The 71,412-nt window shown below is 41.0% G+C and overlaps 3 protein-coding genes and 1 long non-coding RNA gene across 5 annotated transcripts in view; 2 read left to right on the forward strand and 2 right to left on the reverse strand.

Annotated features, from left to right (window-relative positions):
• Window positions 1-11,712: 11,712 nt before the first annotated feature.
• PSMB1 (proteasome 20S subunit beta 1) lies at window positions 11,713-30,495 on the reverse strand. The gene is made up of 6 exons (XM_023198148.1): window positions 30,284-30,495; window positions 25,877-25,984; window positions 22,755-22,836; window positions 20,278-20,407; window positions 13,811-13,917; window positions 11,713-12,002 (listed from the first exon to the last, which is right to left on the reverse strand). The coding sequence occupies exons 1-6, from the start codon at window positions 30,394-30,396 to the stop codon at window positions 11,817-11,819; spliced, it is 726 nt and encodes a 241-aa protein (XP_023053916.1). The 5' UTR covers window positions 30,397-30,495; the 3' UTR covers window positions 11,713-11,816.
• Window positions 30,496-31,427: 932 nt separating this feature from the next.
• Window positions 31,428-50,607, forward strand: TBP (TATA-box binding protein). Of its 2 annotated transcripts, none has more exons than XM_023198151.1 (8): window positions 31,428-31,589; window positions 33,970-34,169; window positions 38,899-39,302; window positions 42,317-42,404; window positions 44,697-44,788; window positions 47,362-47,529; window positions 49,161-49,255; window positions 49,938-50,607. In XM_023198151.1, exons 2-8 carry the CDS (start codon window positions 34,116-34,118, stop codon window positions 50,015-50,017), a joined length of 981 nt encoding a protein of 326 aa, XP_023053919.1. In that variant the 5' UTR covers window positions 31,428-31,589; window positions 33,970-34,115; the 3' UTR covers window positions 50,018-50,607. The 2 variants fall into 2 exon arrangements, with proteins under 2 accessions (XP_023053919.1, XP_023053918.1); XM_023198150.1 differs by having other exon boundaries at window positions 31,468-31,589; window positions 33,967-34,169.
• Window positions 50,608-53,519: 2,912 nt separating this feature from the next.
• Window positions 53,520-62,812, reverse strand: PDCD2 (programmed cell death 2). Its single transcript, XM_023198149.1, has 6 exons — window positions 62,434-62,812; window positions 61,654-61,896; window positions 61,211-61,342; window positions 58,166-58,269; window positions 57,013-57,126; window positions 53,520-55,882 (listed from the first exon to the last, which is right to left on the reverse strand). Exons 1-6 carry the CDS (start codon window positions 62,714-62,716, stop codon window positions 55,724-55,726), a joined length of 1,035 nt encoding a protein of 344 aa, XP_023053917.1. The 5' UTR covers window positions 62,717-62,812; the 3' UTR covers window positions 53,520-55,723.
• Window positions 62,813-62,824: 12 nt separating this feature from the next.
• Window positions 62,825-71,412, forward strand: part of LOC111530911 — a 27,121-nt gene continuing 18,533 nt past the window's right edge. The window contains exons 1-2 of the long non-coding RNA XR_002728048.3: window positions 62,825-63,235; window positions 65,685-65,855. This is a non-coding gene — a long non-coding RNA (uncharacterized LOC111530911). The remainder of the gene's footprint in view (window positions 63,236-65,684; window positions 65,856-71,412) is intronic.

Below are 71,412 nucleotides of genomic sequence, written 5' to 3' on the forward strand. Positions count from 1 at the left end.
GAGGTGACTGAGACTACTCGCAATACAGCATTACTATTATCCCTTGAATAAAGTATGTAAATCAAGGTGTTAACCATCAGTAGCATAGAAAAGAGAGTGTTAAGTGTAGGGGCTTAGCTGTAAAAAGAATCACAAGAACAAGAGAAAAAAAAAAACCTCGGTTAAAGGGCTAGATAGTCTAGAAAATGTGTCAGGTATTTGTATTATGAACACAGAGGAAGGTAACACGATAGAACAGAAACCTGTTACAAACAGGCAACGACAACAACAACATAGACAACAACCCCAGAAGAAAAATGCTGTGAAGGGAAAGCTGGAAAATTGTGAGAGGTTTTACCAGGGGCCTGTCTGCATGTAACTAGGTCCTCATCCTGGACTTGGTCATGCAAAGGACAGGTGACCGTACCTCCAGGAAGGCAGAAAGGGACCTACATGAGTGAGACGCTTAAGTCCTGCCCAAGTTGAAATCTGTGATTCTGTGATCTGAAGAAAGTTTGTGGCTATTTTTAGAAACTAAAGTTTATCTCATATTGACACAAACTCAAAAATCAATACTTCAAGATATGTCATATCACAAAAAGATTTCTCTTCTAGTACATTATCATTTAACCAATACAAACAGGTCTAGGCCAGGTGCTGTGGTTCACGCCTATAAACCCAGCACTTTGGGAGGCTGAGGGGGGTGGATCCCTAGAGCCCAGGAGTTTGAGGTCAGCCTCGGCAACATGGCGAAACTCTGTCTCTACAAAAAGTACAAAAATTAGCCAGGTATAGTGGCACACACCTGTAGTTCCAGCTACTAAGGAGGCTAAGGTGAGAGGACCGCTGAGCCCAGGGATGCAGAGACTACAGTGAGCCATGATTATACCACCGCACTCCAGCCTGGGCAACAGAGGGAGACCGTCTCTCAAAAAGAAAAGAAAAGAGAAAAGGAAACAGGTCTAATCTGTTCATCCCAGCAATGATAAGATTTATATGAACAGAATGTGCTTTATTGATGAAAAAGTGAACATAATCTAATCAAGCCTCTACATTTAACTACTAATTTATAGGAAAAGACAGGATGGAAACTACAGGAATGCAATCAGTTATATCTAGAATGTGGAGGATTCTTCATGACAAACGACTTGGATTCTTTGACATGTAAATTTCAAGGAAATAGAGAGAGAGAGAAAGAGAGAAAGAGGCTTGTTTCCAGATTTGAATGACATGTTAATACACCTTTATGAGACAATCAAGGAAATCTGAACATGGACTGGGTATTGAATGTTGAGGGATTACAGTTAATTTTTAAAGGTACAATTGTGATACTGTGATTATATTTTTAAATGCGATTATCTTTTAGGAGCACTAAAATATTTACTAATGAAATTATAGGATTTCTAGGATTTACTTCAAAATAAACAAGGATAATAAAATAAGATTACCATAACTAGCTACTGAAGTGGGTGAAATATACAAGGGGCTTATTTGACATTTCCATAATAAAAAACACGAATGAACGAAGCATTATAGAAATTCAAGTAAAAAATAGCTCGTGCTTAGTAATAAATCAAAGCATGCTGGACACTTTAAATGATAAACAAAGATAAGATCGTGCCCTCTAGAAAACAACTCTAATTCGGGACAGACGCACTTATACCCTTCCCCACATCAGATGGAAGAGTCAGAAAGAGATGGAAGAGTAGAAGGTAGAATGGTCGCTAGCAGAGGGTGGGAAGGTGGTATGTGTGGGGGAGAGAAGGAGAGGTTGATTAATGGGTACAAACAGACAGTTAGATGGAAGGAGTGTGAGGTCTGATGTTCGACAGTAGAGTGACTGTAGTTAAGAACAATGTATTGCACATTTCAAAATAGCTAGACGACAGGACTTGGAATGTTCCCAACACATAGAAAGGTGATGAACTCAAGGTGTTGAACATCCCAGATACCCTGACTTGATCATTATGCAATAACAAAATATCACACATACCCCATAAATATGTACAAATATTACGTATCAATTTTTAATATTTCACCCAAGAATGAGATGTGCTGATGCATGTGGAGGGCCTAGCTCCAGGCTGGGTGTAAACTTCAAGCCACTGAAGATCCCATTTCCAAGGTTTTTCTACTTTGAAATTCCAAACTTATTTTTCTAGCAGATTTGTAAGGGACATGGGAACAACATAGACTTGTTAAAGTGATAAGAGAAAGTAAATATGCCCTCAATCTTACACCAAATCTTCTGACAAGTCTTGACTGATAATCGTTTCTTCACATTTGTGAAAAACATGAGAGAAAATGTGTTTGTGTCTCATTTTCAGGTGTGAACACTTGGCATTACCCACAGCTTCCAATGGAATAAAAAGGGGCTTGGTTGTTTTCCATCAGCTTTTTCCTGCGTGAGTGTGTGTGTGTGTGTGTTTACATATTGGCTCTAAGCATTTATTAGCCCGATATTTTTTAGTGAAACGCTCCGCTTCTCAATATCATTTGCTGTTATTAGATTTTTGTAACGTGTGCTAAAGGTTAAAACTCCTTTTCCCCTTCATGAAGCCTGAGAGAAGTGTTTTCCAGGTTTTCTCGAGACAACCCAGAGGTTTTGTCTATGTCTGTCTAAAACGTCTCAGATTTTTCTTGCTAATTACGCACTTTCATAATCAAGGAGACAAATCAGAATATTATTTTGGTGAGCCCATCATCTAAACTAACAGCGTTTACGTACAGAAGCAGCACTGACAGGGCTCATACTCCTCAGTTAGCAAGTCGGCATCTTCCTCCTGCCAGCAACCCACCCCAGAATATCTGTGGCTTATTAATACTCATGAAAACAATAGTTTTCATATTTACTAATTAGGAGATGATCAGATGTATCTATTGATAGCAACAGGCTACTTAAAAGTGAAATAATCAAACGGATTTTTTACCAACTCAAAGTTTCCAGTTAGATATTTTTCATTAAATTGATTGCTAGACTGCCGCCACAATCAAACTTAAACATTATAAGAAGTTTGGTTGGTCTTTTAAAATCATGCAAAAATTCGAGGGGAGCTATTAAATATAGAATTCCAAATGTATAAAATCTTGTCCCAAAATGGTCAATAAAGTGAACCAGTCCACTAGTAAATTTATAGGGGGCCAGTCCACTACATTAGTTTGGATGTTCTTCCTCTGCATTTTTATGTTTTCACACACCTGCAGTCAGTGTGTACAATGTATCCTTTTGATTTTCATTTAACATTCTGCTTTAATATTCTGACATGTTGCTGCAAGGTCTTCATGGCCACCAAGTTTAATGGCCAGAAAATATTTAATGTAGTGAACATTTCATAAATTACTTAACCATGTCCCAATTGTTGGTTATTTAAGGAATTTCAAACTAAAACCCACTCTTGTGACAAAGTTGTGATATGTCCAGACGTGCTCAAGCCAAGTCGTCCAGCAATAGCTCTGCTAAACCCCGTCAGAGCCCTTTTCTGAAGGGAACCAGGAAACATCTCACAACAAGAAGCTTGAGGCCTCTACAAAATGACTTCAGGGTTAGGATTTCAATTGCACTCGAGTCACATAGAAGAACCACTAGGTTATTTGGCTTAGAATGGAGGGAAGTGTCGTTTTGTTTCTGTTCTACCTGCAAGAAGTTCCTTCCCAGGCCCTGCATCGCCAATCTTTTTTTTTTGTATAGGTATATTTTAAGTTCTAGGGTACATGTGCACAATGTGCAGGCTTGTTACATGTGTATACATGTGCCACGTTGGTGTGCTGCACCCATTAATTCGTCATTTACATTAGGTGTATCTCCTAATGCTCTCCCTTCCCCCTCCCCCGACCCCACGACAGGCCCCGGTGTGTGATGTTCCCCTTCCTGTGTCCAAGTGATCTCATTGTTCAATTCCCACCTATGAGTGTGAACATGCGGTGTTTGGTTTTCTGTCCTTGCAATAGTTTGCTCAGAATGACGGTTTCCAGCTTCATCCATGTCCCTACAAAGGACATGAACTCATCCTTCTTTATGGCTGCATAGTATTCCATGGTGCATATGTGCCACATTTTCTTAATCCAGTCTCTCATTGATGGACATTTGGGTTGGTTCCAAGTCTTTGCTATTGTGGATAGTGCCACAATAAACATACATGTGTCTGTGTCTTTATAGTAGCATGATTTATAATCCTTTGGGTATATACCCAGTTATGGGATCACTGGTCAAATGGTATTTCTAGTTCTAGATCCTTGAGGTTTTGATTTGCATTTCTCTGATGGCCAGTGATGATGAGCATTTTTTCATGTGTCTATTGGCTGCATAAATGTCTTCTTTTGAGACGTGTCTGTTCATATCTTTTGCCCACTTTTTGATGGTGTTGTTTGATTTTTTTCTTACAAATTTGTTTAAGTTCTTTGTAGATTCTGGATATTAGCCCTTTGTCAGATGGGTAGATTGCAAAAATTTTCTCCCATTCTGTTAAGTTGCCCGTTCACTCTGATGGCAGTTTCTTTTTCTGTGCAGACACTCTTTCGTTTAACTAGATCCCATTTGTCTATTTTGGCTTTTGTCTGCATTGTCAATCTTCCCTCATCCCTCCAATCCCATCATCTTCCAGTGGTCCCTGTTCAAAGTTTAGCCCCTGCTTCCCACCCTGCCTGCTTTGATTCCCCCAGCACCCTGAGTTTGTCAGAGTCTCAAATGCGGGATTAGACACAGTTTCACTTTGACTGATTGTATTTCTTCCCCACTTAGAATATAATATGAGCACCTTGAGAGGAGGGCTTATTCTCTGTTTTGTTTGCTGCTGCATCCCCAGTGCCTGGCACAGAGATGATGCCAAGACCCTTGCTCTCATCACTGTTTTTTCTTGTTATTCAAGTCTCAGTGCAGTTCTTCATGGTCTAAAGTTGAAGCCTGCCCACTCCCGGCACCTCACACTCAGAATTCTCCTCACAGCCCTCTGAGGTTTTCTGGTGTATTTGTCTGCTATGCCTCCCAAGAGAGCAGGGATTTCATTTCTCTATTAACTGCTATATCGCCAGGACTCAGAAAGTGCCTAGAACATAATATGAGCTCCGGAAATACTGTTGAAAAAATGAAAAAATTGAGCACACTGAGTGTCTGAATAAAATATCCTAACCGTACCCCTAAATAAACAACATAAATAAGCAAATTTCAACTTCTCGGAAAAGTTATATTTTAGTGTCCAATGCTCTCATTATGCAGATGGCATCTTCGATTCTTCATATTCGTTAGAGCCTCCAGAAAGGAGTATGCAAACCATATGAGCCTCTGACTGTCATGACCAAATCTCCCTATCCCTGTCCTTGTTCTCTGATCCTTCCTCTGGGCCCTCGGAAATGCTGGTCTCCATCAAGTTGCTGTAAGCAGTGTTCAGAAAAAGTTATCCTTGAGAAGTTTCAGGAGGAAACCACAAATTTCCTGGAAATGCTTCATGACATTTAAGGCTTTCAGAGCCTTGAACTTCAGGAGCAAGATGGCCGGTAGGTCTTCTGGAGGTCTTGCCTAACCTGAGAAGGTCCCAGAGAATTTGTGCACAGAACTTCCCAGGAAGCAGTAAGACAAGCTGGTGCAGTCCCATGGGATGAGAGGTAAGAGCTTACCAATGTCTCCAGTTTCTGTCAATGAATGTTCTTAGCGTTATCAGTGAGGAGAAAAAAATATCACACAGATCACAGACAGATCAGCAGTCTCTTGACCTTCTAGGTCACTCAAGGGGTTCTCAACAATCAATTCTAAAATGCAAGTGAAAAATGTCAATATAAGGCTAGACGCAGGGGCCCATTCCTGTAATTAACTCCAACACTTTGGAAGCTCGAGGCGGACCTAGAACTTTGTAAATCTGAGATCTTGCTCCATGACTTTGTGGATACTTTCTACTAATATCACCTACACAAAATCTTCAACCAAGAATCTCAACTGCATTTATCGACTTGTGTCCTTAGATCATCATAACATCTAGATTCATTTGAAAAAAAATTTATTGAAGTAAAAGAAATAAGAACTTGATAGCACAAAACAAAGAAAACCCAGAAAGAGAGAGAAAAACAGAAAAACCAAACACTGAGTGTTAATCTGTTCTGCCAGTAGTCAGCAACCTGGACAGAGCACTTTAATGTATTCTCTGCCCATTATTTTCCTTGTTTATAAAAGTTTATAGCTCCAAAAAAATTCTGTGTTCTGATTTTTGTCTCTCCAAACCACAACCAGTCCCCTGCTCCCTTCTCTCCTCCTCCTCTTTCTTCTTCTTTTTCTTCCTCTTCCTCCTCCTTCTTCTTGTTCTTTCTCCTCCTTCCTCTTCCTCCTCCTCCTCCTCCTCCTTCTCTCTCTCTCTCTCTCCCGCCTTCCTTTCCCTCTCCCCCACCCACCCACCTCCCAACCCCTACACACACCTAGGACACCTCCAGCATAGGTTACTACCAATTTTGCTCGGTTTGTCTCCTTCTGTCCTTTTCACTTTGATCTGAGGAATAGCTGAGATTTAGGATAGCAACAAGGTGTACCTCCTTCCAGGTTATGAAACCGGATTTATGATTAGACTCAAGGCCCCTTCCTAGTCACTCAGTAAAGTCTGTGCACTAGAAAACTGTGGTAGCAGTTTTCTGAGCATTAGAAAACTATAGTTCTCAGAGGCAGGATGAGTCAACACTGCCACCTGGCGGCCTCTTGGAGGGTGATGTGGAGCCCGGTTTTCGTTGAAGACTGAAGGTCCCTTGATTTCCTGAATCTCAGCCAACTCTCCAGCAGGTTCTCACTGCAGAAGAGGTCAGGCCATTGGTCGGCTTGAGGACAAAGTGGGAGGATCACACTTTCGATCACCTATACCTTCTAACAATCAGCCCTGTGGACATCAGCTCACACCCCATGCTGTTTTAAAAATATTTCCCCATTATAGAAATATTTTTCAAAGATGATCCACAAGTTCCAGGATCCTTTCAGACAAGGGAGAGCAACTTAGCAGCTAAACTCATTCAAGAGTAGAGCCTGGCTGGAAGGGTGCTCATGGCAAGAGTGGGGCCACGGGCCTCTCCTTTCATTGGACATAGTGGCCATACAAAGTGGCTGTTTTGAAATGCATCCACATACACTAAGGACCCTCCCTGTCTAGGGAGAAAACAGGCATGGTATGTCAACAGATAAATCAGCAGCGATCCTGTGGGTGACGTAAAGCGCCCATACTCTTTGTCCTGCTGAGCGGAACTCGACGGTGAGACACTTGTATCCCTAACTCCACTTGCCTTCAGGCTCCTCCAACATTACACATTGCCCATGGACAGAGCTACCACCCCTCCAAAGAAGTGACAACTTGAAATAAAGGATGTGAAGCTCCTTCCTAAGTTTAGACCCAGTCCTGCTGCTAGGAACTCCAGAGGAGGGATGGAAAGAAGTTTGTCCTGCTCACAGATTTAATGTTTCTCTCACAACCAGAAGTAGGTAGCAAGATGGATTTTCAATCAACACCAACAAGCGGATCACTCCTGGCTCCTTTAAGCAAGTTCCATATCTCTTTATAGGTTTAGGCACCTCCTATGTGTCCAAACTTTGTGTAATGTGTATACAAGAAAAGTAAATGGGAGGGACAATATTTAAGAAGTAACAGCAAACACAATTGCATTCACATTTAACATAAACTATAAGTGTCAAGTTAATAGAAGCTCAGAAGAAATTCATGAAATCTAGAAAAGTTGGGAAAATCTCAATAGAGAAAATAAAACTTGATCTGGACTTTAAGAGTATGATTTATAAAGCTCAAGGGGACAGTACACGAAGTCAGACAATGTTAGTTGAATCACTGAAGAATCAGAATATCACACCCACTTAACAAAGCAGCCCAGCTAGTTGAAGAAGTATGTCGAAGAGGTAGGCAGTTGGGTGAGGAGATGAGGATGGCATGGAGGGATCTGAAAACTGTCAACCTTAAATAATAAGATTTAGAAAATATGATTAAGTAGAGAGTTAATTTGAGTGCAAATCTTGAGAATGGCCCCCTGGAAACACTCACTCTGAACCAGTAAGGTTAATGTTTCAAAGCGGAGAAGGTTTCACTTAGAAATTTTAGCAGGATCACATTTTCCACACAAGACCAGTGCATTCGCCACAGCAATTTGATTGGTTACAGATTGCCGCTCATTTCAAGATTGCTTTACTATTCTGTGAGGAGGAGTAGTGACTTGAGGGGTCTTATATCTGGTGCCCTTTTGTCTTAATTATTTACAGGGGAAAAAAGGCAGAAGTTGCGCCTGCATGCCCCACATGACTCAGGCTGCATAGCCACATTTCTTTCAAGGCTCAGAATAATTTAAAGTTCCAACAGCTTTAAGTTTGAATTAATTTCACAAAGCAAAGAAGAAAGACTGGGACTTCATGCAGTAATGAAGACCACTGATGGGTACTGAACAACTCTGGTGGGTTTGCACTCAAACAAGGGAGCCTAAGATGCAGAAGGTGCAGTGAGGCAGCAGCCATCTGTTCTTGTGCTGCTGAGCAGAGCATGATGGGTTGTCACCGCTCATGCATGTTCTTCACCTGCTGACTCAGCGGGTGGCATGGGCCGCACATGGGCTCCCAGCTCCTGAAGCTCCTGCCAGGCCCTTCCACAACTTCTCCCAAGCTCTTGGGCCAGGTGCACATCTAGCCACGAAAAAGGAGGCCAGTACCTGATCACTGACGTGAAAGGTCTAAGTCAGTGGGACTGCCACAGGTGCCCCCACGGTCCCAAGGTCCCAATCCAGCCTGTTGACCCTCCTCCATTCACACCAATGCCCCTTCAATAGCCTGTGCTATGGGGCTCCTAGACCAAATAGAAACAGGCTCATAAAGATCATCTAATCAGCTCCTCTTATGTGAGGCCAAACTCTGAAATACATCTCTTTTTATGTCTCCTAGGGCTTGTTTCTGTGATTGAACCTGTCTGATGAGGAGTTAAAGAAGTTCTCAAATTATGTACGCATAAGAATCACCTGGGATTTCTAGCCCAGAGGCTGAGACAATAGGTCTGTTGAACCTAGGAGTTCATTTTGAACAAGTGTTCTATGTAATTCTGTTACAGAGAATCCCTCATTTACAGTTTGAAATTCACAAATACAAGGAATGAGAGACCTAGAATCAGAAAGCATGTTAATACACTTTGGGGCCACGAAGCGCTCACCCAGGCAACAGGTACAGAAAGGCAGAAAAAGGAACCCTATCAAGGTAATATTTGAGCCTTCTTTTTTATTTTTTTTGGAGACAGGGTCTTGCTGTGTCACCCAGGCTGGAGTGCAGTAGCGCCATCACAGCTCACTGCAGCCTCGACCTCCTGGGCTCAAGTGATACTTCCAGCTCAGCCTCCTGAGTAGCTGGGACTACAGGCGTGTGCCACCATCCCTGTCTTAATTTTTTAATTTTTGGTAGAGAGGGGGTTTTGCCATGTTGCACAGGCTGGTCTCAAATTCCTGGGCTCATGTGATCTCCCCACCTCAGCCTCGTAAAGTATTAGCATTACAGGCGTAAGCCACTGTGCCTGGCCGAGACATTTTGGTAAGAAATACTGTTTTCCTACTAAGTTGTCTACATTATTCTTGGCTACGCTTGCAAAGTCACTGTGACTAGAGCAGGAGCTATGGTTGCATGGGAAATACGGAGGCACGAGTGGTACCTGGCAGCCACAGGCTCCGTTTGTTTCTAACCTCCCAAGTCAGCACAGCCCCACTGAGCAGACTGCCAGAAAGTATTTATGCCATCTGTCTGATAATTAAGACAAATCTAAACATCCACATGTATTCAGTGTGTATAAATGGAGTCACAGCCAACCTCTCACGCAGTTTTCCATCAATCATTTACAAGATTATCAGATACTTCCAATTCCCTTGCAGGCCGTAATGAAGAGCAAGTCTCCACATAAGAGCGGCTTCTCACTGGAATTTTCAAGGCTAACTCTTAAAAGAATGAATCATACTTCTAACCCTTATCAAAGGTTTTCTTTTCACACAAGGAATGTGCCTGAACGATCTATAAAAGGTACCCACATAATCAATAGCCAGGTTAGCTCTAGGAGACATGTGCCAAGCACATTCTGGACTAAGTCATGTTGACTCCAAAACTGAGACCATGTTCAAAGTGTATAGCAACACTGGATTAAAACAATGTTAGCTGAAGGTGGTAAAAAAAATATCATGAAACACTAATTATGTGCCATCAATCATTCCTCAATTTGTAGAACTTCCCTATAAACCTTGGGAGGTGAGAACCTTATAGAAAATCCTAGATACAAAACTTTATATAAACAGAAAATTCCAAAATGGGAAATCCTTTAGAAAAAGAATACACCTAGTATATATAAAGATGAAAAAATGTAGTTCTGAAATGGGATGGTCTACAGTTTTTAGTTGGGACATTGGGATAATTTTAGGTGTCAACTTGACTGGATTAAGGGATATCAAGACAGCAGGTAAAGTATTACTTCTGGGTTTGTCTGTGAGGATGTTTCCGGAGAAGACTGGCCTAGGAGTTTGTGGACTGAGTGCAGATCAACCTCAGTGTGAGCAGGCACCATCCACCTGAATGGAGCCCAGATAGAACCGAAAGGCAAAGGCAAAGAAATCACTGTCTTTCTCCTCGAGCCAGGGACTTGATTAGCAACCCCTCACACCCAACTCCTTATTTTCAGGACTTCAAGGGTTATACCATCAGCTTACCTGGTTGTGAGGCCTTCAGACTTGCACTGAGCCATGCTGCCAGTTTCTCTGGTTCCCCAGCTTGCAGATAGCCAGGCGTGGGATTTCTCAGTCTCGATAATTGAGCCAATTTCTTTAATAAACCCTTTCTCATCTCTCTATATACAAATACATCCTATTGGTTCTGAGTCTTTGGAGAATCCTCATATAGACACTGTAAGAGAAATATGAACCAGGTCTTACCACTGTGTCCCCAATGCCTCTGATAGTGAGTGACAGTATCGATGTTTGTGCAATGTTTACAATGTGTATCTACTAGAAGCTTTTGATAATTTGAATTAAATTATTTATAAAAGGCAAAATAAACAAAAGTGGTATCTAAGATTAACCACCAACTTAGTAAAATTCTATTTATACCACAGGTTGCTCTGGTACAAAGCAAACAATGACTCCCATGTTACATATAATTTGACTTGTTCAATAACAAGAAAATTACCCAAATATTATAATGGAGTTAAAATGTATTTAATAGACCTAAAACAAAAATTTTGGCTCTAGCAAAATTTAGGTCTCAATTATAACATTACTAAAGTGCTTGTAAAAATTATCCCAGATTTCTGACTAAAACTTGTATAAAGGCCATTTTTTTTTGTTACAATTTTATTTTGGTTGAAGATTTTTCTCCAAAACAGCTATTCCAGACTGCTTAACAATCCCAGAAGTGAAAAATCTTAAGATATTTCATTTATAACCATTAGAGTCCTAAGAAAACCCTGGAAAATACTCTCCCTTAGGGATGGTTGAAAGGGCCCTTCAGGCAAGCTGGCTGAATAAATACTAGAGCCCTCTTCATAAGGTAAGTTTGCCCAGAAGGTTAACTTTTACAGATAAATTCCTAGCTCATTAGTGTAAGGGAAAACTAACATGACCTGTTTTCATTACTTAAAATGCAAAAAAAAAAAAAAAAAAAAAATCTCGGAAAAATAGAAAAGGGTGGGAAAAATGAAGAAAATTAAAAGAAAGTCTACTTCCTATATCTGTCTTGCTTAGAGAAGACAAGTTACAGCACAATGAGTACTTCAGGTTTCTCTTTTAATAAACAAAACCATCCAAGGTACAGTTCCAAAGTACAAAATCAACCAGTTCTGAACTGATTGGTGATAACAGCACACAGATCAGTCCTTCCTTAAGGGAATAGTTTCCTCCCTGATGCCCTCTTTGGTCACTATGCAGATCCGGAGCGCGTCCCCAGTGTACACATCTCTCTCAGCCGCAGAAATAAAGACATCTTTCACCAGCCGCATGGCTCTGTCCAAGGACAGCGGGACATGCTCCACATTCTGCATGTTCTTAAAACCAACCTGGTGGGACAGGAAATGCGGGTGAGATGTCACGTGACAGTAAGCACAAAGGAAAGGTTCAAGTTTCTTCCAACACCCTCATGCGTACGAGGATTTGTGATGAAAATGCTAAACAAAATTAAAATGTCCCTCAGACGGAATGAAGACCCTTCCAGACCTGGATGAATCACACACACCAGAAATCTGACAAGGGTTCACTGGCAAAGCTCTCACTCTTGAGGAGCACATGACCTAGAGAGGTGGATGTATGCAAGCAAAGTGATGAGAGAATTGTTATAACTAAGAAGAAATTAAGAGCCAGGAGAGCCCCAACAGTTGTCCACTAAGTCTCCTAGAAGAAGAAAGGCTTCAGCAGAAAGGACTTTTAAGTAGGTGAGTGCTGAAGGCTACACTGAAGAGCACAGAACATTCCAGACTGGAGATGTGGGACGGAGTCAGGAAAAGCACATCTTTTCTGAGAAAAGCAGAGTTAGGGTCTGGGTGTAGTGGGTGACAGGAGATGAGGTCAAAAAGCAATAAGCAGAGGAGCAGCTATATAAAACACACTTCAGAAAACTGAACAGGATGAATTAGTGAAGTAAGCTTGTAGGCAGAAAGGATGTTAGAAAATAAATCCAATAATCTAATAATGTAGGTCTGAATTTAGCCAGCAGTAATCAAAAAGAGGGACAACTTAGAAATACAGGTGACCTTTAAATAACACAGTTTTCAGCCGCTCAGGTCCACTTATACATAAACTTTTTCAATAAACGCACTGAAACATTTTTGGAGATCTGCAACAATTTGAAAAAACTCAGATGAGCTGAGTAGCCTAAAAATATTTTAAAAATTAAGAGAAAGGTAAGTCACAAATGTATAAACTATATGTAGATACTAATTATTTTATCATTTACTACCACAAAACACACATAAATTGATAATAAAAAGTTAAAGTGATCTCTCAAGGTTCTCCTTTGTTTTTCATTGTGTTTAGTGCAATATTATAAGCCTTAAATAACAAGTGACCCAAACAAAGTGCTATTAGTGGTGCTGGAAGTGCTCCCCAAAAAGCAGGGTAAGTTATGATATTACAAGAAAAGGCTGAATTGCTTGATATGTACTGTAGATTGAGGTCTGCAGCTGTGGTTGTCCACCACTCCAGACAGATGATTCTCCTTGTAAACAGATGATGTAAACTTACAGTATCAACAAATGCAGTATCGTAAAGGTATTTTCTCTTCCTATGATTGTCTTAATAACATTCTCTTTCCTGTAGTTTACTTTATCGTAGGAATACAGCACATAATACATATATAAAATACGTGATAATCTACAGTTTACATTATTGGCAAGGCTTCCAGTCAACAGTAGGCTTATTAGCAATGTTTTCTGGGAGTCGAAAGTTGTATGTGGATTTTCCAGTGCTCGGGGAATTGGCACCCCAACCCTTGTGTTGTTCAAGGGTCAATTGTATGCTTGGGAGTTCAAGTACAATACTGGGTAACACAGAAACCGGTGGGTAAGACGGAGAAAGGTATTGTTATGATCTTTAGGTAAAGACGGCAAGAGATTAACCACTACAGACATAAAAGAGTTGGAAGCCATGAGAATACAGGAAAACAGTCAAAACCATGGGAGTAGGTAAGGACCCACCAGAGAGTAGGGAGAACACAGAGAGAGATGGTAAGGTTTCTGTAGGGCACATCTGCCAAACTCAAACAGTGATTTGTAAGAAAGTCTTTATATCTTGGCTCTCCTAAGCTAATGAAGAGAACTTGGAGGAAAGGACTTCAAATGAATACCATGACAAGTTAGACACATATCGTTACCTGGTTGTCAAGCAGGGGCTGTAGCATGGCACTTGCTGAGCCTCCAGCCTTGAAGGAGTCTCTCTGGTAAGACCCTACTGGGTCAAAGCTGTATACAGCCCCCTTTCCTTAAAGAAGAAAATAGTATCCATTAGGATGGCATCCAATCACAATCCCAAATCATCACAAAAATAAATCAGGTCAAAACGTGACACAAAATGGACTATCACCCTGGCTAAAACGTCAGGGAACAGTTGGAACACAGTCACTGTTGCACTGGTGACAGCTGCAGCACACACACTGTTGCACATGTGAAAGCCAGAACACAGTCACCATCACACAGATGCCACCCAGAACACAATCACCATCGCACAGGTAACAACCAGAACACAGTCACCATCGCACAGGTGACAACCAGAACACAATCACCATCGCACAGGTGACAACCAGAACACAGTCACCATCGCACAGATGCCACCCAGAACACAATCACCATCGCACAGGTGACCCAGCACAGGCACCATCGCACAGGTGCCACCCAGCAGACAGCCCCAACCCGTGTTGGTGTGTTGTTCAAGGGTAAACTATGCTTGGGAGTTAAAATACAATATTAACACAGAAAGGGTGAGTAAGAGGGAGAAAGGCATTTTTATGATCTTCAGGTAAAGATGGCAAGAGAATTAACCACTGCAGATGTAAAAAGAGTTGGAAACCATGAGAATTCACAAAAATAATCCAAGCCATGGGAGTAGGTAAGGACCCACAAGACAGCAGGGAGAACACAATAGAGAGACAATAAGGTTTGTGTAGGGCACATCAACCAAACTCAAACAGTAATTTGTAAGAAAGTCTTTATATCTTGGCTCTCCTAAGCTAATGAAGAGGAGAACTTGAAGGAAAGCACAACCTATGTATATAGACAGGTCCAAGGGACACATCCGCAAGACAAAGTAAAATGAAGAGAATTCTGTAACATGTATAACACAATACCATTTTTGTTTAAAAGAATAAGAAAACTCTTTGTAGAAGCACAAAAAAGTCTCGAAAAATAAATAACAAACTGTGGTTGGTTATCTTTCAGCACTGAATTAGAGGCAAGAAAAGAAAGGAATTACTTCTTATGTTTCTATATTATTCGAGTTTATTAAAAAGAACACAGGTAATTCTACAATTTTTAAAAAGGCCTGTTAAAAACAATTGTGTTCTGGGTATGAGAAATCACGAATCATTTACAACGTATGATTTTTTAAAAACATAACTGATTTGGAAAACACATTATATACCAGAACTCAGTACCCTGGGAGATGTGATATAGGGACAATCTTCTTACTAACCAGGTACAACTGCCACTGTTAGCTTTGTATGTTTTCTACTATAGAACTGTGTAAACTTGGCCAGGCGCGGTGGCTCATGCCTGTAATTCCAGCACTCTGGGAGGCCGAGGTGGGCAGATCACGAGGTCGAGAGTTCGAGACCAGCCTGGCCAACATAGTGAAACCCCGTCTCTACTAAAAATACGAAAATTAGCCGGGCGTGGTGGCATGAGCCTGTAGTCCCAACTACTTGGGAGGCTGAGGCAGGAGAATCGCTTGAACCCAGGAGGCGGAAGTTGTGGTGAGCCGAGATCACGCCACTGCACTCCAGCCTGGGCGACAGAGCGAGACTCCATCTCAAAAAACAAACAAACAAAAAAAGGATTGTGTAAACTGAATTCTCTGGTGGAGAAGGCACCATCTGAGGTCACCTAAGAAACTACGGGAAGTACTTTTGCTGAAAGCAAGCTTGGGACAAGACATGAGATCACAGCAGGCAATCCACTAACCTTAATATACAAAAAAAGAAAGAGATGTAAGGTGTAAAGGCAAAAAAATGATTCTATCTCTCATGAGGACGACGCGCCACATATAAACTGAGGTCCAAAAGCTTTACCCAAGCATGGGATCTATCTCAGAAAACCACACACAACAAATTTAAAAACACAAACCGAAGAAAGGGCGGGCTACGTCCACGAACATAGCTCTAAAGATCCCCTAGAAGAAGGAAGAGAGACACTAGTAAAATCAGTATAAAACAGCAAAAATAAATAAATAAAAATAAAAATAAATGTAGAATGGCATGAATCTTGACTACAAAGTGCTTTTCCTCATCAAAGTAAAATCCAAAAAGCACAATAATTTCAATGTAAAAAAATCAGACAAGTCTTAAAAGAAATACAGGTAAGCTTTGGATGGGAGCGGTTTTTCTAACAAGGCAAGAAACTGAATGTCATAAAGAAATGATTGACAGATTAGACTGTATGAAACACAGAAATTTCTGTGTAGCAAAAGGCACTGCCCAAAAGAGACAAATAACACTCTTGGGGGCGTCTATATTACAGACATTTGACACAGTTGAATGTAGTTCTTGAAAATCAATAGGAAAAAAACCTGCAAATAAGGAAATGGGCAACAGTTAATATATTAATCAGTCTTCAAAGAGGAAATTTATAAAGTCAATAAACATATGAAAACATGCCCAAAATATATATATAAATGAAAATAATAGACTGTTCAATGGTGAAAAATACGTTTCAAAATGTGTTAATTCTAATACTGGGAAGGTTACATAAAATCAGGTACTCGGGGTTCTGGCATGTCCTTCAGAAAGGGTACAGTCAACAAAATACAAAAAAAATATTATCTGACCCAATACTTCAACTACTAGAAGTCTATTTTAGCAAGACAAGCATAACTGGAGAAGTTCACAAAAATGTATGTACGACGATGTTCATCATCTTGTTTATATCAAGAAAACAGGAAGCGAAAATGTCCTTTAGAGGACTGGTTAGGTAAATGATGGTACAGCCATACTGTGTAAGTCAGCTATTAAAAACTATGTGTTACAGCAGCAAAAACAGAAGAAAAAAAAAAACATACAAAAATCACTATGCATACAGCTTAGATCTCCTTGATAAGAGACAATGTATAGTCACAGAAAAACAGATATCAAAGTCCTGCTTATATAAAACTGTGTGCACGAGTGTATGTATAAACATGTACTGATTGATTATTTTCACTACAGAAAAACTAAAGCCACTTTTAATTTGGGAGAAAAATTTTTAAAAGGCATGACAGCAGCTAAGAGAGTAAAGACAGACAGGTTAGAGCAGACAGCGGTTGACACCAAGGGAAAAAGAGCTGTGGACTTTGCTGTCCTGAAGGTTTCAATATCGAGCACTGCTCTCCAGGTCCCTGCATCCACCAACACAGAAGACAGTAAATGAAGTCTCCTGAGACATTAGCAGAGGCTCTGGACTTAGGGGACCAGGTTCTAGAGTGGTAAAGGATAGGAGCAAAACACATGAAATGGAAAGTTGATGTAAATAAAACACAGACTATCAGGCCCCTTCCTCCTCCGAGGCCTAAAAAGATGCCAACCAGGCTTCTCTTCCTGTAGTCCCACCTCACCCCAGGAAAAAAGATTAAAGAAATTCTTCATCTGAAGAAAATGCTGCTTATTGAAGCACCCAGTTAATGGCTGTCAGTTGACAAACTATGTAAACAAGGACTTTTATAATAAAATTTTCATACAACACTTCAATGTGAATGGACAGCAAAAAAAAAAAAAAATCAGAAAGTTGAAGGAAGCCTCTAACATAGAAGACAAAGGCCAAAAATGAACATACAACATGAAAAAAAAAAAAAGCACTCTGATGAAATATACAAAGAAAGTACAAAACATCTAACAAAAACAGGATTTTTTTTAAAAAAGCTAAAAAATAAGAAACAGCTCTTGGAAATTAAGGACACCAGAAATAAAAGCAATCAGTAAAAGATGAAAAGATAAAAGTAAGGAAATCTTCATAAAGTAGAAGAAAAAAGAGAGAGATGGGTAACATGTGGAGTCAAAAATAAAGTACCGGGTCATAATCCAGGTGGTTGTAGAGAAGGTGGGGAGGGGTAGGGGAGGAGGACAGGAAAGAAGGTGGAGAAAGAGGACAAAATAAATAAGAAACTCTAGGCAAGGAACATCACTATACAATTTCAGAACACCAGGGTAAAGAAAAGATCCTAAAAGCAAAGTGTCAAAAAGGTCCAGTTTTGTTTTGTTCAGAAATTTCTTAGGAGGTAAGCCTCTAAAATAAGGAAATAAATCAAGAAAGAGGAGAGCACAGGAGGTGGGGGAATCTCAGGATGGCAGTGGTCCATCCTGGAGCAAGGGGAAAAGAGATCCACCTAGTATGTGAGGTCTGACAACCACATGAATTGTATTCAGAGAATGTACAAGGAACTGACAAAAAGTTTAAAGAAATCTGAGCCAATTAGAGATAGTTAACCTGAGAAAAAAATAAAAGCGGTTACACAAGAAAGAAAATATGAATGCATGCTACTTGGCGAACAAAGATCAGTATCTATCTGGTCACAGTGAAAACATTAAAGGTCTATGTTGTCAAAAGTGTAATGTGTTACAGGAGGATGCTAATGAGGAAGAGGACACAAAAGAACTAAGAACCATCATCTACCAGAAGAAAACACCAAAAGAGATCTCAAAAGAGTGCAGTATAAATACAGAGTTTTGGAAAATGGAAGTAAGTACCAGGAAATACAGGTAAAAGAGTTGAAAAATGTCTTAGGGCAATGGAAAAAAGATAGAGGACTGCTTTATTATTCACACAAATTCCCCTATAAATTAACAATTAGTTTAAAGAACACTTAAAATCAACCAGACAACCTTAGAAAGACAGTTTTAGAGACACTTGAGGTTGTCACCAAAACTAGCAACACTGTTACGTGGAAATCGAAGAACAGGGCTCTGACATGAAACAAAGCCAGACTTGAATCTTAGGTCTGCTGCTTAGTAGGTATCAGCTTTCCCAGACTAGACTCTCTAACTCTCGGAAAAACTCAAAGGATGCTGTCTGGCCTGCTGAAATTCAATGGCACCTATTTTTAATGTTGCTAAAATCTGAATCTATCAATCTGACATTAAAGCCAGGCATAACGTGAGTCAAAAAAGACACCAGAAGCATCCAGCATGCAAAGTTAGGCAAATTAATTTGTAGCTAGAATCTAATTACCCAGGTTAAGGGTAATTCATTTCTATTTTTACTATTTCTACACTTTACTTTTTCTCTTAGTTTTCAAGTAAGGTTGAAAGCCTTAAAAAGAAATTGTGTCAATCTAATTTGTCTACACCTAAACCTTGGTAGGTAAAATGATCAAAATGCTCCCCAAGGCTGTGTATGGGGGTGGATGTTGAGTCAGAGATAGCGCACGCAAAGGAAATGCTCATGGAACAGAAAGGGATAGGAGTCAACACCTGAGAGGCAGGGCGCTGAAATGAAGCCTGGCTCTTTCCTCTTAGAATCCCTCACAGGATTTAGGGTCCCCAGTCCCTTTGCTTTCTTTCTGTGTCCAACTGAGATGCTCTGTGATGTGGCCAGCTGCACGTATTCCTCTGGAGGCTCGGACCCAAGCCAAGGCCTGCCTTGAACATTCCCAGGCACTGATCATGTTGTTTAGGCTATTGCTTGAAACACTGAGAAATTACCCCTGTTGCTAAACACAGAGAAATTATCCCTGGCCCTGAACCAAATTCCTTACACACTCAAATCAACTCCCTCTCCTTGGACACATCTTTTCCTGCTGTCTGCTGAGAGGACTGCTGCAGCACTAAATGCTTTTGACTGATTACCCTGAGATTTACTGTTCTGGAACCCCAACTAGGTTCAGGACAGTCCCTTACAGGAATTCCTCTGCCCCTACTTTTAGGGCTACTTCAGCCACAAGCTCAGCCAGAAGGAACACAGAAGATGGGCTTACACCAACGATGTCCTCGTCTAGACACTTCTGTAACTTCTGTAACTTCAATGGACTACTCTAAACGGTGACACAGATCTGTCCTGGGAGATTGTACTTGGATTTTTAGATGCAACCAGAAGCCAATCCAAACAAGAACTGGTAGAAAACATTGGTGCCCATGTGGGGTAATGTAGCTCTGGATCAAAAACAGGATGGAATATTAAGTAATGAGACTAACATTCTCAGGGACTCCTGGTCTCACTCTGACAGAAAATCAAAGAGGTGTTTCAAAAAGTTCTGAAAACACTGGAATAGATGCTTATTATTAATCACCCCAAATGACTTCTAAAACCTTTAAAGAACTTTTCTGAAGTATGTTTGTTAATAAAAAAATTTTCAATACTCAGAATCACGTTTACGTCATTTCTTTCTGTAAGATAAAAATGCCTAATTATTTACTACTAACTCATACAAGATCCTGAGAAAACAGCAAAATAACCGGCTGCTCAACATTCACTATTAGAGCTTTAATTTGCCTTTGGATGTCGTATATTAGCTTCAGTTTCTTCATCACTTTCATTATCAGAAATGAAATGAGACTTGTGTTAGATGGTATTTATGGTTCTTTTCAACTCTAGGTGGAGACACACACATCTAGGAAATAATAACTCCTCCCCCCTACCATTTTCCAGAAAAAAGGAATTCTACCTTCTTCATCAAGTCCACCAATGATGTTGTAAACATAGTATGGAAAGAAGCGCCTTGAATACAGGATCGTAGACAGCATTGCAGCAATTGCCCCCGTAGTCATGGCCTTATTATTGGAATGCTTATACATCTGCAATTATTGATGAAAGTTAACAGGCATGTAGAGGCAGAGGCTATTATAGACTAGAACAATCAACAGTATAAAGTGAATAAATGCACACCACAGTGAAAGGGGAAAGCATGCCTATTTCTTTCATGTTCAACCAACACAGTATTACTAAGATAAAACTTTAAGGGAAGGGATACTAAGTTTGCCCTCAGCTCTCTGGTTTAAAGGCTCTATTTTCCATACCACCCTTATCTCGGGTACTCTTGGGTACTGCTAATCCAAGAGCTAATGTCCATGAGAGGGCACATGAAGTGGCCTAAGGAAGATGGGTTTAAATCCATCTCTCTCCCTCACTCAGCATATAGACCGGGGTCAGCAAACGACCCCTGTAGTTTGGCTCAGGGGCCAAATCCAGCCTACCCCCTATTTCTATGAATATTATCCGTGGCTGCTTTTTCACTACAAAACCAGAAACAGTCATGACAGAGATCAAATGGCCCATAAAGCTGTAAATATTTACTATCTGGTCCTTTACAGAAAAAATTATGCCAATCCCTGATCAAACCCAGATGTAAGTCCCTCTCTTTGTGGAGCAGATGTCTGTGAGAACAGAAGACACAGGGTAGCAGCCTTACTCTGCATGATTTTAATACACAGCAGTGGTCGTGATCCTTCATACATCTACAGTAGAGAACACAAGCATCCAAAACAGGGTCTTAGCATGACAATACAGCGACTGCAAATCCTAGTTTTACTACACCCTTGGGAACCCTACATTATCCACTGGTAGAGAAACTTCACAAAAATTATAAAGACAAAATGAATTCAAGATCACCAATTTTTGTTAACCATATAGCAACCATCTCTAATGAGAAACCTAATGGCCAGGCATAGTGGCTCACACCTGTAATCTCAACTGAGGTGGGAGAATGTTTGAGCCCAGGAGATGAAGGCTACAGTGAGCTACAATTGCACCATTGTACTCCAGCCTGTGCAACAAAGTGAGACGCTGTGTCTAAATAGACAGATACCTAATTAGCACCATAAAATTAAACAATGTCAAAACACTGACAAATGATTAGAAATGAACTATAAGTAATGGATAAGATTTTTACAGAGGAATGTCTTTCCAAGATAAAAACTATAAAAAATTATTCATAGGCCGGGTGCAGTGTCTCATGCCTGTAATCCCAGCACTTTGGGAGGCCGAGGTGGGTGGATCACCTGAAGTCAGAAGTTCGACACCAGCCTGGCCAACATGGTGAAACCCCGTCTCTACTAAAATACAAAAATTAGATGGGAGTGATGATAGGTGCCTATAATCTCAGCTACTTGGGAGGCTGTGGCAGGATAATCACTTGAACCCAGGAGGCAGAGGTTGCAGTGAGGCAAGAACATGCCATTGCACTCCAGCCTGGGCAACAAGAGCGAAACTCTGTCTCAAAAAGAAAAAATTCATTCCATTTCATTTTGAAACCAAGTACCAATATTTATTTACTTCACCACCTAATGAAGTATGAGAGAAAAACTTCAGGAAGGGGTGTGCATTATGTTGAATTCACCATTCCTTGTTTTATTAACAATGACATGTTTACTTTTGTCTTCTAACTCCCATTTATAAAATAAACATTAGGAATTATCATATAAATATGCCAGTAAATGTAAGTCACTATAGCTTTTAATATAAGTTTCTAAAAAAGTATTAACAATTGATAAATACTGAGTGAAATCCTTTCTACACATTCAAAAAGCATCTGTCAGTTAAATAAATTCATTACATACTCCAGTAACCACTCATAAGTGTAAATAATTTCAAGTGTTATTCACAAATAGGCAAAACAGAATGTGATCACCCCTGACTTCCGGCAGCTGGCTATCAACTGAAGCCTGTCAGGTGACAGAAGTTAATGGTGCATGTTGTGCCTCTCGTCCAAGCTCCTGGCTTATTCATTCTTTCGTATTTCTACTCATGCATCCTGCCAACTAAGAGCACAGCACTGTAAAGAGGAAAAACTTGTCAGCTGATAGTGATGCAAACCAAGCTCCTGTGTCAAATCTTTCCTGGGCTCTCTCCTGCCATAGAAATTGATTTGCTTTGTTTTTGAGGGAAGAGTATCTTCAGAAGAACTCCACCCAGGCCCTTCATGTGATACAAGACTAACAAATGGAATGTGCTACTGTTTCACATTATGGTACTTTAATGACCCTGCCTTAATGATATCATTTCATTTCTAGCATATATTTGTAATTCATCTACTAACCTAGTGACTCTCTAGCTACTCTGACCAACAGTCATGCTGCAGGCTTGAAAGAATTTAATGAACTGCTATTAATTTGAAATAGTGTGGAAACGTACAAAAGCATCTACCTTTAGTCTTGCTTCAATAATCTTTGTCAGGGTAAGACAGTCTCCATGAAAACCACTGCATCCAATGACTGTTTTGTCTGTTCTGTAAAAAACACATTTCAGAAAACTGAGCTGGTTAGATAATAGAGCAAAGCATATCTTTGGCAATTTTAAATTTAAAACCCCTATTCCCATTATTTCCTAAATGGTAATGGGACAAGCAGCCACTCTTCTGGGGAGGGGGTTCTGTATTCCTACAGCTCACCCCTCAGTCCAGATGAATTATAGGTGGATCAAAGACTTTAAAAATGCAACTATGAATGGACTAAATAAATCATGGGTGAATTTTTTTACTATCTTGGGCTGGGGAAGATAGGTAGGTAGATTGATTGATTTTTGAGATGGACTTTCGCTCTTGTCACCCAGGCTGGAATGCAGTGGCACAATCTTGGCTCACTGCAACTTCCACCTCCCGGATTCATGCAATTCTCCTGCCTCAGCCTCCCAAGTAGCCGGAATTACAGGCGACCACCACCAGCCCAGCTAATTTTTGTATTTTTAGTAGAGATGGGGTTTCACCATGTTGGTCAGGCTGGTCTTGAACTCCTGACCTCAGGTAATCCGCCAGCCTTGGCTCCAAAGTGCTCGGACTACAGGTGTGAGCCACTGCACCCAGCCTCGGGAAGGTAGATTTAAATATAACACAATCCAAGGGCCACGCAGAAAAATTTCATAAATTTGACTACATAAAATTCTACAGAGAAATTTATGAATAGCTTTTTAAAACCCTAAGAAAATATACTGGTAGCATCTACCATCAAAGTCTAATTTTAATTCTACAAAGAGTTCTTACAAATAAGAAAAGCAGTAACGACACAAAGAAAAAAAGGGTAACATTCTATGAACAGACAAGTCACAGAAAAAAGAGACATCAAGTCACCATAAACATAAGAACCTCTATGTTACTCAGAAATCCAAATCTAAAAAAGAGACTATTTCAACCAATCATAATGGCTAAAAACGCCTAACTAAATGCTGGCGAGATTGTGGAAACAGTATAAACTGATTAACTTGTTAGATGGGCAATTTGGTGGTATCCATTAAAAATTTAAATACACACCACTTTCACCAATTCTACTGCTAGAAAGCCATCTTGTCAATATACTTATGCCAGCATGCAGAGGGATGCTCTAGACTCACCAGTGAGCATTCATTTAAATAGCACCCCGAAAGAAAACAAAACAAAACAAAAGCCAAACGTCCATCTGTATGGAAAGGACTAAAATTTGGTCTAGACATACAAATTCAATCATGTATTTCAAAAATTAATTCCTAGATCTTGATATGAATCTATAAAGAAGCCTACACAATATTTTGCAGAGGTCACATAATTCCTTTTGGAAACTTATGAATGACTCGCACAAACCATACTTGTCCTACTAGGAGAGCAGCTGACATCTCTAGGGTCATCACTAACATCACCTGCTCTATCCCTACCACCACCCTCACTGCACTGCGGTACCACCAACCTCACCGCACTGCGGTGAAGACTCCAATCCCCTATACGGCTTTACTGCCTTTACTAACAAGACTGGTTGGCAATACCAACAGGGAAAGACAGAAATCTTAGAACTTCAGGATGCTTTTCCCAAATATCCAGGTGCATCAAAGGAATGGGAGTTTTCATGCAAAGAATACAGTCTCAAACAGGTTTGGAAGAGGCAACCCTAGTTCTAGGTCCGCCCCACAGGACATGGGATGAGAGATATATACAGGCATTCGTTAATGCTGTATTGTTCTTATTCTCTCTCTCTATACCTGATGTGTTTCATTAAAAAAAAAAAAAGGTGCTCACTTCAGCAGCAAACGTAACTAAAGCAACATTTAAAAGATGAGTAAGAGCCAGTACAAGGATGCTATCCATAAAGTTGTTTTAAAATCTTATTTCTAATATTTACTACTTTCAAGCTGTACAAGTGTCATCCTCGAGGAGAAAAAAAGGTAACACGAGAGCACTATAAGCAGAAAGAGGGCATCAGAAGACGCAAGTGGACAGAAAGAGAACCGGGAAGACGAAAACAAACTTCATCGCTTTTTGGGTTAAGATGTGGGCCACCCCTGGGACCAGGGATGAAAACGTATCTTTTCTTCTGTACCTACTTCCTACAATACAAGGAGGGCCTGTCCAAAGGACCTAAACCTCCTAAGTCCCATTCGTTCCTATTACAATTCAAGTTTAACAGACTTTTGTAAGTAACCCAGGAATTCATGACCATTTATAAGTATTTCCAAAACTGTTATACGGACCACTGCTAATCTGCAGTATGTATTTAGCTGATTTATGCAGGCTTTTTTTTTTTTTTTTTTTTTTAAGTTTTGGCTTTATTTTCATGTTTTAGGAAAAACACAGCTAGCCTATTAAAACTGAGCTATGGATATAATGGCTTAGGATATTTCTAAAATGAATGTTTCAAGTAAAAAAAAAAAGTGTGGGGAGGCAGATTTTTTAAAAATACCATTTAATGATTAATGGTGCTATGGTCTGAATGCTTTCTTCAAAACTCATGTTGAAATTTAATTGCCATTGTGATGGTACTGGGAGTTGGGACCAGGTGTTTAGGTCCTGAGGGCTCAGCCCTCATGAATGGACATTATCACAGGAGTGGGTTCGCTCGCTCTTCTTTCTCTCTCTCTGGCTTTCCACCATGTTAAGACACAGCAGGAACGCCCTCACCAGATGCCAGCCCCTCAATCTTGGACTTCCCATCCTCCAGAACTGTAAATCAATAAATTTCTGTCCATTATAAGTTATAAGTTACCTTAGTTTGTCTTAGTCCGTTTTATGCTGCTGTAACAGAATGCCACACACTAGGTAACTTATAATGGACCTTTTTCACGGTAAAATGCTGGGGTGAACACATTTAGGTTACCGAAAGCACTTTTGGTACCCCGAATATAGCAAATATTTTTAAGACTGCACATTGAATTATTAGGAAACATTAACTTAGAAAATGGTTTTCTAATAAAAATGCTCCCAACAGCAACTTAAAAACTCATGAAACAAATCATTTAGAAGTAGAAACTCTCACGGCATTAAATCATTACAAAGGCCTTGTGAAATGTCTTTAGAAATATTTACTTACAATTTGTAACATTTGGGGCTATCCCGGGTATGAATTGAAAACCCTTCACTCAGTCGAGTATCAGAAGCAACAATTGCAAAATCTTCTCCAGCAATTGCCAGTACAGTACTGAGGAAAAAAGAAAACAACATTAATTCTCCAGGGTGGTAATCCTATCCCTACAAATAGAAGAATGCTCCATAGCACATACTGGGATCAAATACTCTAGATGTCAACAAAACATGATTCAAATGGGAAGAGGAAAGATGAGTGGGAAGAGAATGAACCCCTGGTTACAGGTTGCCTGGAAAAACAAATTATTAATAAGCCTAAATCAGGGCAAAGTCTCCTTGGCAGGAGGTAACAGAAAAGCCAATGAATTATCATCACCAACACATTAAATGCTTACTTGTGCAAGGTACTGCTAATACCGAACAACTAAACACCACGTCTGCGCCCTTGAGGGTCAACTACAGACAGCGGTACTACAGTGCAAGCTCTAGGAGTTTCGAGAAGGTGGGATTTGTCTTTCTTTCTCATTTCTTTATATCCAAGTCCTTACATACCACCTACATACTGCTTATTTCTTTATACCCAAGTCCTTATACAATGACAAATAAACGGACAAACAGTAAATTTTTTCCTCTGTGGCTGTACAATTTGACAGCTTATCAAAGAGATTTACAGTATGAATTCCAAAAGCAGACTGCCTGGGTTCTAATTCTGGCTTTCCCAGTTAGCAGATATGAGACTGTGGGTAGTTACTTCTCAAAGCCCAATTTCATCATAAATACAACAGAGATCACTTCAGTTGCTACCTCAATAGGGTGTTCAAAGAATCAAATATGTAAAGCCCTTATAGCAGTCCCTGACATGTAACCGGTCCTCTAGTAAGTGTTAGCTATAATTGCTATGGCACTAGAGACTGACTAAGCACCTGGGCTCTGGAATGACGTGAGACAGAGACCCACTCTTGCTACTTACTAGGTATGTGATCTTAGGCAAATTCTCCAAATGCAAGTTGATAACAGTACCTGTGTCACAGGTGTGTATATTTGGGTGTGTATATTTTAATGTACAAGGCTTGACTGATAACTATAACCACTGCTTCAATGCAATAGTGGAAATTAAAGGCATGGTGCCTCACAGACGTAAGCACTTAGAAAACTTTAGCCACTATTTTCACTGAGGGATTTGTGCTAAAGCTCTCAAGTAGAAAAGGATGGCATTCCAGGTAATATAAACAGCAAGCAATGGCAAACAGGTAATAATTCAAATAGTACATTCAAGCAACTCAATCAGGCAGTCATTTTTGCATAAACACGTGTAGTGACATAAGGTTTATGTGATGGACAGGGTTCCTATTGTAGAAAATCCCAAATGCCAAGCTAAAGATTTTGGAATTTTAGCAAGAAATCATGAAGGTTTTCTGAGCAAGAATGACCTGTAGTTGTAACCACTCAGGAGGTTGAGGTGGGAGGACTGCTTGAACCCTGCAGTGAGCTATGATGGTGCCTGGGCATTAGCATGAGACCTGGTCTTTTAAAAAAATGCAAGAGAGAGAAAAGTTCCATTTACAAAGTGGGGTTTCAGGAAGACTACTCTGACAATAACATAGTATGTGAAATGGGACGGAAACACTGTTATAATACTACTAATGCAATAGTAAGGTAACAGGGTGAACAGGTAAATCCGAAATCGTCACAAACACACAAAATAGACAAGTTTTTATATCTACGTAAATGTATTAGGAACTGGGAAAACCAATTATGACATCCAAGATTTAGAACTTAAATGAGCAGAATAATGGCATAATTATAAAAAGTATTTTAAAGGAGAGCAGAGGAGGCCGGGCACGGTGGCTCACACCTGTAATTCCCAGAACTTTGGGAGGCTGAGGCGGGCAAATTGTCTGAGGTCAGGAGTTCCAGACCAGCCTGGCCAACGTGGTGAAACCCCATCTCTACTAAAAATACAAAAGTTAGCCAGGTGTGGTGGCAGGCACCTGTAATCCCAGCTGCTCGGGAGGCTAAGACAGAAATGCTTGAACCAAGGAGGTGGAGGTTGCAGTGAGCCAAGATCACACCACACTGCACTCCGGCCTGGGTGACAGAGTGAGACTCTGTCTCAAAAAATAATAATAAAAAAGGAGAAGAGGAGATTGAGGGGAGTAATTAGCTTGCTTTTTGTTTTGTTAGCTGTCTTGAGTTATTGCGAGAGCAGAAAAACCAGTTAGAAATGTTTTACTGAAGAAGCCAGAATTGAGGGACTCATGAGAGGCAGAACTGGAAAACCAGATTTGGGAGTAATCCTCCCAGCAATGAGACATGAAATAGTGCTGAGTGATAACCAAGGCAGCTAATGACTTGTTTAACTACTTTTAAAGACAGAGTAGAAAAAGAGAATGAGGCCTCATTTTGTGCAAGCAAAGGCTGCCTGAAAGCCAGCTGCAGTAAACACTAAAGAAAAAGAACAATGACTGAGAAAAAAGTAATCAGAAAGTTCTAAGTAATTTTTAGGGCAGTAATGGCTTAAACTGGATTACTAGGGATTAAAAAGTGAGTAATGAGTAGGGCATACTGAACACTGAAAATTCTTATTTATAGAGAATAGCGTTATGAAATGGGTCTAATAACCCTCCCTACAATATACAACTTAATTAGTCATCAGAGGAAGTGTTAAGGAGTATAATGGAAAACCATCAATAAACTCAGTGGTGAAATAGCTAAGTCCTAGCTCAACTTCACACCAGCACTCTGACCGTGACAGTTTAATGTCTAACATAACCCTAGGATGCTAACATCATCGAACATTCACTTTTCATAATTAAATAAGATGACGGCTTGCAATTTACAAAATGCATCTCTCTCGATTCTCACCAAAAACTATGACGCTACTAAGGAAGAAAATTTAGGTTCAAGAAGTTCAGAAGTACCAAAAGACCTGACTATCCTTTAGTGGCAGAACCAAGGCTAAAATCTGACTTTCGTTATCTTTCTAACACACTCCAAAAATATGCATTAATATTTCAAATTTATGAGGAACCAATTAACATTTTTGCTTTGTTTTTAAAATTTATTTTTGTAGAGATGGGGTCTTGCTATGTTGTGCAGGCTGGTCTTGAACTCCTGGCCTCAAGCGATGATCCTCCTGCCTTAGCTTCCCAAAGTCCTGGGATTACAGGTGCGAGCCACAGTGCCCAGCCAATACTTTTTGTTTTCTTTAAGAACCATCGGTTCGTTCAAATTGAGTGTGTATATTTTAATGTACAAGGCTTGATTAGTAACTATAACCACTGCTTCAATTTACAGCTCTTCCCTGTCAAGAGTCTTAAACAGAGCATCCTTCTATAACCCTGTATCTCTGGCGTGCCACCACGGAAAATTATATTACTCAAGATAAAGTTGGTAACTGGAATAAAAACCAAAACTTGAACATAACATACAAGATCACACATATTAAAAGGTCAATCTTCTATTTTGTTTTCCTGAACTTAAGCTAAACGTTAAAAAAAAAAGAAAAAAGAAAACAAAAAAGCCGGGCGCGGTGGCTCATGCCTGTAATCCCAGCACTTTGGGAGGCTGAGGCGGGCGGATCACGAGGTCAGGAGATCGAGACCATCCTGGCTAATACGGTGAAACCCTGTCTCTACTAAAAACACAAAAAATTAGCCGGGCGTGGTGGCGGGTGCCTGTAGTCTCAGCTACTTGGGAGGCTGAGGCAGAATGGCGTGAACCCGGGAGGCGGAACTTGCAGTGAGCTGCGATCAGGTCAGGGCACTCCAGCCTGGGCGACAGAGTGAGACTCCGCCTGAAAAAAAAAAAAAAAAAAAAAAAAAAAAAAAGCACTTATCTATGAAACTAAGTTTGCTCAACCAATCCCACTTTCTATTTGAAATAAAATGATCAAACTGCTACAATTAGAAGTAACAGAAATCAGGCGGCTACAATTAAGACGTTTCGGCTACCAACGTAGCTATGCATTTAACAACACAGACCAAAAACAATCCTAACTTTTAAGTCTCAGACGCTAAACCTTTACCCTCGCCTGCTGGCATAAGGAACGTCTACATGAGGTCCAGTTTGGTCTTCCACAGAGCAGAGGCTATGTTTCAATTTCTACTTTACCGTCTTACAGCAGCAAGGAGCATGGAGTTCCAGTCCACATAAAAACCCACATGACAGGGCTGTGATGGGAAACCCTAAAAACCAAGGCTGTATCGCAATCACCAAGTAAACTTGAGCAAAGTGAGCCTGAAGAAGGAAACACAGGCCAGGCAGGGAGCCCGGCCTTGTGCGGACTCACTCAGCCCAGGGTTCTGAGGCCTGCTGGGGACCCGGGCAGCGCCTTGACGGCGGTGACTCCTGAACAGGCTTCAGCAAATGGGGGAGGGGCGAAAGTGAAAGCGGAGCTCTCTGGGGTTTTTACCCTCCGTTAAAAGCGTAGGGTGAAAATCGCATCTGCAAAGGGCCCGCGGCTCTGTGCGGCTCCATCCCCAAGTCTCTGCCAGGAGCCGAATACATGGCTATGGAAGACAACATCCCACGACTGCGCCTGCTGCTCCGACACCTGCTGTCTCACGGCGAGATGGCTGCCGTGACCGGACGTTACGCCACTTCCGGCTTCTCCTGAAGTTCGCTCCCGGCCTCTCTATCTTGCGCTAGTCGTTGCTCCTGGAGGGCTGCAGGGCGGCTTGTCCCTTTGGTGGTTGGGTCCCTCCCATTCCAAAAAAGCTGACACAAAAGTAAAGGTTTCCCACCCCCGTCGAAGAAAACATTGGAATTCACCCCAATGGACGAAAATTTAAGTCTGACCATACAAAAAAATTAGCAGAACTATGGCGCAACGCCAACTCGAATAACGGTGAGCGTGTTAATTGTCCTGGCTAATAAAAAATGTATATAACATTTCCTATCCTTAAAGAGCTCACAATCTCACTGATAATAAAAAGTACAAAGAAAACAAGCAGTATAACATGTGATTACGCCACAATGAACTACAGAAGGGAAAATCAGTTCCCACTAAGTTCTAGTCCCACTAAGAAACAACTGCGGATAGAGCCTTGTGATCACAGTGCATGAAATGGGAGTGGCAGAACTGAATATAAATGCATGTGTAAACACAAGCCGTTTGTTTTGCTTAGTGTTCCTTGTCATTCTACACCCTTGAAGATCAGCTAGCGTTCTTGCACAGGTAAGGAGCACGCACGCACTTAGTGCCAAGTACTGTCAATCTCTGTCAATCTCCAGACAGCCCAACGGTAAACACTATTATCATTATTCAATTTTACAGAAGAAACTGCGGGGGAGAGGTCAGGTAACTTGCCAAAGGTAACGCCGCTAGTTGCTTTAAACCACCACCACCACCACCACCACAACAAAACACACACACATACACCATTTAAAAATCGATCTTTCCTTCGTCTAGCAAGGGCCAATTAGAGACGGCTGTGGCACAGCGACCCCGCCCCGGAACTCCTCAAGAGCTTCGTCCCTCCTTACCTTAAGCTCCGAGCCTATGGAAACACAGGAAGTGACCTATGCCCACACTTCGCAGGGCCTCGGCCCTAGTGGGAGCAACTCGCTGAAGCCGAGGGCAGAGCTGGCGGAAGTGACATTATCAACGCGCGCCAGAAGTCCAGTGAGGTCAGGCAGGTTCGCTGTGGCGGGCGCCTGGGCCGCCGGCTGTGAAACTTCGTTTCCTCTGGCCCGTGGTGATCTTTGCAGCGACCCAGGTAACACCTTGTACTCTTTTCTGAGGGTTCGGGCGGAGGCGACCACTGCATTGAGGCCTGGAGGCAATGGTGGGGAAGAGACGAGGAATTGGCGCGCGTGCAGGCCCCGCGGGGGACGTTCCTCCCTCTCGTGCTGCTGCCGTTCCGGCCTGTAACGGCCGCTCGGCCGCCGCTCCCGCCTGGTGCCCTACTCTGCTGTGTTTCGCAAGCGGCTTCCCATCGTACGATTGTGGGGCGCAGGGTATTACTGACTGGGCGGCGGCGGTCGAAGACCCGAAGTTTACCCTGCCCTGTCCTGCCATCCGCTTCTTCTCCTTGTTAGAAGGCGGATTCACCCTAGTCTGTGCCCGCCTGTTTTGCTACCAACATTGAGACTTAAGTATTTTGTCAGAAGCCTGAGACAGCGGGCACGGTAGCGCTTAAGATATAATACACACCATTTATTTACGGGGCCTCCCATCTCTCGGTTCAGGCCATCATGGTTTTCCAAATCTCTAGGTAGGCTTTTCTGTGAACAGACTGTGCTTCATTTAGTTATACAGACACTAGAAGGCTATGCAGAATTAATTTGATTGCCTCCAAAAAATATCGGATTTGATGTTTCAATTTCCAAGATCTGAAGATACCCAGCAAACAACTCTTTTCTGAGATAAATTAGTGCAGTAATCACCGTACGGTTTCTTCTGTAGACTTACTTGCAAAAAGTGGCCTGACGCCACCGAAGGTCCTGGATAAATCTCTAGTCATACTTACAATGGGTTTAAATCCTGCCGTCATTATCTCTTGCCTCACCCTTAGATTCCTGAAGTGGAACTTCCAGCCTCCAGTTTTACTCCTCTCAATTTCATCTAGTCTTGCCAAATTAGATCTATTCATACTGCACTTCCAAAATTCCATGACTGTTATTATTGCCTATGCAGTAACATTTAACACTCCTGATAGTATGAGCCCACCAATATGTGCTGTCTCATCTGCAGTGACCTTCTATACAGTCATACTAAGCTTGTCGCCTGCATTCTGCATGTTTTTTCAATCTGTTATCTCTTTCTGCTTGATTTCTCTTTTGTCTGAAGCCCTGATTTGTAAATTCCTACTCACCTTGTGAGACCCAAGTTAGATGGTCCCTGCTTTGTGAAAACACTGCCCTCTCTTCGTAGTAATTGGCTGTTAGTCTTTATTGTCTTCTCTTCCAGGGGTGTATATGGGCTCATTCATGATCACATACTGTATTCCAGGCATCGTGCTAGATGCAGAGATCACAAAGACATGTAGGCTGGTTTCTGCTTTCAAGAACTTAGCTTAGGTCATACCTGCTATTATAATACTATGTTTTACAGTCATTATTTGCATACCCTTCATATTGAACACTTTGATGCCAGGGACTACATCTTCCTATCTTTATATCCTCATCTGCAGCACTTTTGTTATTATAGGATAACTGTCCAAAAAAAGTATAATTTAAAAAGTGTCTTTAATATGTTTATTTCCAGAAGCACAGCTTGCTTTCTTTTTTGGTCTGTTTTTCAGTGATGAGTATATAGGATAGATAGTTTTTGGGGGCCTTTGCTCTTTCAAAGTGATCGTCAGAGTCTTTCATATATTCAGCAAATATCTGAGTGTCTACTTTGTACCAGCACATGCTTGAAGTGCATGTGCCTGAAGGGTCTTTGGACATATAATTTGTAACTTTGAGACCTCTAAGTTCTATGTGAGAGTATGTTATTATAAACTCATTTCAGATGTATGGTGAGTAAAGCGATGACGATTTAAGAATAGTCAGATAACAGGCACAGTTTGCATTAATGTGTTCTAAAGACGTAAGGTTATTATGTTTATAAAAATTCAGAGCTTTATCTTTGTGCAGCTTTTTTTTTTTTACAGTTTCATTACAGTAGGAGCTTGATAAATGATACTCTGAAGTATATTGGATTGAATTTAATATTTACTTAATTTTTTGCCCAAGACATTGTAGAGGATGTAAAATCGGGATATTTAAAGATCTGAACTTTGCCTAACAGTGCTTTGTATACAGTACTTAATAAATATTCTGCTCTGATATTACAGTTTGCTTAGGAATTAGTTTTCTGTAGGTGTTTTTCCTCAAAAGTTTTTAATGCTGGTTAGGACAGCTTGATTTTGAGCATTATCTGAGTATTTAAACGTGTAACAAAATGATTTTTGCTTTGTTGGCGATTTTACATGCAATCGCCGGAAACCTGGAAGGAATAAGACTTTGGGATTATAAAGTAAAAACAAATATATTCCAAAATAGCTTCATTGGTTTTCATGTTTGTGTTTTGTATAGTCATGGAACTGGCTTATAGGACTGTATAGGTTACTTGGATCCTTAAATTAAACTTCAGACTTTTTTCCAAAGTAGCATCACTGTTTCTTGGTGTCAAGATAACCCAAGGAATTGAGGAAGTTGCTGAGAAGAGTGTGCTGGAGATGCTCTAGGAAAAAACTGAATGGTGAGACGAGTTCCAGCCCAAGGGTTTCTGGTTTGCCAAGAAGAAAGTGAACATCATGGATCAGAACAACAGCCTGCCACCTTACGCTCAGGGCTTGGCCTCCCCTCAGGTAATACATTAGGAGGGAGAAAATAGGGAGGGCGGAAATCTGAACTGCAAGAGATGGTATCAAAAGGCAAGGAAGAGCATTTAATGATCTGTTTTTGAAAATGATTTAATATATTTTTTAAACTTGATTTTGTTGAGATGTTCTATTAGGTTTTGAATGGGCACAATAGTGTTTATTTGGGGAGTCTGTTTGGAAGTTATATATCTATAAACACCTAATCTTTTGATAAACACTTATGAGAATGTTCCAAATGATTATATAGGGTCTTTGATTTTGAAAATCACCCTCACCAAATTATTTTCTAGTTTTATTTTTCCCCTCTTACATTTCAAGCTCTCAACCACCCATCTACGTTAAAAATGTTTCAGGCTGGGTGCGGTGGCTCACGCCTATAATCCCAGCACTTTGGGAGGCCAAGGTGGGTGGATCACCTGAGGTCAGGAGTTCGAGACCAGCCTGGCCAACATGGTGAAACCATCTGTACTAAATATACAAAAATTAACCAGGCATGGTGGTGGGTGCCTGTAATCCCAACTACTTGGGAGACCGAGGCAGGGAGAATTGCTTGAACCCGGGAGGTGGAGGTTACAGTGAGCAGAGATCATGCCAGTGCACTCCAGCCTGGGGGACAGAGCAAGACTAGACTCTGTCTCAAAACAAAACAAAACAAAACAAAAACAAAAAACGAATAACTTCTGTTGAAATATAATTTACATACAAAAAACACATTTTAAGTGTCTGTTTTGATAATTATATATACATGTATAAGTTACAGAACATTTCAATTATCTTAAAAAGTCCCTTCTTCCCCTTTATAGTCACTCTGTTGGCCCCAGGTAACTACTGAATCTGCTTTTCAATGCTGAAGATTAGTTTTGTCTATTCTAGAATTTCATATAGATGGAATCATATAGTGTGTGCTTTTTTGTGTATGTCTGACTTCTTAGCCCGGTATACTGTTTGTATATCAGTAGTTAATCCATTGTATAGCTAAGTATCACTCCATTGTTTGGATGTTCCACAGTTCATCCATTCTCTAGTTGCTCACATTCGGGGTCTTTCCAGTTTGGAGCTATTATGGATAAAAGCACTATAAACGTTTGTGTAAACTTTGAATGTACTGTTTTTACTTCTCATAGGTAAATACTTAGGAGTAGGATTGCTAGGTCCTATATCAGTGTATGTATAACTTTAAAAGAAACTGCCAAACTGTTTTCTGAAGTGGCTGTATTGTTTCGCAGCATAAGAGATTTAAGTTGCCCCACATCCTCACCAACACTTTGTGCTGTCAGTCTTTTAACTTTTACTCTAGTGATTGCTTTGTTGTATTTTACTGTGGTTTTGATTTTTATTTGCCTGATTACTAATGTTTCTGAGCACCTTGGCAAGTGCTTGTCAGCCACTCATACACAGGCCCACTTCACTTTACTGCAGTTGACTTTACTGCATGTTTGACAAATTGAAGGTTGCGATAAACCTGTACCCAATGAGTCTGTTGGTGTTATTTTTCCAACAGTGTGTACTTGGGGTTAGATTTTGGTGATTTTTGCAGGATTTCAAACTTTTTATTATTATCTGTTATTGTTACCAAACTTTTTCTTTTTTTTTTTCTTTCTTTTTTTTTTTTTTTTTTTTGTTTTTTTGCAGTCACTCTGTTGCCCAGGCTGGATTGCAGTGGTGCAGCCTTGGCTCACTGCAACCTCCATCTCCCCTGTTCAAGCGATTCTCCTGCCTTAGCCTCCTGTGTAGCTGGGATTATAGGCATGTGCCACCAAACCCAGCTAAATTTTGTATTTTTAGTGGAGAAGGAGTTTCACCATGTTGGCTAGGCTGTTCTCAAACTACTGGCTACAAGTGATCCATCTGCCTTGGCCTCCCAAAGGGTTGGGATTACAGGCATGAGCTACTGAGCCCAGTCAAACCTTTTCATTATTATCTGTTACTGTGATCAGTGATCTTTGATGTTACTATTGTAATTATTATTGAATGCCATAAACTGCACCCGTATAATATAGGAACTTAATTGATAAATGTCTACAATCTGACCAGCCATTCCCCCATCTCTCTCCCTCTCCTTGGTCTTCCCTATTCCTTGAGACACAACAATATGGAAATTAGGCTAATTAATAACCTTACAGTGATCTTTAATTAAGTGTTCAGATGAAGGGAAGAGCTGCACATCTCTCATTTTAAACCAAAAGCTAGAAATGATTATGCTTAGTGAAGAAGGCATGTTGAAAGCTGAGACAGGCTAAAAGCTAGGCCTCTTGCACCAAATAGTTAGCCAAGTTGTGAATGCAAGGGAAAAGTTCTTAGAGGAAATTAGAAGTGCTACTCCAGTAAACCCACAAATGATAAGAAAGCAAAACAGCCTTATTGCTTATATGGAGAAAGTTTGCCTGGTCTGGATAGAAGATCATGCTACCCACAACATCCCCTTAAGCCAAAGTGTAATCCAGAGCAAGGCCTTGACTCTTCTTCAGTTCTGTAAAGGCTGAGAGAGGAGAGGAAGCTGTAGAAGAAAATTTTGAAACTAGCAGAGGTTTATTCATGAGCTTTAAGGAGAGAAGCTTTCTCCACAACGTAAGAATACAACATGAAGCAGCAAGTTATCTGGAAGATCTAGCCGAGATTATTGATGAAGGCGACTATACTAAATAACAGATTTTTAATGTAGATGAAACAGCCTTCTACTGGAAGAAGATGCTATCTAGGACTTTTATAGTTAGAGAGGAGAAGTCAGTGCCTAGCTTCAAAGCTTCAGAGGATTGGCTGACTGTAGTTAGGGGCCAATATAGCTGGTGACTTTAAGTTAAAGCCAATGCTCATTTACTGTTCTAAAATCATAGGGCCCTTAAGAATTACGCTAAATCTACTCTGCCTGTTCTCAGCACACAGAACAACAAAACCTGATGAGACCACATCTGTTTACAGCATGGTTTACTGAATATTTTAAGCTCCTTGAGATCTACTGCTCAGAAAAAAGGATTGATTTCAAAATATTACTCACTGACAGTTGTCCACAAGCTCTGATGGAGAAGAACAAGGAGATTAATATTGTTTTCATGCCTGCTTGAATAATATATCCATTCTTCAGCCCATGGATCAAGGAGTAATTTCAACTTTCAATTCTTACTATTTAAGAAATAGAACAGGGCATGGTTGCTCATGCTTGTAATCTCAGTACTTTGGGAGGCCAAGGTTGAAGGATGACTCAAAGGCAGGAGTTCGAGACCAACCTGGATAACAAAACAAGTCCCTGTTGCTACAAAAAAAAAAAAAAAAAATTAAAAATCAGCTGGTCATGGTGGCATGTGCCTGTAGTCCCAGCTACGTGGGAGGCTGAGGAGGGAGGATCACTTGAGTCCAGAAGTTAAAAGCTACAATGGAGACCCCGTCTCAAAGAAAGGAAGCAGGGAGGGACATATGCTGTAGCTGCCGTAGACAGTGATTCCTCTGATGGATCTGGGCAAGGTGAATTGAAAACCTTCTGGAAAAGATTCACCATTCTAGATGCCATTAGGAATGTTTGTGATTCATGGGAGGAGGTTAAAATATCAACATGAATAAGAGTTTGGAAGAAGTTGATTCCAACCCTCGTGGATGACTTTGAGAGGTTCTAGACTTCAGTGGTAGAAGTTACTGCAGGTGGTAGTGGAAATAGCAAGTGAACTAGAATTAGAAGTGAATCCTGAAGATGTGACTGAATTGCTGCAATTTTTTGATAAAACCTGAACAGATGAGGAGTTGCTTCTTGTGGATGAGCAAAGAAAGTGGTTTCTTGAGATGGAATTGACTCCTGGTGAAGAACTAATGACTGTAGAATATTCCATAAATGTAGTTGATAAAGCAGCAGCAGCGTTTGAGAGGATTAACTCCAATTTTGAACTACGTTCTAGTGTGGGTAAAATGCTGTCAAACAGCATCGTATGCTACAGAGACATCTTCAGTGAAAGGAAGAGTCAGTCCTTGTAGCAAACTTCGTCAGTCTTATTTTAAGAAATTGCCACAGCCACCACCCTGATCAGTCAGCAGCTGTCAGCATCGAGGCAAGACCCTCTGTCAGCAAAAAGATTATGACTTGCTGCAGGCTCACAGGATTGTTAGCATTTTTAGCAATAAAGCATTTTTAAATTAAGGTATATACATATTATTAGACATAATGCTATTGCACACTTAATAGACTATAGTGTAAACATAACTTTTGTAGACACTGGGAAACCAAAAAATTCATGCTGCTTGCTTCATTGAGATGGTCTGGAACCTAACCCATAGTATCTCCGAGGTATGCCTGTATCTTCATTTGTAATATGCCCTTCACATCTTTTGCCCTTTTTCATTATTTTATTTGTTGATCTTCTTTTACGGAGTTGTCAGAGGTCTTTATTATTCTGTTTACCAGTCCTTTCTCAGACGTATGTATTACAGGTATTTTTTTCCCAGTCTGTGGCCTGCCTTTTAATTTTCTTAGTGATGTCTTTCAAAGAACAGAGGTTTCTAATTTTTCCAAAGTTCAGTTTATCCATTTTTCTTCATGTTTATCCACTGTGTGGTATTAAAGAAGAAAGCAATGTGTATAAGAATAGTTGGTTCTTCCGTAAAGTTTAATAACCCCATTATTCTCAGAAGGCATCTGTCTTTGTACATCTCACCTGCTGTTCCACCAAGAAACTTCCACAAACACTCAGCAGCAGCCAGCCTAACCTGTTTTTCTCCTTGCTTTCCACAGGGTGCCATGACTCCCGGAATCCCTATCTTTAGTCCAATGATGCCTTATGGCACTGGACTGACCCCACAGCCTATTCAGAACACCAATAGTCTGTCTATTTTGGAAGAACAACAAAGGCAGCAGCAGCAGCAACAACAGCAGCAGCAGCAACAGCAGCAGCAGCAGCAGCAGCAGCAGCAGCAGCAACAACAGGCAGTGGCCGCTGCAGCCGTTCAGCAGTCAACATCCCAGCAGACAACACAGGGAACCTCAGGCCAGGCGCCACAGCTCTTCCACTCACAGACTCTCACAACTGCACCCTTGCCGGGCACCACTCCACTGTATCCCTCCCCCATGACCCCCATGACCCCCATCACTCCTGCCACTCCGGCTTCGGAGAGTTCTGGGATTGTACCGCAGCTGCAGTGAGTACTTGGTGTTTTATGTTTCCTCCCACTTAGGAGTCCCTTTGAGTTGTGTTCCTGCTCTGTTTTCTGGTGGATCCTTTTATTAAGGGAGGGAATGGCACTAACAGCAATTGTGTATCAAAATTTGCTTTATCTCACACTTGGGAAAGGGAAGCAAAGCCATCTTAGTCAGTGCCCTCAATAAAAGGTTCTTAACAGGCTTAGAAATGTGGTCATTTGTGTTTATATACCTGAGCCAATAAAATGTAATCTGACTTTCACTATCATTATTATTATATTATAGACATTTCCCTGTATCTGATATCACCAAATCACAATGTTATGTAGTCTCTTTCCCTTATGCTATTTTAGGTCTTTAGTCACAGTATCAGTATAATTTCTGGCAGTTCTTGTTTTTTATTTTTACTGTGGGGACTGCATATGAATCTTTGAAGGTCTGTGTCCTTCCCACAAAATGAGGATGACTGTTCTTGTCCTAAATGGATTTTTCTACCTAAGTGAAGTGGGTTCTATATGTAACAGGGTAGTAGGGATAGGAAATAATTTCATCTTCCTGAAAAAACAGCAAATATTTCCAAATAATCCCAGTCAATAAGAAGCGTGCAGCTTTTCATTTTAGAAAGCTTATGACCAAATTAAAAGCTTACTTGCAGTCTCTGCATCTCCTCAGTTTTCTTGTACAGATACCTTCCTCCTTCATACTCCCTTTAGATCTAGTATTTCCTATTTGCATTTATTCAACTTATTACATATATGGTTGTTGTTTATAAGCTATCTCTGATCATTTTTGGAACTTAGTGGTGTGTAATTGTGGATGCTGACTTTTACCCAAAGACCTAAATCTTGCCTCCACAATTTTGTTTGACCCCACACACAATTTTAAAAACAAAGTAATTTTAGTGATTTTAGAGACAGCCCTTTTTAGCTCACCCTTGTCTGTACCGCTCCCATGTGTCCAGCATGCTTGTCGGACTCCCAGGAAAATTTAAGTTTGCATTTCTGATTTAAATAATAAAGTAAAACAGTACAGTCAGGTATTTGTTTCTTGCCGTGCCTTTGTTGTTCTGATACTCCCCAGAGCATCAAGTCATCCACGTTCCTAAACTGCTGCTGTCTACTAAGAACCCTTCTGCGTCATAATTCAGTGCCCCCTCAGTCTTGTAGGCTTAAGAGGGATTAAGGCAAATATTTAATTAATGAAAACATATAAGAATACATTTAACAATTATGTGACGAAAGTTGTGATAGATGTACTAAAATCTACTTGATATAATTCATCAGTGGACAAATGCTAAAGGCAGGTGTGTATACAACGGTGATTGGAAGGAAAGAGATGATATGGAAATGAAAACATTGTGTGGATCAACCTAATTGGCTTTACGGTTGTGTATCATAGACTGCCATTCTCTTTTGAACAAAATTATGAGCCATCAAGTTTTCAAAAGTATTGCATTTTGACAGTATGAGAAAAAGAACCAGAAGCAACAGTGAGCTATAACCTATTGTATTTGAACCTATGTATTTGAAATCTGGACTCCATATTCTTGGGATGGTGATTTCCAGGTCCATGCAAGACAGTTGTTGCGCAGTTAATTGCATTCAAAGGACATTGCCCATTTAAAGTATATGTACTTTATTTATTTATTCATTCATTCATTCATTCATTCATTCATTCATTCATTCAAGACGGAGTCTCGCTCTGTCGCCCAGGTTGGAGTGCAGTGGTGTGATCTCGGCTCACTGCAAGCTCCACTTCCTGGGTTCACACCATTCTCCTGCCTCAGCCTCCTGAGTAGCTGGGACTACAGGCACCTGCTACCATGCCCGGCTAATTTTTTTGTATTTTTAGTAGAGACGGGGTTTCACCATGTTAGCCAGGATGGTCTCGATCTCCTGACCTCATGATCCGCCTGCTTTGGCCTCCCAAAGTGCTGGGATTACAGGTGTGAGCCACTGTGCCTGGCCAAGTAGATATACTTTCATAAGCAGAAAAATGTATAATGAAAATGTAGGTTTGTTGTTTAAATTTTTATTAAAATTTCTAATAGAGTTGCTTTTTAGTATATCTTTATCTTTGTATAAGTTATTCATTAAGTGATTTAAGAACACTGAGAAATGTAAAGGGTCAGTGGACCCAGATGGCTCCGTTTATCCTTATTTACTGAGATAATTAGAAGAGAAAGCAGGGTTTTGCTTTTTTTTTTTTTTTTTTTTTTGGCTAAAGACACTTAGCTGTTGTTTTTCAAAAGATACTTACTTTGAGAGAACTCATTTTCATAATAAATAGTGACTTAGGTTTGCCAGGCGCGGTGGCTCACACCTGTAATCCCAGCACTTTGGGAGGCCGAGGTGGGCAGATCATGAGGTCAGGAGATCGAGACTAACCTGGCTAACACGGTGAAACCCCGTCTGTACTGAAAATACAAAAAATTAGCCAGGCATGGTGGCACACGCCTGTGGTCCCAGCTACTCGGGAGGCTGAGGCAGGAGAATGGTGTGAACCCGGGAGGTGGAGCTTTCAGTGAGCTGAGATTGCACCATTGCACTCCAGCCTGAGCGACAGAACGAGACTCCGTATCAAATAAAAAAAAAAAAAGAAGTGACTTAGGAGTAGGGTGGTGGTGGTGGTGGCTTTTCAGAGCTCACAGGTGAGAAATGAGTTTGTCTGTGAGAAAGCTAAGGGCATGGCTCTGGAGACAGACTCAAATCCTGGCTCTTCCACTTGGGAGCCATGTGCATCCTGAGGAAGTTGCACTACCTTTAAGCCTCAGCTTATTTATCCGAATGAGGGAATACTGGTAGCTTCTACCACAGTGCAGTGTAAGTATTAAATGGAATAATCTATATAAAATGCCAACATGTGCATGATACTTGTTAAACAATAAATGTGAGCAATGTTAAAAAATTAAAGCCTGGTTGAAATAATCAGATGTCTGCATAATTTCTAACACCTCATCCAGTGAAGGTTAAGTAATTTAAATAGTCATGTTTTCTTTTTAAATTTCTTACAGAAATATTGTATCCACAGTGAATCTTGGTTGTAAACTTGACCTAAAGACCATTGCACTTCGTGCCCGAAATGCCGAATATAATCCCAAGGTTAGATCTATTTTAATGTATTTCTTTTTTTTTTTCTTTTTTGTCTTTCTGTCATGTCTCTATATTTTGATGTATTTCACGCTATGTAACAAATGTCTGTAGATCAGTCTCGGCAGGATGGCTAATGCCTGTAATCCCAGCACTTTGAGAGGCTGAGGAGGGAGAATTGCTTGAGCCTAGGACTTCAAGACCAGCCCAGGCAACATGGCAAGACCCTGTCTCTTTAAAAAAAAAAAAGAAAAACCGGCTGGGCTTGGTGGCTTACACCTGTAATCCCAGCACTTTGGGAGGCTGAGGTGGGCGGATCACCTGAGGTCAGGAGTTCAAGACCATCCTGGCCAACATAGTGAAACCCTGTCTCTACTAAAAAGACAAAAATTTGCCGGGAGTGGTGGCTTGTGCCTGTAATCCCAACTACTTGGGAGGTTGAGGCAGGAGAATCAGTTGAACCTGGGAGGCAGAGGTTGCGAGCGGAGATCGCGCCATTGCATTCCAGCCTGGAAACAGAGCAAGACTCCATTTAAAAAAAAAAATCTGTATATCAAAGAGTTTGTGTTATGCTTATTCCTTGACACTAACAAAATGAAGATCTAAAGTAAAATGTGCATTGTTTTGTATCTTTTATTGAGTGTCTGTGATATAAGAATCCCTGGGAATACAGCAGTCTATAAAACAAGCTAAGTTACATATATATTGTATTGGGATCATGTGAAGAATTTTGTGTATGTATAGGGATGATGTTTGCCAGCTATAGTAGGCAAAGTAATTTGGATAAACATTAGCTGGGTTGAGAGAAGTGTTAGTAATGGATTTAGGGTGCATTTTAAAACCCCTGAAACATAACGCCTAAGATCTGAAAGATAGCTAAGCTAGGGGTCTGAAAATCTCCTTTTAACCACTCAGAATGAGTCTGTATGACATGTAGCATTTTAAGAATTAATCTTTCATCTATTATATTTAGTTGAATACATAATTTTATTACTTCATGATCTTAAGTGAAGTGATACTTAACCAATAGAAATAGTAGAGGAAATTCTGGAAATGCAAAATAGCTAGGCTTTTCCTGGGACTTAGATAAACTACTTTATACTGCTAGCTTTTTTAGATGTTGATAAAATCACAGGGAAGACATAGAGCAGTTTTTAAACTAAAATTGTTAAAAGCCAGGCACGGTGACTCAGACCTGTAATCCCAGCACTTTGGGAGGCCAAGGTGGGAGGATTGCTTGAGGCCAAGAGTTCAAGACAAGCCTGGGCAACATAGCTTGGGCAACCTCATTTCATCAGAAAATTTAAAAAATTATCTGGGGTTGGTGGCACACACCTATAATCCCAGCTACTTGGGAGGGCAAGACAGGAGGATCTCTTGAACTCAGGAATTCGAGGCTGCAGTGAGCCATGATTGCACCACTGCACTCCAGTCTGGGCAACAAAGTGAGACTCTTGTCTCTAAAAAAAAAAAAATTAATAAAAAAAAAAATTGTTAAAGCAATCTAGTTTGTCAGAGTCATCTCAATTAGAAATATATAGGTTTGTATTGTATAATTAAATATAATGCATTAAAATATTTAAGTTGTTTCAAAGTAATTACTTGCTTTTGATCATGTACCTAATAACTGAGGCCATTAATTCAACCCACAGTTGAAATATTTTCCCCATGAGTTACCATCTTAGCAAGAAAGTTTTCTGAAAGAATAAATGTGTTTCAAGCATAAAAAGCAGCAAATAAAAGTTAAAACTGTGTTTTTTTCCTAATTTGCATTTATATGTGTTTAATACATAAATTTTGTTTCTAAAGGCCAGTTGGAAGCAGGATTTTACTTCATTACATGTTGATATGCTTGTAATCTGATTTATTAATTCCATTAAGGTAGAAAACGTTTATTGGTTTATTTGCCTCAAATTCATATTAATAAAACAAAATTTATCATTAGAGAAGCTATAGTCATGATAAGCAGCAAACATAAAGTAGAAACAGAGGCACTGGTATTTATTGAGAACATAACCGAATTTTGCAAACATTTCTCTTGGTGGAATGCTCATGTGAAAGAACATACAGATCTTGGTATAACTTTGTCACAATTGATTATTTTCTGCCCCTTATGCAAAGGAATATTTGTTACATGTGGTGTATGCAAATCCTTTACAGATATGCAGAAATACAGGACAAATATTTTGATAATTAGATGTACTATGTCCTTCCTACCAGTTGTGATTTTTTTGTCAATGTGTAGTTCTCCTAACAAAATTGAGCAGTTTGGCATGACCTCACTAATGATTCTCTCTATTTTAGCGGTTTGCTGCAGTCATTATGAGGATAAGAGAGCCACGAACCACGGCACTGATTTTCAGTTCTGGGAAAATGGTGTGCACAGGAGCCAAGAGGTAGCCATAAGAAATTCATTCTTCTGGTTTATGGGTTGTGAACGAGTTTTTAGGTTATTAGGTTAGCACTTTAACGTGTTATTACTGCTTTCTTATTAAAATGGTTGATTCTATTAATTGTAGATACCAGTGATTTCATTTTCTTAAAAATTAGATATGGACAGGTATGGTATCTCACACCTGTAATCCCAGGAGGCCAAGACGGGCAAATCACTTGAGGCCAGGAGTTCAAGACCAGCCTGACCAACATGGTGAAACTCCATCTCTACTAAAAATACAAAAATTAGCCAGGCGTGGTAGTGGATGTCTGTAGTCCCAGCTATTTGGGATGCTGAAACACGAGAATCTCTTAAATCTGGGAGGCAGAGGTTGCAGTGAGCTCAGATCATGCCACTGCACTCCAGCCTGGGAGACAGAACAAGACTCTGTCTCCAGAAAAAAAAAAAAAATTAAATTAAGTAAGATGTAATACAACATCAGAACTATTAATAAAATTCCCTTTATGTGAAAAATGTTGTAAATAACACAAATACATCTTGAAATGGAAGAAAAAATTGGTCAAGCATTAGAACACTTCTAAGCTAATGGTGTAAGGGCTTTGCAGACCTTACTGGGCCTGGCAGCATGACAGCACCACACGTGTTGACTGCAGAAACCTGCCGTCTCACTGGAACTAGTGTTCATTATGAGCGTTTGAGTTGTACAGATCCTAAGGAATGCACCCCTGTTATAAAATGTCATTGCCTGTATTCTGCATCTGAAGTGATCCTGTCTGAAGGTTTGTGCTCTGGGGCCCTGACTGTTCTAAACAGAGCTCATATACCTGATAGAAGTCAAAAACTAGGGGGAAAAGTAGTGACATTACATTCATAAATGAACTGAGCAAATAAACTTTTTAAATGAAAGCGTATTAAATGTACTTGGAAGTGTCAACACATAGAAGGGGGCTGTGGATGTTTTTGCTTATTCTGAAGTTTGAAATTGTCTTTCAGTGAGGGGAATGTCATTGGTGTGGACATTCTGGCTCCTGGTCTCCAAGTTTTTTCAGAATGCAGGACAAGGATCTGTTCTTGCCTTTTACTTCCCCTTGGCCACAACATGCAGTAGTAACCTCTTTAATTAAGAGCTTTTTTGTTTGCTTGTTTTCCCCTGCATGGAATATCAGAAACTTTTGGTTTATCAAGGCAAGGTTTTCATGCAGCATTTAGTCTTTTTGTCCCAGAGCATCTGAAAACTGAATATTATATATCTAATTGGATGACTGTTTCATCAAGACAAGAAACCACCAATAAATTTACCTGAAAATTAAAAGCATAGCATATATATATATATGCTTGATTTTTGTTCTTCCTGATCCCCTGCACCTGATAGTCTTTTTATGGTAATATTTTCACATTCTTGTTGTTGTTGTTGTTGTTTTTGAGACAGTCTTGCTCTGCGCCCAGGCTGGAGTGCAGTGGCGCAATCTGGGCTCACTGCAAGCTCTGCCTCCCAGGTTTACGCCATTCTCTTGCCTCAGCCTCCCAAGTAGCTGGGACTACAGGTGCCTGCCACCATGCCCGGCTAATTTTTATATGTTTAGTAGAGACGGGGTTTCACTCTGTTAGCCAGGATGGTCTCGATCTCCTGACCTCATGATCCACCCACCTTGGCCTCCCAAAGTGTTGGGATTACAGGTATGAGCCACTGTGCCCGGCCGGCCTTCCTTCTTTTCTGTTCTCTCTTATTTTCTTTTTTTTTTTTTTTTTTTTTTTCTTTTCTTTTCCCTCCCCCCCCCCCCCTCCCTTTTTTTTTTTTTTCTTTTTTTTTTTTTTGTTGGCGTAGTCCCCCAGGCTGGAGAGCAGTGGCACAATCTTGGCTCACTGCAACCTCCACCTCTCAGGTTCAAGTGATTCTCCTGCTTCAGCCTCCCAAGTAGCTGGGATTATAGGTGCCTTCCACCACACCCGGCTAATTTTTGTATTTTTAGGAGAGATAGAGTTTCACCATGTTGACCAAGCTGGTCTCGAACCCTTGACCTCAGGTGATCTACCTGCCTTGGCCTCCCAAAGTGCTTGGGATTACAGGCGTGAGCCAGCATGCCTGGCCCACATTCTGCTTTTCTTATGTAAACTCTGAACTGCCTCAACAAATGACATAGGAATGTCTATTCATGATGAGTCTTGGTATAAAAGAGAATAGAATTAGTGAATACATTGTTCAATAATAAATCTCATCAGCATTTTCTGATCAATATGAAGTTTGTTAGTTTTTCTCTCAGTAGAAATGCATGGGCTAAAATATAGAAATAGTGATGATTGATGATGGTGATAATTCACATCCATAAAATCTAGGGTTACAATAATTTGGCAGATTAAAAGGTCATTTTGACAGACCTACAGTTTTCTGTCAAGGATCCAGGAATACTTTATAAGGAAATTGTGAATGTCTGTCAGTCTTTTCTCCTATTGCAAAGGGGCTGACCAGTTTACACTTTATTACTTTCCTGGTTAGGACTTTTTATAAGTTATTAGTCTAAATAAGTATTTTAGCTGAGTGTGAGTATGAATAACTCACTTTTTTCCTTTCCCTAGTGAAGAACAGTCCAGACTGGCAGCAAGAAAATATGCTAGAGTTGTACAGAAGTTGGGTTTTCCAGCTAAGTTCTTGGACTTCAAGATTCAGAACATGGTGGGGAGCTGTGATGTGAAGTTTCCTATAAGGTTAGAAGGTCTTGTGCTCACCCACCAACAGTTTAGTAGGTAAGTCTGAAATGTATTATGATTGCTTTTGGCAACAATTCATTTATAATCTAAACATTGTTCAGAATAAAACACATGCAAAATATTCAGTATGTGAGAACAGTTGACATGGTTATAATTGTATGTATTCTTGCATTGTCTTCTTGATGTTCTCAGTGACATTTATCACTCTCACCAGCCTCTGCTTCCCTTATCACTTAGCAGTACCTATAACTCCCCTTTACTGGACTGAATTTGATTCTGCTTCTGTATGTTTTATCATTTGATTGCTGAATACACTTGGAATGCATGAATTTAACCTAACCTCTTGTATCAATTTTTTTTCCCCCAGTTTGGATCTTCTCTTTTAGTCAACATTGTGTCAGATCTACCAGCAAAGTGTGAAGTTGAGCCATAGGAACAACTTTCTAATTATCTTCCCTGCTACTTGCAGGTGAAGACTCACAGCCAGGCAGCCCTGCCCACCTCACAGCCTCATCTCATGGTCTTCTGGTGTCTGTTGACAGGCACACTAGTTCTGTGTGCCCCTTGGGCTCACTTGGTTCCTCCTGCCATGGGCCAGTGCACTTGCAGCTTTTATGCCTAGTACACTCATTTCCCTTTTCACCTAGGAAGCTCCCACTTGAGTTCCATATTTCTACCCATTCCACTCTTCCTCAGAGAAGCCTGTCCTGAATTTTGTCTTAGGTCAGACACACAGAAACAGAGGCATCCTGTTTACAGTCTCTCTGAACTAAGAAAAATGAGATTACTAGGCTTAGAGGAATATGTACCAGGCCTGGCCTGGTGGCTCAAGCCTGTAATCCCAGCACTTTGGGAGGCCGAGGCAGGTGGATCACTTGAGTTCATGAGTTCAAGACCAGCCTGGCCAACATGGTGAAACCCCGTCTGTACTAAAAATACAAAAATTAGCTGGACGTGGTGGTACATGCCTGTAATCCCAGCTACATGGAAGGCTGAGGCAGGACAGTCACTCGAACCCAGGAGGCAGAGGTTGCAGTAAGCCAGGATCATGCTACTGTACTCCAGCCTGGGCAACAGAGCAAGACTCCTTCCCCCCAAAAAAAATAATAATAATAATTACACACACACACACACACACACACCCGCCAATAGTCCATTCAGTCAGACAGCTCAATTAGGTATAGGTTAATTCTCAGGCTAATATATCAGAGTGATTGAATTTCCTGACCACAATTGACAGCTAGAGAATATTTCAATTTAAGGAGGTGAGATTTGATTAAAAGTTACAGTATCGGATCTTAGAAGTAAATGATTATTAGGTATGTAATAGTAATTATTAGGACTATAAAAGTAGGTGATTATTATCAGAGACTGCAGACATAACTACAGGGCTCTTTTTCTTAAATCAGAAAATCCAGATTCAGTAGAAATAGGGTAAAGTGATAGGAGGACAGATAGCCTCCCGTTCAGTGGTTATCAACTGATGACTGAAAGTTGGCCTCACTTGCTTTAATTATTCTATCCTTTGATGCTGCTTGAAGAACTGTGCTTTACCTCTTGACTAGTTTGCTTGTTTATTCAGTATTTTTCCTTGTACAGGTTCTCATTTTATTGAAAAGCACGCAAAGCTCTTAATTTCTAAACTGTTTTTGCAATTTTCCTTCCAGTTATGAGCCAGAGTTATTTCCTGGTTTAATCTACAGAATGATCAAACCCAGAATTGTTCTCCTTATTTTTGTTTCTGGAAAAGTCGTATTAACAGGTAAGTTGTAACAGGAAGTAGTATCTGAATGTTTGTGTTTCGAGTATGGCATTTACTTAGTGCTGAAAAGAAATTTCAGTGTTGGGACAGTGGGCTAGCTTCTTGCACAAAGGCCTCCCACCCAAAGTCTTATGAGAAACATGCCCACTAAAGGCACAGTGAGAGCAGGGAAGTCTGACCACAGCCCTGCAAGCAGGTTTCCATTTACAGTAAGGAGGTGAGCACTGCATTGAATAGAAGATGGTGTTTTCACTTGGAATTAGTTATCTGAAGCTTTACGTTTCTTCAGCAATATGATTATGAGACAAGAAAGGAAGATTCAGAAAAGAGCTTAGTTGAAGGCAGCAATTGGGAGAAGAAGATTCGGTGGTTATTGCCGTCCTGCTTAGCTTAGGGCCTGGTTCAGGACCAGGAGAGAAGTGTGAACACATGCCTCTTGAGCTATAGAATGGATGCGAGATGCTGGAGTCACTAAGATGATTTTTTAAAAGTATTGTTTTATAAACAAAAATAAGTTTGTGACAAGGGGTTCCACCATTAATGTTTTCATGCCTGTGCCTTAATCTGACTGGGTATGGTGAGAATTGTGCTTGCAGCTTTAAGGTAATAATAATTTTACCTTCTTAATATGTTAAGAAGTGCCATTTCGGTCTCTTATGTCTACTCCAACTTGTCTTCTTAGGTGCTAAAGTCAGAGCAGAAATTTATGAAGCATTTGAAAACATCTACCCTATTCTAAAGGGATTCAGGAAGACGACGTAATGGCTGTCATGTACCCTTGCCTCCCCCACCGTTTTTTTTTTTTCTAAACAAATCAGTTTGTTTTGGTACCTTTAACTGGTGGTGGTGTGAGAAGATGGATATTGAGTTGCAGGTTGCGGCACCAGGTGATGCCCTTCTGTAAGTGCCCACCGCGGGATGCCGGGAAGGGGCATTATTTGTGCACTGAGAACACCGCGCAGCGTGACTGTGAGTTGCTCATACTGTGCTGCTATCTGGGCAGCGCTGCCCATTTATTTATATGTAGATTTTAAACACTGCTGTTGACAAGTTGGTTTGAGGGAGAAAACTCTTAAGAGTGAAAGCCACCTCTACAATTGATTGGACTTTTTAATTTTAATGTTTTTCCCCATGAACCACAGTTTTTATATTTCTACCAGAAAAGTAAAAATCTTTTTTAAAAGTGTTGTTTTTCTAATTCGTAACTCCTAGGGGTTATTTCTGTGCCAGACACATTCCGCCTCTCCAGTATTGCAGGACAGAATACATGTGTTAATGAAAATGAATGGCTGTACATATTTTTTCTTTCTTCAGAGTACTCTGTACAATAAATGCAGTTTATAAAAGTGTTAGATTGTTGTTATGATACCTTGTAAGAGTCATGTGATCATACTGTTTTCTAAAAAGTTGTATTTTAGATATAATGCCTGAAACCATTTTGGTGTCTGCTTGTTTGTTTCAGTCAATATTTCATTACATGCTTCAATGAAAGCAGATTAATGATCAGAACTCACAGTTGCTCAGGAAACGTGTATTTATTACCTTCCATACATTAAGCAACTCCTGTTTTCTAGGTACTTCCCATACAGTGCCTGGAATCCTCAGAGAGCTGCAGTCAGGTTTTGTTCCTCTGTTGGAGGTGAGGAGATAATGGCCCCCGCTGAGGGACTTGGCTGAGGTTACACAGCTAGTAAGTGGTAAAAATTAGTGAGTCCTTCAGGTGTAGAAGCTGATGCCCTCTCCACAGGCTGCTAACTCTCTGCAGTAGCTTTTTTTTGCTTGTTTTGCAGTTTTTTTCTCATGGAATATCAGGTGGACATTTGTGGGTTCTTAGGTTTCATTGTTAGGGTGGTTTTTTTTTTTTAATTGTAAAAGTACATCTTCAGGTGACTCAGAGGAATAAAATCAGAAAGGGGAGGTCATTCCTTCCTTTCTCTTCTGCCTCTTTCCCCAAGATAATGACCAGATTAGTGGTCTCTTCTAAGTGGTATCTCCTAAGCCCGTTCTATCCTCTGGGCATGGCATTTGATCCCATTTTTGGAAAAAAATGATAGAATACATTCAATTGTATAGCTTTCCCTTTTTTCAGTAAATATATCATAAACCTATTTCCATGATTGGGAATCTAGGATACTCTTGTTAGGTACCTTCACTTACTGAGCTATTCCTGTAATTACGGTCATTTACATGCCCTCCAGTTTTTCAATATCATAAACAGTGCTGCAGGAACATCCTTGTATGTGTATTTTTTGGATGAGTGCAGGTATTCATGTAGTAAACTTCCCTGGAAGAGGAACTAAAGACTATACATTCCAAGTTTTAATCAGTTGATACCAGATTGCAGTCCAAAGAGAACGGCGTATGAAATGCCCTTTTCTTGTGTTTCCCAATCATCAGTGATGCCAATAATGTATGGATTAATTGGAAAGACATCATTCCAATACTATCTCCTATCTAAGAAAGAAGTATCCCTTCATGTGTCTAGGTCTTATGTTCCTCAGTGAAGTTTTACAATTTTTTTCACACAGGACTTTTATATTTCATAAGTATTACTTCCTTAAGATATTACCATTTCTGTTGTTTTATTACTGGAAGTTTTTCCTAACACTTTAAAATTTATTGTTGATAAATTTTTGTCAAAATGTATTGTTGATAATATTTTTCTTATTCCAAGTTTACTGAACTCCTATTACTGCTGATTTAGTTGATTGCATTGAAAGTTCTAGGCATGTAATCATTTGTAAATAGTAATTTTATGTTTCCCTTTCCAATATTTTTCCTATCAGTGCCTAGGACTTTGATGTATATAACTTAAAAAAAAATTATCTTTGAAATTTGGAAACATCTTGGAAACATTTGAAAACATCTACCCTATTCTAAAGGGATTCAGGAAGACAACGTAATGGCTGTCATGTACCCTTGCCTCCCCCACCGTTTTTTTTTTCCTAAACAAATCAGTTTGTTTTGGTACCTTTAACTGGTGGTTATTCCAGTTAAACGTAACTTATATGTATATATACATATAAGTATGTATATGCAATTTGTACTAACTGTGTGTGTAAGATGCAGTTATACATAGCACCATATGGAAAACTGCAGTATGGAGTTTCTCCCATGGGGAGGTTTGACACTAGGCTACTTAAGAGTTAGAGGGTACTAGTTTCGAACCTGGGATGGCTAAATCAATGAGAACCATCTATAACCATGGTGTCAGCCAATAACTGGTGGTTATTCCAGTTAAACGTAAAGCTTCAGATAACTACATATACAGGAAACCTAACAAATGTATAGCATAATGTATTATTCAAAGGCAGATACCCTTGCAGCCACCAACCAGGTCAAGAAACATAATTTTGCTGCCTGTCCTAGAAGCCCCTCCTTATGGTCCTATCCAGACACACACTCCTGGCTTCCCTCAAGCAGGAACTATTATCCTGACTCTCACGCATTTAAAGATAATTGAAGTTCCTTGTCCATTTCTTTTCTTTCCAATTTACAGGCCATTTAGTGTTTAGAGCTTCTCATAGTCTGGGGTTTGCTAGGTGGAAATTCATGGTGTAGTTTCCCTGTTCTCTGTATTTCCTGCAAATTGGAAGCTGCCGTGTAATTCCTAGATCTATTAATTCATTAGCGCGTTGCAAAATGACATTTTAGTCATTTCTTTTTCATTTATTAACATGAATACTTTTATAAAAGGATTATACTCCATATAGCAGGATAAATACTTGCTTCTTTTCCTTTTTAAGTTTTCAAGATAAAATGAGTTCATATTAATATGTCCAATTCAAAGCTCACAGGGTTTTTATTTAACCAATTCTATATTATATATACTCTTTCTTCTACAATGAGAATTTTATTTCTTAAAAGACACAGGGGATGATGAATTAGAATGTCCCATAATTACTCATTTACTTTACGTATTTACTTTATCATTACTTTATCTGTTATATGTGCAATTTTTTTTGAGACACGATCTCACTCTGTTGCCCAGGCTGGAGTGCAGTGGCACAATCATGACTTGCTGCAGTCAAACTCCTGGGCTCAAGTGATCCACCTCAGCCTCCCGAGTAGCTAGGACTACAGGTGCACATCAACACACCCAGTTAACTTTTTGTAGAGACAAAGTCACTCAACTGTTGCCCAAGCTGGTCTTGAACTCCTAGGCTCAAATCATCCTCCCACCTCCACCATAACATTCTTAAGAGTAACAAAAATACTATCACCAATATGATTGCCAAAAACACTTAAAACTTTTTTTTTTTTGGCTGTACTATCTGAAACTGTCAAAGGATATTCAGTATCTGAAATAAAAAGGCAAAGCTGAATATGCTGCTCTCTACAGCAGAGGAGAGCTGCTGTGGCTGGACAGTATCTGAACCAAGCAGATCTTAAAACTTTGTAGGTATTGAGAAATGGTGGATGCATGGACAGCACTGTCTGTGGAGCCATGATTATGTAGGTGAGACTTCTCATTACCTAGTAGTGTTTTAAAATGTCTTCACATTTCTAAAGGCAACTTGCTTAATGCATTTTTTAATTTAAATTTTTTATATTGTACTGTTTATTTTTAATATAGTTGCTATTTTTTAACACAGATGCCAAGTCGGTGCTGTTGGACCAGTTTGTCTCCCTCTTGATATACCTGTTCCAAACGGAAAGGCCCTGTAAACTTTTAGGATCATCTCCGGAGGTTGACTGGAATAAACACCAATGACAGCTTGGCTGGGTACGCCAAAATACCCGCAAGAATGTCCATATCAAGTAACAGTTTTTACCACAGAAAGACCATAACATGTTTGCTTTAAAAGCCCTTAGCATTCATAACGTACTAACACATTCTGCCTAAGCAGAATAATACATAATTTTAGATATGAAGGCCCCACTAGTCCAGGTTTCCTTACGCCACTGTGCTTCCTACTAAGTGTTGTGACCAACTCATCACTAGTTGATGACAACTTACTCCAGTAGCCACAGGCTGACACCATGGTTATAGGTGGTTCTCACTGATTTAGCCATCCCAGGTTCGAAACTAGTACCCTCTAACTCTTAAGTAGCCTAGTGTCAAACCTCCCCATGGGAGAAACTCCATACTGCAGTTTTCCATATGGTGCTATGTATAACTGCATCTTACACACACAGTTAGTACAAATTGCATATACATACTTATATAATATGGACTACTAGGACAGAAATTTCTAAATTACAAATAAAATAGCCAAATAGACAATTATATTAGCAAGTGACGTTACCTATGAAAACGTGAGGATTTATGGTGGCAATGCATTTCAGTTAACCGGGATGTGTTAGGGGACAATGTGAGCCAATGTAGATTAAGGAAATAAGCCTGAGAAATTGATCAGAATTAGCCGTCAGTATTCAGGCACTGATCAACAGCACTGTCTTCAGGGCAGGCATCACTGGTGCTGAGAGAACTGGGAATTGTCAAGTGTGAGCTACTAGGGGATGGAAAGAACCTTAGTCTTCAGAGCCACTTGCTTAAACAAATGTATCAGAAACATAATAGGCCAAGGGTCAGGCCTTTGAAAACTGACTTCAGGGCCTTCCTTTCTTCAGGCTGCTGCCTCCTAGGCCAGACCCTTATCCTGGCTTACATTCCATAAGCCTTGTAAATGCGACAGGGAACATGTGTACAATGCTGACATGGACAGGGAAGACCATCGCCTTTTGCCTTTCAGTGTCTCATCTGTAAGCAGGGCCACTGGCTGACGAAGATCGGTTCTGAAGGTAGAGCCTCTTCCAGTTCCAGGCCTGTGATCACAAAGCCACTGTTCTTGATCCTGCCAACTGTGATACTGCTGCTTCAGAATTACTGGGTTTTCTGTTTCTCATACTCACCAACCTGAGGTTTGGTATTTTTCTAATGTTCTGGGCTTCCAGTACATACTAGAGCCTGTGATAATCAGCTAATGATCAGACAAGTTTGTTGGAGTTTTACCTAAGTATTTTCCTTTGTGTTTTAAAAAACTTAGGGTGGGAAATGCTCTCAGGGTGGGAAATGCTCTCAGAGTGAGATGGTTTGACTTCATTAGGGACATAACCCATTTTTATTAGAAAAAGAAATGCACATATAAGTAAAAAGATCATTTTAGTTAGTCCCACTATTCGTTGGTAACTAAGTGTACATCTTTGCAGATTTCTGTGCATACATACAAATATTTTTACAAGAATAGGATCAAACCATGAATACCACCTATAATGGTATCTCGGTTGTCAATGTAGGTGTTATAATTAAGACTGTGTAGCCTTCCACGGTGGATGTACCAAAATTTATTTAATTCCCTCTCAGTGGACACTTTTGTTTCACTAATATGTAGACACTGTGTAAGCAATCTCTCAACATCTCTGCACCTTTATTTTTGGTATAAGTATTTCCTTAGGATAAAATCCCAGAAATGGAATTGCAAGGTATAAAAGAGTATTAACATTTTTCAAGGCTTTAAGATGCCTTTACAGTGTATCTGTTACATCCTGCTTCCACACAAATTCTTCTGTATAGCCAGTACCCAAGCTGCAGCTCTCAGCACAGGTGAAGACAGCCAGGATACCCCAGTCAATGCTCTTGCCCAGTCTGTCAGCCTTCAGGTAGTTTAGGAGCTGAGGCATGACCTGAGAAGAGGGTAACACACAGTTAGAAAGCCGCTTCACAGCAGGGAGCACTACTTTTAAGAGACCTTCTCAGCCAGGATGATTACAGGAATCTTGGTCTTTCAATCCTCATACTACAAAGCAGGATTATAGACATTATACAATTAACATGTTTTAACAATCTAAAACTTCCCTTATGACTTCAAAGCCCCTCTCACCTTCTGTTTGGTGTTTTCCATTTGAGAAAGAAGTTCACAAGTGGCTGTTAATGAATATTTTCATTACTAATATGCCACTCAAAAGGGCTGAGGCTTCTAATTAGGCAACTTTTACTTTGCATCTTTGCAGATATTGTTACTCTTGACTCAAGAAACACTAATTACTAGTCATGAATACAAAAAGGACATCTGTCAATGTAGGTATAGAGACCAGAGAAGAATCTTAGAAGTAGTCTAACTGAAAGAGTGAATAGGCAGAATAGCCACCATCCTTCACCTCATTTTGGACACTGAGAGCTCTGGCAGTAAGAACCAAGCAGAGTTTTGGTTATGGTCCTCATAATTGCTTTTTTACCCAAAGAAACAAACCAATATTAGTGATGACTTTGGGAAGGTTAGTGGATCCATAGCTCAAGAGCATTTCCACCCAAAATGGATTTTGGTATTTTGATGCTAACAAATTCTTTTGGGCAGGGGGGGCACATTTATCTTTAATGCTTATATCCATTTGTTCTAACAAATCCACAAACCAAGATTAAATAGTAAAGACTCCTCTCATAAAGTATGGAGTCAAAGACTTCAATTAATGGAACAAGAAAGGAAGGTATAAATTATTTAAAATAATTCAAGTTAACAGAGGCACTAACAATAATGACATAACCACACTGGAGGTGGAGAGCAGTGTAGATATACTCATCTTCACAGAAGTCAGTCAACAGACAGTGTCTGAAAACTAGGAAATAGAAAAAGACAAGATAGTTCCTTCCAGGGAACTAGCCCCAAGGTGAGGCAGGAAACTGACGGTTCTCATCATAGGCCACCCTTCCGTTACGGCCATGTTGACCCATGTGCACAAATTACCTTGGCGAAGTTTTTAATGTTTAAAAAAATCATGGTGATTACACACTAAAATCGTCCTTATTTAGGTCATACCTGGAATTCCAGTATTCTCTTGGCACCACAGGGGCAATCTGGAATATCCTTTTCTTGAGGAATATTTTCACCAGAAATCCAGATGGGGGCAATACCTCTGCCATATCTAAGAATCTAAAATCAATGAGGATCATGTTGAAATAATCAATACCTTACCTAAAAGTTTCCAATGGTAACATGCTATCTACTCCATGAATGTTCCTACTCTTGATGTAGCACTGACCCAAAAGGCATGTCACAGTTCCCCCATCAGACCTGGCTGTGCCAGTGTGCCATTAATGCCTTCTCAATACCTCAAAGTGACTATTTCAGCTTATCTGACTCAGAGGGCATCAAAATATATTTCCTAGATGATGCTTTTACTACTAATGTTGGAATGTTAGTCCTATGAATATATTGTGAAGGGACTAAGAATAAGCTTCTGCTCTGATTGCAGAGTTCTGCCCAGAGTCTGTGTCTGCCTTCATAGTTAAAAAATTTTAGGAGGGACAAATACGAAGTGAAACATAGTGTTTTGAAAACTACTACAAACATGAGTAAATTTCACTGTAATAAGCTTCCTACAGCAACTGAGTAGTTTTCTGTATTTTGTCTAAAAGCATATGCATTGCTAAAAACTGCCTTAGTGTTTAAGACCTAGATCTATTCTTCCTATAAACCCCTGGGTATTTATTTGAACCAGTGACTGGTTTATGGGTTTTTCTTTCGTGATTTACGTTTATGGTAGAGGAGGTTAAGGAGAAAATGTCAACATGCCATGTTTGTTTTACAAGCCAAAGGTACCTGTTGGAAATGGGCAAAAATAACCTTTTTTTTCTTTTTAGGGGGAACCATTTGTGCCTAAACCTCATGTACCTCAGGCAACATCTCATTCATCTCCCATCCCTGACGCTTTCTTTAGAAAAGGAACCCTGTATGATAAACAGTATAACCTTTAGTCTTTTAGTAACTATTAAATGGATCAGCACTGCAAAACACCTTTGTACATGGCCCATTTGTGTGAGGAACTCCTCTAACAAGATAACAAAAGCCTGCTTTTATAGGCTCCTAAGGAACAGACTAGTGTTACTATGAAGTTATTTCTTCTCACAGATTATACTCATAAAACATGGCCTGAAGAGAACACAGTGAGGAGCTGTGAGTTCCACTTTACCTGTTCTGGTTCAAGGGCTATCTGAGTTTTAAACTTCTGAAAAATTGTATCTTCCCCGGATTCATGTTTTGCCATGGAATCCAGTTCTTCCTCAAGTGCTTCACCTGAAAAATCAACATAACTATTATGAAAATAGGAGTAATCCCCACAACTTGTCAATTCACGCCTGGAGAGGGGACCCCCTTTTAGTCAGAGAGCTTTCTGTATTTATTCGCTCATTCAAGTTGGACCCTCTGAATTTCCAGGTACTCCATGCAGCTCTATTATATGGGCTTCCATTTAGTGCATTTCCTTAAAGCTTCAAAATAACAGAACGGTCAAGGGCTTAGGACTGCCCAGCACATCACAGGACACCCAACAAATGTGAGCCCTTCTTATCATTAGTATCCTCAGCTGGTAGGCTCACTCACTCAGCCATCAAATGTTCATTTCCAGCCCATTTCTGGCCTGGCGCAGTGGCTCATGCCTGTAATCCCAGTACTTTGGGAGGCTGAGGCGGGCACATCACCTGAGGTCAGGAGTTCAAGACCAGCCTGGTCAACATGGTGAAACCCCCCATCTCTACTAAAAATATAAAAATTAGCCAGGCGTGGTGGTAGGTGCCTGTAATCCCAGCTACTCGGGAGGCTGAGGCAGGAGAGTCGCTGGAACCCAGGAGGCAGAGGTTGCAGTGAACTGAGATGGTGCCACTGCACTCCAGCCTGGGCGACAGAGTGAGACTCTGTCTCAAAAAAAATAAATAAATACAAATGTTCATTTCCTTCTCCACATTTCTTCCTGGGATTACAGCCACCCTGAGCCACTGCTGTCCCCAACAGACCCATGTCTCTAAGTATAACCATTAGTCTTTGTAATGTACATTAAAATAGAACTGATATACCTTGAGTCAGAGAAGCTAAAGTAACTGCTTTGATGAAACTGGAAAGACACTGATGGTGTTCACTTGCACCATGAGGAGGATGGAGGAAGTGTAGGATGCCTTCAGATTGATGTTCCACCAATTATACGAGGAAAGTTTCAGTGTAACCGTTAGGACACTGTAAACGCTGTTCCCTCAGGCCCTACTGCCTCCTGCCAAACTGTTTCATCTGGGAACTCAAATTCAAGTCTCAGGTAAAACACAGCTACCTCCAGGAAGCATTTTTCTTTTTAATTCTCCTTTCATTTTGGAACATTTTGAACATACACAAAAGTGGAAATACTATAATGAACCGTCATGTACCATTAATCAGCTTCAACACTTATCAAGTCCAGTGTTTCCTTTCTCTGCCACTTCCAGCTTCAATACTCTGAAGTAAATCCCACACATACCACTTTATTCATAATTATGTACCCCTAGAAGTCAAACTCTTTCCTTTTATTTACCAATTTGAAAATAAGTCTGTTCCTAGGTATCCTACAAAGATGATTACTGAGTTTTTTTAAAGTATCATTTTGAACCCATTAAACATATCTGATGCAGTTAGTGTCCTTGCAGATGTTCAAACTGTCCATCTTTTGCCAGCAAGAGCCTTTTCATGTTGCTTGAGTTCTGACATGGCCCTAGTAATCCTTCCTGACATCCTTAATCTTTGATATGACCATGTTCCCACATTATATGAACATTTCCTGACCCAGTTCTGGAATCAACCACCTCTCCAAAGAGCCTGGAGTTCCTTTTAGAGAGAATGGTACGTAGACACAATCGACATTATCTTCCTCCTACGCCCAACGCCTCAGTTTTCAGTAACACCAACATAATTACTCATTTCCTTTATCCCCTCAATATACACACAACCATCTCAAAATAACAGCAACAGTTTATTAATAACATGTTTATTGAAAATACTAACACTGTTATGTTCTTTTCATTCTCAAGGTATATTCCACTAGAGATGTACTATCCTATGTGTTGAAGTCACCTAGAAGAGTTCTTAGTGTGGTTATATGACTACATCAAGAGTTTTTTACTTTTGATGATTAGGGACTGCTTTTTAACTTACCTTACTTCATAATCTTAAAATACACAGTTCCACAGTCACATTTATACTAATAAGGCATATTTGAAGTCCAGCTTTCATCCTTGATCCTCCTACTCTAGGCTCTCCCTTCTCCTAAAGGTAAGCATTTTCATGATCATTTTTATCGTACAGGTATGAACACACGTATGGTCCCTTCCAGGCAGTCTTCAGTGATGTCACATGTGTTCCGATGGCACCTGTATTATACTCTTATCAGTCATTACATGGAATGTATCTTCCCCCAGTATTATTTGGGCTCCTCCATGAGACTGTGAGCATCTGACCACTGGAGTGTTGCTTCCCATTATATCCCTATTATCAAGCACAAGGTCAGGCACAGAGTAAGACTCAAACATGTTTTGGAATGTAGGACTGGTATTAACTACAAACCAGTAAGCTAATGTTTTCATTTTGAGTCTATAAATCTAATTTTGTGATGGTTTTGTGTATGGCTCAAGGCTCAAATTGTAAAATTTAACATGATGTGACCAAAGCAAGTTATACCCAGAACCTCAATTTCCTCACCTTCAAAATGGGGCAGTTTCTGACTTACTGATCTGCTGTCAGGATTTCCATGAGCTCATGCACAAACAGTATGTAAGGTAAAATGCTGGATAAATGTTGGCTACTATAATAAAATAAACCTCTAAGATACTTGGTCAGCACAAGTACTACCCAAGAGTATGCACTGTAAGTAAACTGACAAAATTGTGTATCTAAAACTGGCCAGATGAAAGAGAAACTTTGAAGGGGCTCTTCTGCATGCCCGATACTGTGCTAGGCACTCACACTATCCCAACCTGAGAAACAGATCTGGGACCCAGAGGAACTTACCAAGCCTCCAGCGTCTTGTGCAGCCCTATTCATGGGACCATCTGGATACCCACCCTTGTCTTTACAGGGAGCAGAACACACCTCATAGGTATCAGAAAATACAGTCCAGGAAGTATATTTTCACCTGAGGTACCTCTCTTCTAGACACACTGAGCTTTCTTCCAAGCATTATGTTTAACCACTTAATGGATGAAGTCCTCAAACTGCTTACCCATGCTCCCTGTAATCTCTGAGTAATCTTCCTTTTCCACAACCTCAGGCATAATCTCCTCTTCTGTTTCTATTAAAATTTCAAATTCTGGAAAAAGGAAGTTGTGGTCTGGAATTATATGGTCGAAATGATCTGAAACGAAAAGGACAGCACTATTAGTAATCATTTAATTTTGAAGACAGTCTAATAATTGGCTGTCTCTAAAGTACTATATTCCCTATAGTTCTGGCATTTTAGATAAAGGGTCATAAATTAAATGCCTATATGGTGACATTACTCAGTGATTCAGACTTCACAGCCTCTTTTTTACAAAGGTGTTCCAGGTATGAAAAATTTCGAAGTACTATACCTTCCCTAATTTTAACTTTAAAGTTATCCTGGAAATATCTGGGTTGACAAAGGCGATGAAACTGAACTAAGATTTTAAAAAAAAGGTTACTCACCTGGTTGTGCACAAGTCTGCTTATGTCCCAATCTCCAGTCTAGGGTCTGATGCTCCTTGCTGCAGTAATATGCTTTGTGGCATCTGGAGCACGTTTTGGGGCCTAAACAGCCACAAACCCTGCAGAGATGAGCACCAGACTTAAGCTGCAGACACACTGATTCTCCTGTTTCTGGGGGAGGATTCTCAGAAGGTGGCTCATATGAGTAAAAATCGTTTTTCCTGGGTAGCTGATTCCTAAAAACTGAGAGAATGCAGAGAAAAGTTATATCTTCAAACAAAACAGCAATTCAAACATTTCATCCTCTACACATAAAACTGAAAATACTTTTTTAAAAAATGAAAGTTTTTGCTTTCAGGAATAAGCTTTTAAAATCCCGAAAGTAGATTTCGTCTGGTGCACGCAATTGAGTTGCCTCCTGGAGCTGGTTTGAGTTAATCAAATTAGTAAGACTGATCGTTAAGAACGACTGCCGAAAATACGAAAAAGCTACTGGGACCCATCTTTCCAAGACAATTTCTATTATCTGAATAGCACCATACCTAGCACCCACTGATTAAAAGCTGGGGGATACCGATGCGCGTGGCCAGTTAGAAGCTTGTGTAGTAAAAATGAGGACATCCTGGAAGGGCCCGGGAGAAGGTGCTCCTGGGGTAGCGCGGGGAGGGAGCTCGAGGATGGGGGGACAGCGGTGCTTTCCGCCGTCTCCCTCCTGGCTCCCGGAATTAACGCGCACGCATGGGAGGCATGGCCCCGTCACGACCCCGTCTGGCGGCTCACCTCGCAGGCCGGCACAGCACGGCGGCTCGCGGCAGCAGAAGAGGAAGATGCCGCGGTGGAAGGCGTCCGCGCGGCCGGGCAGCGGCGCGTACACCTGCAGCAGGAAGGAGAGCGGGCGGCCGCACAGCGTGCAGGCCAGGGCCGGGGGCCCGGGCAGCCCGGCGGCGCCCAGCCATGCCGGCCGCCCGCCCACCTTGCTGGGGAACTGCTCGCTGCGCAGTCGCCACGCCGGCGCCGACTCGGCGAAGCCCAGCTCCACAGGTCCAGCCCGGGCGGCAGCCATAGGGGGCGCGGGCTGGCGTGAGGGGCGGGCTGGCGTGGCGTGGGGCGCAGCCCACAGCAGGGCCGGAAGGCGGAAGTCGGGCGTCGGGCCGGAAGGCAAGAGGCGGGCACTTTCCGGAGGGCAGGAGGCAGGAACGCTTCTGACGAGAGGGGCCGCAGGACCCAAGCGAGGGAGCGGGATAGAGGAAACCTCCCAGCGTTGGCCCCGCCCCTGGCGCCTCTGCTTCCCAGCCGCTTACCTGGTTCCTCTGGGTGCGCAGGGATGGTTCTGGTCTTTGCGAGAGTCGCAGCTGGTGACGGCGCTCCCCTCACCTCTGCTCATGTGGTGCTGTGGGGCTGCGGGTGACCGCCAGCGAGGCAGAGCCCTCACTCAAACCTTGCCTGCTGGTGTCCTCAGGATGTGGGAAACCTGTGCGCTGGCCAAGTGTTACCCAGGAGTAGGCAGTGAAAGATAAATGAAGGTTGAACAGGTAAAGTGAGGACCGTACGGTGGAAAGCGAGAATCCTGTGTGCCCTGAAGGTAATGAAGAAGCCTCTGCACAAGAGTCTTTTCTGTCAGTCTTTTTTTTTTTTTTTTTTGAGACGGAGTCTCGCTCTGTCCCCCAGGCTGGAGTGCAGTGGCCGGATCTCAGCTCACTGCAAGCTCCGCCTCCCAGGTTCAGCCATTCTCCTGCCTCAGCCTCCCGAGTGGCTGGGACTACAGGTGCCCGCCACCTCACCCGGCTAGTTTTTTGTATTTTTTAGTAGAGACGGGGTTTCACCGTGTTCGCTAGGATGATCTTGATCTCCTGACCTCGTGATCCGCCCGTCTCGGCCTCCCAAAGTGCTGGGATTATAGGCTTGAGCCACCGCGCCCGGCCTTTTCTGTCAGTCTTAAGGTCTCTGTTTTAACCTTAATGCTGGCTTGCTGTGCCTGAATTCCAAGGGAGGCGTGTATTATGAGGCATGGCCAACCCCCACCCGTCATTGCCTGAACTGGTTTTTCAGGTTAACTTAAGAATGCCCTTGGGCAAGCAGAGGGTCCATCAGTAGGTTGGAGGGTTTCGAATTTTACTGTTGGTTTGCAGAGGTCTGAAAGAAACATGTACCAGCTGTTCTCTCTGAGGACTTCTACCTGTGAAGTCTCATTTACATAACAAGACCGTGGTTGTCAACCAGGTCTCCAACTTCCATAACCTGTTATGCCACAATCCAAACCCCCATTCTGTAACCTCAAGATGGTATGTAAGCTTCTGAACCCCATTTGGGGCTTCAGCAAAATCACTCTAGTTCTCCCCCATGTGCATGTTAATAAATTTGTATGCCCTTTCTCCAATTAATTTGCCTTTTGTCAGTTGACTTTTCAGTGAACCTTCAGAGGACAAAAAGGAAGCTTTCCACTGGCTACTACAGTGGCTTTAATGGAAGTAAAGTCATCAACAACAGTTATTTTTGACAAAATCACAGTTTAATTGGCAGTGTATTTGTTTTCTTTTTGTTTTATTTGAGATGGAGTCTCGCTCTGTCACCCAGGCTGGAGAGCAATGGCGCGATCTCGGCTCACTGCAACCTCTGCCTCCCTGGTTCAAGCATTCTCCTGCCTCAGCCTCCCGAGCAGTTGAGTAGCAGTATATTTGTAATGGTACATAAAATAATGTCTGTTTTTAAATAAACATTTACATTGTAAACCAAGAGTTATCTCAACTCTCCATCAATTTTTTTTTTCTTTTTTGAGATGGTATCCTGCTCTGTCACCCAAGCTGGAGTGCAGTGGCTGCAACCTCTGCCTCCCGGGCAAGCGATCCTCTTGCCTCAGCCTCCTGAGCAGCTGGAATTATAGGTATGTGCCACCACACCCAGCTAATTTTTGTGTCTTTGGTAGAGACAGGGTTTCGCCATGTTGGCCAGGCTTGTCTCGAATTCCTGACCTCAGGTGATCTGCCCGCCTCGGCTTCCCAAAGTGCTGGGATTATAGGCATGAGCCACTGCATCCGGCATCCATCAGTTTAGAAAGTTTATTTCACCAAGGTTAAGGATGCGCCCATGGCAGCCTCAGAAGGCCCTGACAACATGTGCCCTAGGTGGTCAGGGTACAGTTTGCTTTTGTACATGTTAGGGAGACATGAGACATGAATCAGTATGTGTAATATGTACTTTAGTCAGATAAAGCGGGACTTGAAGCAAGGGCTTCCAGGTCATGAGTAGATAAGAGACAGAAGATTGCATTCTTTTGAGTCCTTGATCAGCCTTCCACTGAATACGCAATTTAGTCTGGCTCAGTGAATCATCATTTTTACATAAACAGTAGGGGAGGGGAAGCAATCAGATATGCATTTGTCTCAGGTGCACCTTAGAGGGATAACTTTTGAGTTCTGTCCGTCCTTTTTCCACAAGGAATTTCCTTGTATGCAAATTTTAAGGGAGGTATGTAGCCTCTTATCTTGGTAGCTATATCTTATTTAGGAATAGAATGGGAGGCAGGTTTGTCTGACATAGTTCCCAGCTTGACTTTACCCTTTTAAGGGAGGAGACCACCTCTCATACTGTCTTATGCCCAGTTTCTGCCTCCAAAGAAAGAAAAAGTAGAAGCTAAAAGGCAGAAATGAAATCCACAAGCAGACAGCCTGGCACCATACACTGGGCCTGGTAGTCAAAGATCGACCCCTGACCTAATCAGTTATGTTATCTATAGATTACAGACATTGTATGGAAAAGCACTGTGAAAATTCCTATCCTATTTTGCTCCAATCTAATTACCGATGTGTGCAGCCCCCAGTCACGTATCCCCTGCTTGCTCATTCGATCACGACCCTGTCATGTGCACCCCCTTAGAGTCGTGAGCCCTTAAGAGGGACAGGAATTGCTCACTTGGGGAGCTCGGCTGTTGAGACAGGAGTCTTGCCAATGCGCCCAGCCAAATAAACCCCTTCCTTCTTTAACTCGGTGTCTGAGGAGTTTTGTCTGCAACTCGTTGTGGAATGTCCCTGCAGGGGACTCCGACCAGCCCGAGCAATGTGGATCCTGAGAGCGCTCCCAAGTAGGCATTTGCCCCGGTGGGACACCTCGCCAGAGCAGTGTGTGGCAGGCCCCCATGGAGAATCAATGCGGGAGCTGAACACCGGGAAGGAACAGGCACTTGGAGGCTGGACATCTAAAACTTGGTAAGACTAGTCTTTGAAACTTGCCCCCTCCGTTTGAGTGGAAGCATGGCCTGATCACCCATGGTGTGCCTTTATTGGCACTTTGGTTTTAGTTTTGGTTTTGACTTGGTTTGAATTGCTTGACAGGATTGATCTTGGGAACTTGCCCACTCTATTTGAGTGGAAGCATGGCCTGATCACCCTTCATGTGCCTGTACCGGCACTTTGGTTTTTGTTTTTGACTTGACTTTGATTGCTTGATACTTTGGTTTTGGTTTTGACCTGGCTTGGATTTCTGGATACTCTGATTTTGGTTTTGATTTTAGTTTGGCACAAACTGCAAAAGTGTATGTGTGCCCTTTTTACCCATTCTTTGTTTTGTGGTGTGCGTGTGGTGTGAGCATGGTGTTTTGTCTCAAAGAAGCATAGGTCAGGCACAAATAAGCCCACCCTACTAGGAACTATATTGAAAAATTTCAAGAAAGAATTTAAAGGAGACTATGGAGTACTATGACTCTAGGAAAACTTAAAACTTTGTGTAAGATGGACTGGCCAGCATAAGAAATAGATTGACCATTAGAAGGAAGCCTGGAGAGGTCCTTTGTTTCAAAGGTATGGCACAAGGTAACCTGTAAGCCAGGAAACCCAGAGCAGTTCCTGTACATAGACACTCGGTTACAGCTGGTTTTAGATCCCCTGCCCCCAACACACAGTGGTTGAGAGAACAGCAGCATAAGTGGCTGGCAGAGGCAAGGAAAGACTAGCAGAGGGAGAGAGAAAGCAAAGAGACAGAGAGGAAAAGAGGCAAAGAGAGAGAGGAAGAGACAGAAAGGAAGAGACAGACAAAGAGGGAGTCAAGGAGAGAGAGAGAGAGAAAGAAAGAGGCAGAGAGAACAGATAGAGGCAAAAGGAAAGTCAAAGAGAGAGATATACAAGTAGTTAAAAAGAAAGTGTACCCTATTCCTTTAAAAGCCAAGGTAAATTTAAAACCTATAATTGATCATTGAAGGTATTCTCTGTAACCTTATAACACTCCAGTACCACTTTGTTGTCAGTGTAAACAAGGACTTATCCTGAAAGCACTGAGGCCTTCCTATCAAAAATCCTTAACCCAGTAACCCACGGATGGCCCAAATACATTCAATCTGTAGCAGCAACTGCTTTGCTACCAAAAAAAAGTAAAAAAACAAAACAAAAAAACTCTTAGAGGAAACCTCATTGTGAGCACACGTCACCAGTTCAGAAGTATCCTAACGAAAGAAAAAAAAGGACGGACTCATCACACCCTAGTCAAGAAAGCGCCATCACCTCCAGAGTCATGGGCCATAGTCCCAGCGGAAAACTCTACCAAATTAAAGCTAAGAAAAATTTAACTCTTTTCATCTATTCTGTTACTCTTTTTTCTTTCCTCGTTCTATTGCTGACCATCTAGTTATTAACATAACCAAGTCAATTTCACCTCAAACTCTTGCATTTAATTCTTGCTTTGTTATACCCTGTGAGGATTTGCCAAGTCAAAGACAGCTTTCTACTTCAGAAATGTACTTCTGTCCCTCCTGACTCAGACTGGGCATTAGTAAACTAGGACCATTTAATCCAGGGAGATTTCAATAAAGACCCCTGTGCCAACCAGGAGTGTTGCCCCCCGATGTAGAGCTTTCATGCCACAGTTGGTCCAACGTTCTGTGGACCACTAAAGAGCAAGGATGGACTTCCCCAACCGGTTTTTGTGATTTCCTAAAACCATACATTCATTTTACTAGAGGATCATAGAAGTTAAAGACTTAAAACAAACTTTAGCAATTAAGACAGGATACCAAGATGCAAATGCCTGGTTAAAATAGATCAAATATTCCATCTGCACGTTAAACAAAAGCAATTGTTACGCTTGTGCACGTGGCAGGCCAGAGGCCCAGATTGTCCCCTTTCCACTAAGGTGGCCCTCCAGTTGACCAGGTGTGGGCTGCATGGTAGCTCTTTTCAAGGATTCTACAGCCTGGGGTAATAAGTCATGCCAAGCTCTCTCTGCTATATCCCAAAGTCCAACACCCTGCGAGTCAGCCCCTGAGGGCCATCCAGCTTCCATCTCCCAAAACTAAGTTCACTTCATGTCTCTCACAACAGGGAGAAAACTTAGTGTTCCTTGGAGACCTGAAAGGATGCAGTGAGCTTAAGAATTTTCAAGAGCTTATCAATCAGTCAGCCCTTGTTCATCCCCAAGCAGATGTGTGGTGATATTGTGGTGGACCTTTACTGGGCACTCTGCCGAATAACTGGAGTGGTGCTTGCACTTTAGTCCAATTGGCTATCCCTTTCACCCTGGCATTTCATCAACCAGAAGGAAACAAAATAAGACTTTGTAAAGCGAGAGAAGTCCCTTATGGGGCTTTTGACTCTCATGTCTATTTAGACACAAATGAAGTCCCATGAAGAATACCAGATCAATTTAAAGCTTGAAATCAAATAGCTGCAGGATATTTTAGTAGGTGACAGTTAATAAAAATGTAGATTACATAAACTACATCTATTACAACCAACAGCAACGAGCTTTTCATGAGTTAAAAGAAAAACTCATGTCAGTCCCAGCCTTTAGGCTACCTGACCTGACAGAACTCTTTACACTCTATGTGTCAGAAAGAGAAAAAATGGCAGTTGGAGTTTTAACCCAGACTGTGGGGGCCTATCTCTCAAAACAACTGAACAGGATTTCCAAAGCCTGGCCCCCAGGTCTCAGGGCCCTAGCAGCAACAGCCCTGTTAGCACAAGAAGCAGATAAAGTAACCCTTAGGCAAAACCTGAATAGAAAGGTCCCCTGTGCTGTGGTAACTTAATGACTACCAAAAGACATCATTGGTTAACAAATACTAGATTAACCAAGTACCAAAGCTTGCTATGTGAAAATCCCCACATAGCCATTGAAGTTTGCAACACCCTAAACCCCACCACCTTGCTCCTGGTATCTGAGAGCCCAGTTAAACATAACTGTGTAGAGGTGTTGGACTCAGTTTTTTCTAGCAGGCCCAACCTCCAAGACCATCCTTAAACATCAGTAGACTGAGCGGTATGTGGACGGGAGCAGCTTTGACAACAAGCCCTACTCCAGTCACACTCGGAAGCTGATTGGTCCACGCACGGCCGAAGCATAAGGAAACTCATTGCAGGACTCATTTTCCTTAAAATTTGGACTTTTACAGTAAGGACTTCAACTAACCTTCCCAGACTGAGGACTGTTCCCAGTATATACATCAAGTCACTGAAGTAGGACAAGAGGTTGCTACAGTCCTGTTGTTTTATGGTTATTATAAGTGTACTGGAACTCTTTAAAAAGAACTTGTTTGTATAATGTTATTCTATACAAGGTATGTAGCCCAGGAAATGACCAACCTGATGCGTGTTATTCTCCATCTGAGCCTTCCATGACCACATTTTAAAAAATAAGATTAAGGACTGAGGACTGGCGGGGGCTCATAAACGATACAAGTAAAGTGTTAGCCAAAACAGAAGGAAAGGGGGTGTCCAAACAAGTCACGTTAAAATTTGATGCCTGTGCTGTCATTATTCCTAATATAATAGTATTATGTTAGGAATAAGGTGTGGTTCTCTTAATTAGAAAAGAGGCTATATGACAGAAAATAAGTACTTCTGTCATAAATTAAGACTGTGGAAATAAATGTAAATGTTGGTCTTGTGTCATTTAGGCCACTTAGATTTAAAAAAAAAAAAAAAAAAAAAGGAAAAGGATCCAGTCCACCTTCAGAAAGGAAAAAATGGCCCTTCCTGTACTAAGAGACAATGTAACCCCTTAGAGCTAGTAATAACCAATCCCCTTGATCCTCACTGGAAAAAAGAGGAGTGTGTGACCTTAGGAATTGACGGGGCTGGACTGGATCCTTGAGTAAATATCTTGGTTCAAGGAGAAGTTTACAAACGCTCTCCTGAACCAGTGTTTCAAACTTTCTAGGATGAACTAAATGTGCCAGTAGAAATTCCAAGAAAAACAAGAAATTTGTTTTTACAATTAGCTGAGCATGTAGCCCAGAATCTCAATGTCACTTCATGTTATGTATGTGGAGGAAATGTAATGGGAGATCAATGTCCATGGGAAGCCCGAGAATTAGTAACTACAGACCCAGTTCCTGATGAATTCCCAACTCAATCACCCTGATAATTTCTAGGTCCTAAAAGCCTCAATTATTGGACAATATTGCATAGCTAGAGAAGGAAAAGAATTCACTCACCTCATAGGACAACTTAGTTGTCTGAGACAGAAACTGTATAATGGTACCACAAAAACAGTCACTTGATGGAGTTCAAATCACACAGAAATCCATTTAGTAAATTACCAAAGTTGCAAACCATGTGGACCCACCCGGAGTCCAACCAGGACTGGACACCCCCCACTGGATTATACTGGATATGTAGGCATAGAGCTTGCGCCAAATTACCTGACCAGTAGGCAGGTAATTGTGTTATTGGCACTATTAAACCATCTTTCTTCCTACTGCTCATAAAAACAGGTGAACTCCTGGGCTTCCCTGTCTGTGCTTCCCATGAAAAGAGAAGCATAGCTGTAAGAAATTGAAAAAATGATAAATGGCCCTCTGAGAGAATCAGACAATATTAGGGCCTGCTACTTAGGCACAAGATGGCTCATGGGGATACCGGACCCCCATTTACATGATCAACCAAATCATATGGTTACATTTATGCTTGCTGCATAAATGCAGTCTTAATACAAATCCCACCTTGTTACCACCAGATAGCTGTGCTATTTAGAACTTGAGTCATTACAGACTTTGCTGCCCTGCACATTGTAGGTTCTACAATGTCCCATCTGTTCTCCTTAAATCTTTTCCTTCCAGAGTCATATCCATGGGGAAATTGAGAACACACTTGGTTTCAGTTACTACAGTTTTGGATACAGCACAACTAAAATGAAGCAGCTGAAAGCTCCAAAGACACTCACTGTCCAGGCTGAAAGAATGCTCCAGGGCTGACAGGACCACTCTGCCATCCCTAACCCACAGCTTCCCACCCAGGGCCAAGCATTCCACTGCTTGCTAATCCTAGGCCAACAGGCAGTGGGCAAGGTGGGGTGGTGGATAATGGGTAGATCATCATTTCCACTTAGGTTCATTGGCCAGAGCTTGCTTTGGTGGTAACATCTGCAAGCAGCTGGTAACAGCTGCAAGGGAGGCTGTGGGATAGACCTTGCTAAAATTGAGGAAGATGGAGATAGTCAATTTTTAAAAAGGGGAGAAATGGATATCAGGGGAAAATCACAGTATCCAACATACCACTTTAATGAGGAAAGTTCTATTTGCAGGTGTCTGTCACCTCCCTCCCCCCCGCTCCCCCCCGCCCGTTCTGTGACCTCCCAGCAAGCTGAACCTTTCCTACTCTTGCCAGTGGAAGTTCAGCTCTGCATCCCTGCCTCAGGGCTCAATTCACTGCCTGTTCAGGAAGCTGTCCCAGATCCCCTTAGCCCAATGATAGTGTCTGCTGTGTTCAGTGAATGTGTGTATTACAGTGAAGTACACTCATCTTAAGTGTACAGCTTGGTGATCAAGATGTGGAT

The sequence above is a fragment of the Piliocolobus tephrosceles genome, chromosome 5, assembly GCF_002776525.5.
Source record: "Piliocolobus tephrosceles isolate RC106 chromosome 5, ASM277652v3, whole genome shotgun sequence".
Lineage (NCBI taxonomy): Eukaryota > Metazoa > Chordata > Mammalia > Primates > Cercopithecidae > Piliocolobus > Piliocolobus tephrosceles.

Coding starts and splice junctions, on each gene's coding strand:
- PSMB1 (XM_023198148.1), bottom strand. CDS start 30,396: ATGTTGTCTTCCATAGCCATGTATTCGGCTCCTGGCAGAGACTTGGGG. Junction 20,408..22,754: donor TTATTGAAGCAAGACTAAAG/GTAGATGCTTTT, acceptor CAATAATTGCAG/ATGTATAAGCATTCCAATAA. Junction 13,918..20,277: donor TGGTGGACTTGATGAAGAAG/GTAGAATTCCTT, acceptor TTCTTCTTTAAG/GAAAGGGGGCTGTATACAGC.
- TBP (XM_023198151.1), top strand. CDS start 34,116: ATGGATCAGAACAACAGCCTGCCACCTTACGCTCAGGGCTTGGCCTCC. Junction 42,405..44,696: donor ATGCCGAATATAATCCCAAG/GTTAGATCTATT, acceptor TCTCTATTTTAG/CGGTTTGCTGCAGTCATTAT. Junction 49,256..49,937: donor TGGAAAAGTCGTATTAACAG/GTAAGTTGTAAC, acceptor TTGTCTTCTTAG/GTGCTAAAGTCAGAGCAGAA.
- PDCD2 (XM_023198149.1), bottom strand. CDS start 62,716: ATGGCTGCCGCCCGGGCTGGACCTGTGGAGCTGGGCTTCGCCGAGTCG. Junction 61,897..62,433: donor GTGCTGTGCCGGCCTGCGAG/GTGAGCCGCCAG, acceptor GCATTCTCTCAG/TTTTTAGGAATCAGCTACCC. Junction 61,343..61,653: donor GCAGACTTGTGCACAACCAG/GTGAGTAACCTT, acceptor TTTTCGTTTCAG/ATCATTTCGACCATATAATT.